Below are 72,089 nucleotides of genomic sequence, written 5' to 3'. Positions count from 1 at the left end.
GTAAACATCACTTGGATGTAAAAGTTAGTGAAAGTAAACATCACTTGGATGTAAAAGTTAGTGAAAGTAAACATCACTTGGATGTAAAAGTTAGTGAAAGTAAACATCACTTGGATGTAAAAGTTAGTGAAAGTAAACATCACTTGGATGTAAAAGTTAGTGAAAGTAAACATCACTTGGATGTAAAAGTTAGTGAAAGTAAACATCACTTGGATGTAAAAGTTAGTGAAAGTAAACATCACTTGGATGTAAAAGTTAGTGAAAGTAAACATCACTTGGATGCAAAAGTTAGTGAAAGTAAACATCACTTGGATGCAAAAGTTAGTGAAAGTAAACACTACTTGGATGCAAAAGTTAGTGAAAGTAAACACTACTTGGATGCAAAAGTTAGTGAAAGTAAACACTACTTGGATGCAAAAGTTAGTGAAAGTAAACATCACTTGGATGCAAAAGTTAGTGAAAGTAAACACTACTTGGATGCAAAAGTTAGTGAAAGTAAACATCACTTGGATGCAAAAGTTAGTGAAAGTAAACATCACTTGGATGCAAAAGTTAGTGAAAGTAAACATCACTTGGATGCAAAAGTTAGTGAAAGTAAACATCACTTGGATGCAAAAGTTAGTGAAAGTAAACATCACTTGGATGCAAAAGTTAGTGAAAGTAAACACTACTTGGATGCAAAAGTTAGTGAAAGTAAACATCACTTCGATGCAAAAGTTAGTGAAAGTAAACACTACTTGGATGTAAAAGTTAGTGAAAGTAAACACTACTTGGATGTAAAAGCGACCACAACTCAAATTCATTAAATTAACCAATCAATTCCGTCTGGGAATGACACATAAACGGTTTTGTGCAGTTTAGTTGCCATAAACATATTCTCATACTATTACTATGCTCTACTCTGATGTTGAGCACTGCTGAAGTAAAATGACCTTTTCTTTTTTCCATGTCATTGTCAGCTAAATATTCTTTAAATAAAATGTCTATTTATTTAAAATTGTAGCAATTTCTTTCCTTTTAAAAAAAAAAAAAAAAAAAATAGGTCATTTTTTTTCAGTAAAATATTCTTCAAATCCATGAAACAAATGTCCCTTTAAGAAACGTATTCATTTGGGCAATTTCATTATTTCTTAAATAATAAATATTTTCCGTCTGCTTACTATAAAAATAATTGCCAGCAAAATATTCTTAAAATCAATACAATGAATGTTGCTGTTTGAAACGTATTTATTTTCAATTTGATTTTGGAACAATTGAATTTAAAATGAGTAAAGCTAGAATTTATTTTTACTTTAGCGACATCAGATTCATCACCAATCAAAGTAAAAAAAAAAAATTATAGCGTGCATACAACAAACACAAAATACTTTCACGTATAGATTTATTAAAAACTCAGCATCTAATAGTTAAAATTTTGTAAGAAGCATGTTTAGAGGACAAGCTTTCAAGCACAAATTTTTGAAGTAGTCATATATTTTACCAATTTGTTTGAACCTTTGTGTTTACCATTTTAATTTTCTTTCAGGGCAAAATTGAAATGGAATTAGAACTTCTGACACAAGAGGAAGCTGAGAGTCGTCCCGCTGGTAGTGCCCGTGAAGATCCTAATGAAAACCCACATTTGGAGCCTCCAAAGTAAATTACTTTCTTTTTTTTTTTTTGTTTATATATTAGCAACTGATTTATTTTCATTTCATTCTAATATCTTCTATTATATAAAGTAAAGAGAAATTTGCCCCTTATTTAATTGATCGTTATAACTTCATAACCAAAAAGTACATAAAAACCTGCTTTGTATAATTGGTATGTTAAAAAAAAAAGTTCTGTTCCAATTGTCTTTTATTACTTGATAAAAATAAAATGAAAATCCATGTTGTAGTCTGCATGGGAGTAGGAGTGAATAATTCATCCATACAGTACTAAGACCTCATCCTTCAACTCTGTGAAAGAAATAGGTTATAAATCTAATTAGGGTCATTTTTTTTATATTACACTGTTAGAAATCTTAGTAATTACAATGCTGAATAGCAATTGAGCAGCCAATAAAATAAGGATTAATAAAATTTTGTATTCTGATTTAAAATTTATACAAAAACAAATCTTCATCCCAAGGAACTTCCTGGAATATACCATAGCAAAACGATCCCTAGATTTCTTGGTGTAAAAATACAACTTGCTAAATAGTTTGCACTATTTTTTTCACTTTCATTGATCAGACAGAAGTGTTTCGGTTTTCTGCCATATTTGTAGTTTGCATATGGAGTAACACACTTGTAGAGTGATGCACTATAAATAAAATATTTTGGTTATAGTCAGCTAATGTACTTCCTAACTTCCGGTGTAGCACTACCGGAAACGATAACAAGGCAAATCAGTTCCTTCACTTTTATTGCTCTTCAGTATTTCTATTGTGAACTGATTTATTGGTGCCCCAACAAAGGAGGGATTAGACAAAGTAATTCACTCTTGTTCGTTTTTTTTTTTTTTTTTTTTTTTTTTTTTTTTTTTTTTTTTTTGCACTTTCCTCAATAACCATGCCTTGGATATTTTTTTAAATTTTGTTCTCAATAACCTCTTCTTGAATGTTAAAAATTTTTCACAAACTCGTGAAGGGTGGGTGGGGGGGCACATGTCCAGCTTTTTGAAATATAAGAAAAGAACATTATTGAAAAGTATACAATAAAAATTAACAAAATTATACAGGTAAAAATAACACAATTAGTCATCGTTTACACTTTTTAATAACATTTTTAAAAATTTTTTATTTTAAATTTTGTAAGAAATATGTTTATAAAATTATATAAAAAAAAATTTATTTTAAAATATTTTTTTTAATTTTTATAATACCTATGTTTATAAAAGCATAAAAATAAAATTAATGAAATCAAAATAACAAATTTCCAAACATCATAAAAAAACGTATCCAATACATAATATTCTCAAAATATTTTCAAGTGTTTTCAATAATTATTTAAAAATAAAAAATAAAAACGCAAAATGTGTTTTCAATAATTCTTAAAAAAAAAAATAAAATAAAAACTAATTTCAATTATTCTCAATTAAAATGAGGCTGAAAAAACTTTTCAATGATTATTAAATTAAAAAAAAAAAAAAAAATGGGAAAAACAAAAAATAGAGCACATGTCCAGGGGATATATAGGCATGAGAGAAAAAAAAAAGCAAAGGAACTAATTTGCTTTGTCACCACTTCCGGTAGTACTACGTTGGAAGTTAGGAAGTACGTTAGCTGACTATAACAAATAAATTTAATAAAATCAATCTATACAGAAATATATATACTATTTTGGGGTTCCCACCCTCCCTGACAAAGGAGGGATTGGACCTAATAATTTACTTCTGCTTGTGTGTTCGCACTTTTCTCAATAACCATGCTTTGGATTTTTTTTTTTTTTTTTACACAAACATTAGTCATGGTGAAAGTAAATTCTTGCCAGAACGGATTTTCCGAGATGACTCTAGTTGACCCCCTAGGGGTAAAATTGCCCCCAAATCGTTCGTCCTTTTGTTTGTTCACACTTTTCTCAATAACCACTCCTTGAACTTTTTTTTTTTAAATTTTGCACAAATATTAGCCATGGTGAAAGTAAATTTTTTACTCGTTGGGGAGAGGGGGGGGGCTGCATGCTCAGCTTGTTTATTTACAAGTTAATAACTATTACAACTTATTACAATCTTAGAAAGTGAAATGCCTGTTTAAACATAATTGCTTATAAGTATATATTGATGTGCACAGACGTTCATTCTTAGTTATGACATAATACAATCATTTCTATTCATTTTTTCATTTACATTTAACTTCTGCTTATTAGACATAGTTCTATTTTGAACAATTCATTTTAAAATCAATAAAATTGAAAACCTTTTACCTTAGCAACATTAATCACTACTCTGCATCTTTGCTGAGCAGACGATCTCTATATCTTTCTGTGAAAGGTGATAACTTGAATGCCTTAGCATATTACTCTATAGATAACTAGAAAATGTACCTGGTGTTGCCCAGTATTAAACATAATGTTAAATTTCTTTAAAAAAAAAAATATGAAGTAAAAGAAAAAAAAAAAACTGAAAGAAACTGAGACATGTGCATAAAAGTATTGTTTTGTTGAAACAGTTCACTTCTTGTAAGAAAAACAAAAAATGCTCCAGATGAGATCGAAATCAAACCCCCAAAGACAGTGAGTTAAATACGATAACCATTAAGCCAGCTTGACACGGTCTTTTAAAAGTGTTTTCAAACCTACTTATTCTTAACATAAGTAATCTATCATGCGAACGATTCACACATGCGAATTCATGAAACAGTTGAAAAACAGATAAAAGTACCAATTTTTCAAATTTGACTCCTTAGCAGCCCTTTTATTCCGGATGAAAACCAATTAAAGTTTTTCACATGTCCGAATACGTCATACTAGCATGACCTGTGGAAATTCCACAGGGGGACTCATTCATATGTAATATATTAATGTTGGCATTTTATGAATGTTTAGTATAAATGGAGATGCTCTGATATTATTGTAGCTCTTTTGTTAAAACTGCAAAAGTATTTATCTAAGCTAGCGTAGCCCGGTCATATAATATACGTAAATATGATATTTGAATTTATGCAGATTTCGTATATATTATGATAGAATTAATGTTCTATCGATTTTTATATATTATAAAGTTGTGATTTCAAAAATAAAAAAATATATCTTTATGACTTGGATGCATCAGCTTGAATCGAAACCAAAACTTATGAAAAAAATAAAAATATATATATAAAAAACTTGAATTTCTTCAGCTATAATTGAAACCAAAACTTATGAATAATTCTTAGTAAAATTATTTATTACACGAAATGGAGGGTCATAACAATTAAATGACAGTCACTCGGAAGAAAAAAAAATATGTAAGTGTTACATGCAAAAATAACACAGCAGTTATCGTATTGATATATAGATACCAAATTTCAAGTCGGTAGATCAAAAATTCGTTGAGTATATAGGTTGAGAAGTGTCCTCTCTCACATGCACATTCTCACTTTTCTAGATAGATAATAAACATTCAAAATAACATCAGCTTACACAATCAACATTCGTTGTAAAACAGTTGAGATTAAAAGGAAATGCTGACTTTCACGCATATTCAATGCAATGTGTATTATGTAGAAAAGTAAAATGGTCAACCATAGTCAAGGGCAACCCAAAGACTTCCTTTCGTTATGTACTACACTAAGATGTAGAGGAGGATGTGACTCGTTTCCCTGGATTATTCCACATACCATTGATCCTCACCTTATAATGCTGAATATTTAGCAAGAGACATTGAGTACCAAGGAGTACCGAGGATTGGTCCCTGATCTCCCAGCCCATTCGCAAACATTCTTAACATTATGCCAAATGGATCAATCAATCATGTAATGTACATAACATTTTGAAGGGTTTTAATTTGCCTAAGAAACAGTTCTATGAAATGACGTTAAAAATGATTCTATTGTGTTTCAGGCGACCAGAAACTTCTTTCATGTGGTTCACCTCTCCATGGAAAACTTTCAAGTACATCGTCTGGAAGAATTACAAGTGGAAGCTGTTGATAGCTCTTCTGATTATCTTTTTAGTGATCCTTGTATTGCTCTTCATCTATGCATTCCCTGTAAGTATCGGCCTCTTTCTGCCACCCCCTTTTTACATGTTTTTTCTGTTGAAATACGTCACCTTTTTACATCGGAGGTATTTTATTAATGATTTATCTTTATCACAAAATGCTTGCACTTTTTTTTTTTTTTTTCAAGTCCCAACTTATCAAGGCCAGATGCCACTTGAAAATGTTAATGAGATGGATAGATTGTCAGTTGAATGATGAAGAATATTATGAGAGGATTGAAAATGATAACTGGACAAAATTTGATGATTTTATGAGGATGCTTTATGACAAGTATTTTTGTGACATTGGATTTGAATACAACTATTTTGTAGTCAACATGGAAAAAAAGTTTTGTAATGTGTTCCACAAATGGAAAATTCATGGAAAAAAATTCATGGAAATTCCATCTAATGTTAAGCATACAAGTGCTAGCAAGCTTATGGTAGCCTGCAAAAAACAATCTTGTATAAAACTGAAGCTTCTATTGTTGGCATTGGTTTCTCCAATATTTTTCTAGTTAGAATTCTTTCTAGAAAGTTGCCATGTACTTAACAAGAGGAACCACATGAAGATTGCCATCATAAGTGAAAGTGATTTTTGTGGAGCAAACTGGATTTGAACTTGGGACACCCAGGTCGTCAGTCCATATCGTTAACCATTGAATTACCGTCACCTCCCACAAAAATCAATAAGTGAGATTGATCTTTGAAAAAAGGATGGGGGTGTGCTGGTCTTAGAATGCAGAATTCATACAGAGAAATATTTGAACAATCAAACTATTACAGGTGGGCATACAAGAAAGACAGTTCTTATCCAGCATCCAAGAGAAGTGATCGAAAATCACTTTAATTTTAGCCTACACCAACGAAAATAATAAATATATTAACTGATTTTTTTTTTTAATATGGAGTTTGAATATTTCATTGTTTGGAGAAAATAGCTGTTCAAAACAATTAGAAAAGATTTTTTTTTGTTAGCAAAACCTTGCAGAGAATTTAGCAGAGATGTTTTTAATGAATGACCACTTATCAAAGTCAAAATCCACTTGAGGATGTAAGTTGATGGGATAGATAGATTGTCATTTGAACAAAGAATATTACGAGAAGACTAAAAAGTAATGAATGGAATAAAAAAAGATTTGATTAACTTTTGAGGATGGTTTATTGCAAATATTTGGTGCCATTGGATTTGTAGTTCGTAGGAAAGCAGCCAACGATAATGTGTTCCATAGATCAAATGGATCCATTTTCATTTTTTTTTTTTTTTTTTTTTTTTCTTCATAGCGTTATGTACTAATTTATAAAGAAAATGCTGATTCAATTTTTTGAGTTTATCAGATAAGGGAGGAATGGGTTAGGCAGAGGAGAAAGAGGGGGTTGGTGAGAGGGGAAACAAGGAGGGAGGAAAGAGAAAAAAAATAGTGATATAAATATATAGAGGTAGAAATATAGAAGTTTAAATAAAAATGTTATACTTTTTTCTGTGGCAATGTCGAACAGCCTTGCTAGTAGTTACTGAAGGAAAAGCTATATTCATTGTCAAAACATAATCACAGTACATATGTTGCAATGATGAATAGATATGCATGGAATAACGCACAAATAAATATGACCGACTTAATTGTTTACGTTCTTGAAGGATGATGCTGCGACCAGAAGAAAAGGCCATAGAAAGATGGTTGGTTATTCTGGAAGTTTCATCTAACTGTAGCTAGAAAGTGAGGTAGACTTCAACTGTCAAAGACATTATACGTGAATGGCATCAATTGTGAAAATCATCCTAAAATGGAGAACCAAGTAAACCATGTACACGAACCTTGAAAAACAACCACCAAGAGGCTGAATCAGGTTTTCTAAATCCAGACGTGAAGGAGAGGAGATTGATATTTTCGAAAATAGAAGAGTGCATTCTCTTGTTGCTCAGTATAAGTCAGTGAAAATGGTTTGGATATGGTCCAAGTGAAATAACTTCTGAATATTGGTCACCTGTAATAAAACGATTTAAATCATTCCTTACTCCAATATTTAATTAATTGTATTCCAATACAAGATTTTTCACAATATAAGATTTAATAATTAAATCCATTACAATATACTTTTTCCTGAATTTTTATTTTATTTATTTATTTTACAAACTCAATTCATAAAGCAACGTTTGATAGCAAAAATAATTTGTCTAAAACTTAATATTATTCAACTTGACTTTAGTCCAGGATATTTAATATATTATTGCTACATTTAAAGATTTTGTCAAATTTAATAATAAAGTTAGAAAACGACTAAACATTAAAGTTATCAAATGCAAATATACTTATTTTATTTTATAGAATTCTTTAGAAGATAACTTAATATTGTTGTACTTTTGTTTTTTGTTTGTACATTTGTATTTTTAATGGTGATGTTCCTTTTATTCACATATTTTTCCTGTTTCTTACCTCAGGGAGACATTTCTCGGAAAATTGTTGGGTCCTAAAAAGCACCTGGATTTCTCTCTCTTTCTCTCCTGGATCTGTCCACCTCCCGTCACAAGTATTTTCTACACTCACTGGTTGTGGTTTTATCCTGGTAAACGCATTTAAAAAAATCAAGCAAAATCAAAAAAAAAAAAAAAAAAAATCAAACATGGTTTCTATCCTTCACTCTGTTGTTTTTATACTTATATCACTTTGGATATTTATGCAACTCCCGACTTTGGTAAGTATCGATAGCTACACTCAGTTGCGGAATCTAGAGTGATCTCCCTTGAACAAGATTTTTAATGCCTGTAATTTCAACAAGAACGACTTTGCTTTCAGCCAAAATCATGCGAAGCAAAAAGAACAGCTTGACTGATTTTGTTTTTTAATTAAAAAATAGCATTTAACACTTTTGGTTGCGTTGGATCAAAATTTATACTTTTCTACAAGTCGCTCAAATAATTATTAATAATTGCTATAAGTTCTGAATTTTTGTTAATTTTTATGCTCATATTTTTTAATGGGGAAAATATTGCTTTATTAGAAAGCATTAAACAACAAAAACTTAAAGTGATATTGGTATTTTTTTTTTTTTTTTCATAAGAAAAGTTTTATTTTTATTTTGTTAAGATTCTTTTTTTTTATTCTTTAAATGGTTAATATTAACGTTAGGAGCATCCTTTAAAAATGCTGTTCTGTACTGTTTGGAAAGAACTTATTGTATAAGATCGTTATATTTTTTGGGGGGAAAAAGATAAATAAAATAAATTATAGCAAGTTGAATCTTACATTCAAAATTCTAAAAAGATCAAAAACATTTGATAATGTGGGATTTAAAAAAATATATATAGCCGACGTAAATAACTAATACAGAAGGGAAATAAGGCTGTATTACAGCACAAGGGACCCCCCCCCCCATCCAATCATTTTTATTTAAAATCAAGATGCACGAACTGACTTATTGGTTTAATATGAAAGGAAAATTATTTACATTTGGATTTTTATATATTTGGATATCTCTTAAGACCGAAGGCGATTTGAGAATGGGGGGGGGGGATTAATGAGATGAAATGATTGTCTTTTAAAAGTGTAGAATATTACGAGAGGATTCAGAGAGCTTGATGGGATGGTCCACATGAGATGTTTATTTCACTATTTTGTATGTCTGATTAACATTACTATAACTTTGTTTTTGAAAACAAAAGAATTGACTATAACGATTTTATACAATAACGTAAGTTGTTTTCAAATGTTGACAGCATTTTTTTTTTTTTTTTTTAGATTCCTCTAAAATCAATATTAATTCCTCAAGTTTAATTTTTTTTTTTCCATTAAAACAAACCAATTTGATAACTTCATAAAACTATAAAATTGAGTTGTTGTTTTTTTAAATACCAAATTTCTTAATACCTTAAAAACAGATAAACTAAATTTCAGATGTTAATATTAAACTTTAGATGAAACCTAAAACGGGTTTGAATATTTCATTCTACCTAAGAAAAAAAATTCAGTAAATAAGATCCCCCTGAAAACCTAAAATGTTCTCCCTTTAATTTTATAAAACTCGCTTCTTGAAATATTTAAGTGAATTTGTGTCATTAACAGAAAATTAAAAAAAACAAAACGTTTTTTGAAGTGCACTCTTCAATGTTGGAGATACAAAAGACTGCTTAAAAGGATTTTTCAAATTGCATATATTTTGGAAGACATTTGAACTGTCTATTGTCATAGATATTTGAAAAATCAAAAAATATATTCTTTATACTTATTACTAATACTTTTATATATATAAAACGACAAAACAATATTTCATATTTACTTTAAAAAATATTTTCTATCCATATATATATACATGAGTAATATACTCGTATGTTCTAAAGTCAATGGTTTTTTGTTTATAAAACCTCCCACATTGACTTTATATTGGGAGCCCCACCGATCAATTATAGTTTGTTATATTTGGAATGTTTCCTATACATGAAATTAAGATGAATTTTTTCTCTCTATAAAAACTGTTAAATTTATTTTCTTGTATCTTGTTATTTGTATTAGTTATTTCAATAAAAATTTTGAAAACGAGTACTTTTAATAAACTTTTTTTTTTTATTAATCTTTTGATAAGAAAATAAATACTAACAAAAAACTAACCATTTAATTTTAATAATAAACTTAGACTATTCAATAAAAAAAATTAAGAAAAGAAGTACTTGAAAGTTTTTTTCTTTTAGCAACAATATATTACTAACAAAACTTTTTTAAAAGCTATTTTGTTTTTGAAATTTTTACTTTTTTCTTTTTAAATTAAAAAAAAATTGTTTTTAAAGAAAAAATAAATAGCTATGAGTGAAACTTTTGCTAGAGTAAGAGGATTACTTTTCAGTTTTTCTGAATTCCAAAATATCTTTGCATTTATCTGCTTTAAAATTGTCTAAAGTTGTGAAATCATTTTTACTACTAGAAATATATATATATATATATATATTATTTATACATACACGAGATGCGTTCAATAAGTTTCCAGACTTTTTTCTGTATGAGTACTTTTATTGATTGTACACACATGAAACTCTATTCCTCTTCGAAGTAATCTCCTTCGGTTGCAATGCTTACTCCCACACCTCATCATCCCTCCCTTCCTAGAATCTATTATGCCGCTCAGAAACTGATGCTCAGTTAATGCAAGATGGCCCAGAAGCAGTCTGAACATCCCATACATTTCTGTGGCATTTTTTTCCAAGTTTCAAATAGGATTTTTTTTTTTTTTGCTTTGCTCACGTCAAGATTGCATTTTGGAAATTCATCACCTGTGACAATTAATTAGGCTTTAGTAGGGTGTATTCCAATTCCTGCTGTAGCTGTTCATTTTAACCTGAAATCATAAAAATTAGTCATCTATGATGTATAGCACTAACATACTGAATATTGGAGTGTCTATGATAATTTTAAATTCCTGTAAAAAAAAAAAAAAAAAAAAAAAAATCTGGAAACTTATTGAAAGCACCATATATATGTATATGAGAAAATTTTTATATATATTTGTAGTAAAGACAGAAGTCATTTACAGTTTGTGAGTACTCTACATAAGAAATAGAGCATACATAGCTATCAATTTTGTGTTATGGTCTGATAAGCTCTTAAAGGTGTGAAAACTAGTTACCAAGCAATATCATGTACCCAGTGATTTTTTTTTTTTTTTTTTTTTTTTTTTTTTGTGCCACTTGGTTGTTGATTATATTCATGTGCTTTTATTCTACGTAAAAATAATTACAAAACCTTTTTTACTTTTAACAAAATATATAAAAATCACTAGACATGAAATTTCATGGTGACTGATTTTCACACTCTAAGTAATCATCAGTGTGTGTGTGTATGTATATATATAATTATTTACTATAATAATTATTAAATACCTACAAACACTAGTGTTTCATCCTTTTGGGAATTATCAGTGCAGGGTGTACTGATTAACACTGGTCAATATATATTGCAAATTACGAGGAAAAGACAAGTTTTAATAATCATGATTAAAAGAAAAAATAGGCCAGCTGACCGGTTTCATCCTCACTCTTCTTGAGCTGAATTTTGGGATTTATTTATTTTTTATTTTTTTTTTTGAAAAGCAAGATGAATCCAAGAGGGGAAAATATGTTTAAAATACATTTAAAATTAAAGAGGACTAACTGGGAGAGGATAATAAAATTTAAAAAAAAAAAAAAAAAAAAAAAAAAAAAAGGAGGGGGGCGCTATATATTTAAAATAAACGTACGTATGAATAATGTACAATGAGAGAATCTCCTAGAGGCTAATCACGTTCAAACCTAAGAGACATTCCTTTTGTTTACAAAGGGAAAGTCTCTTCAAACGAACGTGAATGATCTCCAAGATCTTCAGGTGAAAATCGGAATGAGCACGACTCAAAATAGTAAATGAGTCAATGCTGAAGTTCGTAGCACAAGACGGGTTTTTAAGCAAATGAAGATCTGGGTGTGCTACTCAGAAGGTCCATTGAAAGGTAGATCCCATTTCTGATTCTGCTAGGTTCATGCTGTTGGACGACTATCCAATCTTTAAACATATTTTCCTTCTTGAGTTCATCTCTCTTTTTAAAAAAATAAAATAAGTCCCTTGATCCAACTCTAGAAGAGGTTCTGGGTATGACCTTAAACTATATCCAGTGGTGAGGCCCCAGCTTACGGGCTTTGGGGAGTGTAGAGCCACCCTTTAATTGCCATTGCTCCCAGGTCCACTCTGACCTGGAGTAGTAGTACCTGTTAGGGTCCCAACTATGGGTTAAATAGAAACCGACTTACAATAAATATATTCTATTAAAAAATTTTTTTTCAAAATCTTTGGATTCGGCATTAAATAATCTGAAAAGGGTTGATATGCCGTAAAACAACCAACCAACTCTAGGAGAGTGAGGGCCAAACCGGTCAACTGGCCTTCAATTTTTTTTTCTTGAATATCAAATTTGTCTTTCCTTCATAATTGTAATATATAAATTTTGTACTAGACAAAAAAAATTATGAAATGTGTGTTTATGTATTATTTGTATGCATGGGATTCACTCTTAAGTAGTTGATTATCAATTTTGGAATACAGCTGCTAGGCATAAGAGATTGCAATGTAGGCTATATTTAATTAATTGAACAAAATACTTAAAACAATTGTACTTTTTATGTCAAACCATCATACTGGACATTTTTTATTTTAATAAAAAATAAAGTGAAAGACTTTCATTTAAAATAAAATGGAAACATTTTCTAAATGTTCATTATATTTAATATGAATTATTTTATATTTCTTTTCTGTTAAATTTATATTAGACAATCGAACCTTGTGCTGCTGGGGTTTTTACCTTGGCACCAGAATCAAGTTTAAACCATTCTTGTAATGACCATTTCCCTGTTGATTGCAGTTGGATAATAGTCCTGTGCGCAGTTCTAGGCTTTGCCTTCTCTCTTTGAGAAGTTGGTTTATTGCTAATCTCCTAAGGCACCCCTACCAGAGAATGCTAGCAGGGCTATCTAGACATTTTTTTTTTCTTCTTTTTATCGGTTTAGAGTACTCCTTCTCAAGGGAACTGACTTTTCAATTTTGCATCCCGATCCTTGTCACATTTCTCACGGTAGGAGAGAAATAAATATCTTAGAGAATCAATTTTAGATCTCAATAGAATGATAAAGAAAAATAATCCTATGTTGATTATATTTTAAGTAGGTTAAAATGACAATTTTTTTTTTTTTATCTATGGCCCTGTGGATAAAGCATTCACCTTCAATTCTAATATTTTATGCTATCATGGGTTCGAATCTGGGCAATTTTTTTTTTCCTTACTATATAGTATTCCAGTTATTTTCTGTTGATATTGATCATCATAAATTTGAAGTTTTTTTTTTTTTTTTTGTAAGAAAATGGGTAAAAAAAAAACATTATTTAATAAATGTTAACTTCTAAACTTGTCTATAAAATTCAGGAAAAGTTGAGAAATCGGGCATTTATCTATATAATTATAAAACTCAAATGACCATGTAACAATGTATGTAGCCCACTTTCCGGTTTACGACATCCGATTGCGCATGCACGCATGACCTGCACACTGAAATATTAACGTCATTATTTCGAAATTATTATTTAACATGGGAAGAGTAGGGTTTAAAATAACTTAAACGTAATACAGAAATGAACAATGTAAAAAAAAAATTTAAAAAAAAAGCAGATATATATCAAAATTTGAATTTAACTATAATAAGTATTATCGTATCTGTTCAGTACACATTTACCTATAAGTATGGCCAACCACTTATAATTCAGTAACTGTAAAAAATTTTTTTCTCAAAAATAATCAATTATAATAAACAGAATGACTCAGAAATCTATATTCTTTTTTAATTTTAATATACTTTCACAGAAATGTTTGTGTTATGTCAAAATAAACAAAAACTATTTTCTTTACGTCACAAGTGTCATGCTCATACATGAATTCCATAGCTAATATAACATACTGACCCAACGGGTCACGGGTAGTCTAGTATTTTATGAAGAATTTTTTATTTTTTTTATCAAATTACTGTATTAAAGTAATGACTTTGCTAAGTTTTGGTCATCCTATGGAAGTTGTTAAAGCAAACATTTGATCTGTTGCTATCCTATTGTAAATAATCTACTTCCAAATTTAAAGACTGTAGATATATCGAAATATTGGAGTTTGATCAGATCTCCTGCTCAATTTACCAAAAAGGAGTGCAATTCAATTTTTTGTAATACTTTGTAAGCCTTTTTATTCACACTCGCCCCTAACAAGCCATATATTGGGATCATGCCTAGGAAAGATTAACAAGATGTTGGTTTACGTTATATTTGAACTTCTGCATATCAGTACAACCAGGGAAGCAGGTAGCAGGAAGGGAATTCCAAAGTCTATCTGTTCGAGGGAAGCAACTATTAGAGTAGAAAACTTTGGCCTTTAGAGACCTCAGTGAAGGGGCGAGATTTTGTTATGAAGCAGGTTTGTCGGGATATGTATGCTGAGGGGGCACAAGTGCAATGAGTTCATCAGAGCACATTCCATTAAAATATTTGCAAAACAGGCACAGAGGTGCAACGTTGCAGTGATGGGTTGGGTTGGGTTGGAGCTTAGTTGGCAAAGTTGGACCTGTTGTGTACACAAGAGGTACAAGGGAATTACAAATAGATTGAGAGAGGGTAACCAATTTGAAGTGCAAGATGAAGATGGATGAGAACTCAAATGTGTAGAAAGTGTATTTGGATGATGAAGCTACTGAGGTTGTCTAAGTTTTGTTACCTTGGTGATAACATTGGAAGACAAGGTGAAGTAGGTGCTAGTGTGATTGCAAAGTTGTTAACCAACAGCATTATCAATGTTAATCAAGGAAAACATCTATTAATCGTATGTGTGAAACAGCACTAACCCTATTCGGATTTAACCGCCTTCCTCCAAAGGAGGAAGTTTTATGGGAGTATGAAATTCACAAGCAGTCCTCAGTCGCATGTACATCCCCGTTAGGCAAGATGACGATGTTAGGTTTTTGCAACTCTTGCAGGGATGTGTCGACGTCCTCCTACATATAGCGCTTGGTCACCCATTTTAGTAATGACCAGGCTCGATGTTGCTTAACTTTGGTGATCTGACGGGAACCAGTGTGTCAACATGATTATGTCGTCTATGAATCATGTACACAGTTTGATGATATGGAAGTCAAATACGGTCAATGAGAGTTGAGGAAATAAATTCAATGAGGAGAAATATTAAGACAAAGATGATCTTAAGATTAAATTTGGAGAGTATATTAGGGAGATGTGTGTAGGATATTTTGATGGCATGGCCACATTGAAAGAATGGATTAGAGTTTTTAAGTTAGATGTAGAACAGTTAAGGTAGCAGGTCCAGTTTGTAGAGGAAGACCAAAGAAAAGATGAGTGGGGGGTTAATAAAAATGAATTTGAGAGGAAAAGGGATAATAATGACTTGGCTAGCAATAAGTAGTTTGTACAATTTTAATTGATTTCCAATGTACGTAAAACTGACATGAAATATAATAGTATTTGTTTTTTTTCCTCTTCAGTCTATAAATTTTTCTTTTGCATGAATTTTTGGAATGGGATTTATGGAATTCAGGATGCTTCTTTGCACATGCACACTTTTTTTTTAATAGTTTTACTAAAGTTGTGATTCTAACATATTCATTTTTTTTTCTTTTTCTAAATTTACAGGGTGTTATGGCACGCAAGATATTTGATGTCTAAGTGTTATCTACTCAACAGCAAGAAAAAAAAAAATCCGTTTAATATTGAAATTAGAAAATTCACCTCCCTGTTCCATTTATTTTTCTTTCATTTTAGTTTTTTTTTTCCCCTCTTTTTATTTTGTAACCCCCCCCCCCTTAAAACAATTTTTTTTTTCACTTTCATTTGTTTTCATCCCCCCTTTTTTTTTTTCTGGTTGGTCACAATTGCAAAAAAATCTTTCCTTAGAAGTTTGTAGGCAAGTACAAGATTAACAACACCGATTTCAGTTAAGTCATTGAATCTTTTGACTTGACCTAAATTTGATGCATTAAATTTCAATGTTTTTAAATTTTCAGAAGAGTAAATTAGTTGCAAAATACAATAGCTTATAATATTGCTAAAAAAAAAACTCATATACGAAATAAAATAATTTTACAAACACTTCTATAAAAAAACAGTGAAATAAAAATGATATTGCTGCAACTTTCTATTCATAATGTATATAACGTGTAAAATAGTTTGACTCTTTAAAAAACTGTATTATAGTCCCATTCATCTTTGCAATCATCCACTTCCTATTGCCAAATAGAGGATAAACTAATAATATTGATTGTAATCTAGAATTTTAGTTATCCCAATAGCTTCACCTTTCACTGGAAATACTGTGTGTGAAACTTTAGTTTGTACAGTTTTATCATTGTTAATTAACAAGGTCTGTTCCTATTTACTTGCCTCTCAACGAGGGCAAAGTTAGACACAAGGTCGATTTTTAATGTAGATGAAATCCAGCTCCCAAAAAGGGACACGGGATAGGAAAAAAATAATTGTCTCAGTCATGAAGGGTTTCTCATCCACTGACAGGATAGAAAAGGTGAAGTATAGTATCAGAACAGATACTACACTTTGTTCCTGAAAGTGTAAATTCTGTTTTATCATTGTTAATTAACAAGTTTATAAAATATAATTTTAACCTTATACAATTTAAAGTTTTGTTTTTTTTCCCTTACTTATAAATAGATCAGGTCTAATGTATACTATGGTTGCTAATTTGTCATTTTTCAATTTTTTTTCTTTCCTTTTGCTCGGACAACATGGAGATGAGGGGGGGGGGTATACAGCTTACCCAGTATTTTTTTTTTTTCTCACAACTGGAAATATGTATCTGTAATTGTCTAGTATATACCTGGTACTTCAGATCAGTATAAATTCAACAAACCCTAATTACTGAAAATGAAGCCATAAAAGAAACCGTCTTAATAATTATTAATGCATCACATGGTGTATTGTTCATTTTTTTGTTTTGTTTTTTAAACATTGCATTGTGGGACAGACTGGCTACCAGTCATGCACTGCTTACTTTCACATGCAACTATATATTAATGTTTTCAAATTAGTTTAACAAATGTTCTTACTAACCCTCAAATCTTATTTGTTTGTAATCTGGATGTATAAACTGCCACAAAGCCATTTTGTTCTAATATTCAATTATTACTAGACAAGTCTTGATTTAGCAAAAAAAAAAAAAAAAAAAAATCCTTTCATCTGCATTTAACAGTCTAAAAAGTTCTTCAACCTGATACCCATCCACTGTTTTATAACATTAAGCTGAGCTGATCATCTAAACCGATGTTTCCCAAAGTGAGTAGTATCACACTTGAGGCTGGTGTGTTGATATTGATGGGAGCACGAACTAAAAAAATAAATGACATGCACAGAAAATAGGCAAATTTTTTATGCTAAAGAACACACCCACCCACATATATATATATATAAACCTAATTACACAAAATTTATATCCACATGGTGTCTGTGAATTTGAAAGGAATCAACACTTCAACTGCAGCTTCTTTAGATATTAGGTTCTCACATGTGTTCTTAATCTTATAATTCTCATGTTTGAATTACATCCAACCGGAATTGGAATTGTCTGTTCTTTTTTAATAGTTGAGCTTGTGTACTATATATTTTTTTTCTTTATAATATTGTTTCAACTTCGAAAAAAAAAGCTTACATGTGTTTATAGGGTAGGAGTGATAGCAGTTTATTCTAGAAGCAAAGTGGGTGCTAGCCTGAGAAAATTTAGGAAATGCTGGTCTAAACCATCTCTGATAGAGAATAATTAAATTTTCCAGCAAGGCTGGTACCCATTTGGGTGGATTTTTGCTGACAGGACCTGGTTTTCTCAAATGGTCGCCCATCTAAATATGACCAGGTTCAAAATCTCTATGTTTTGAGATTTTAAGATCTTAAAATAAAATGACTTTTGTATAAAAAAAAAAAAAAAAATCATAGCATATGGCTTTACAATTGGATAAAGTACACAGAGTGCAAGATACAATAACAAAGACTCACACGAGAACTTGTTATGTAATAAAGTAATACTTCTGCCTATTCATGACCGACAGAACAAGAGCAAGCTATCCCACCATAGGTTAAATAGTTTTGATGAGATGCAAAGAAACGTGAGAATGACATAACCCGACTCATAAAGAAAAATCTCCTTTTTTACATTCGTGACCACAAGGTTAAGTTGCCCGTTGCATGGCTCGATATTAGGGAGGAAATTATTCTTCATCCAATAGTTTAATGTGCAGAGACAGTTGATAAAAAGAAAGTGAAGCATGCATGGTGCCCTGTGAATGAGGCATAAAAAAAAAAAAAAAAAAAAAAAAAAAAAAAACTAATTCCATAATTTGCCCCCCCCCCACACACACATTTAGCCCCAAAAGTCCCCAAGGCCTTAACATATTTAAATTTGAGTTCAGCACCATCCAAAACTGCTAAATAGACAGAAAATTTTTGGACAAATGTGGTAATATAGTCCCAAAAATGGAGTGTTTTTATTAGTCATAAAAGAGCCCCTGAGTTATCACAAAGTATAGACAAACAAAATTGTTTAGAAATCAGTTACTTTTCAGAAAGTTTTATAAAAATCCAAACCATCAATTTTTTTTTAATAAGCATAAAAGTGTCAATTTTAGCCATTTATAACCCAAAAGGCACTCCTAGGGAGGCAACCGGATTGTTCCCGGAAAATCCATTAATGTTTGTGCAAAATTTCAAAAAATTCTGAGACGTAGTTATTGAGAAAAGTGCGGACAGATGAACAGACAAGGGTGAATTTTGTCAGGGGATTAAAAATTGATATACAGATGCTGTTCATAAGTATGATAGTAAAATATTATCAATTTGATGGGTTAGAAAAAAAAAAAAAACGCCTGCAACTGATTCCTTTCAGAAATACAATGCATGATCACAGAAACATATGTAAGCAGAATTAAAAAAAAATTTTTTTTACAATCATTAAATGTTTTTCAATTATACAAAGGCAGTTTGTACATGGCATAATGGTTACTGACACAAACTATGGAATCAACAAACTAGATTCAAATCTTGTTGCATTCACTTAAGCACAAATATCTAGAAAATTCTGAATCTCCGATTATGGGTAAAAATCAGTCATTTTAAATGACTACTTGACAATAGGTATTGCTTTCCAATTAAATAATACAGAAAAAGGATGCCAGAAAACAAACAAAATCTTTTCACAAATCCTCTTGTATCACGGGTTACACAAAATGTTATTTTAAGAGGAAGTTAAGCAGGACTTCAATGACCACTGTTTATAAACTTATGTATATAACGAATGTTGATGTAAATTTATCACTTCAAAGCTCTCTTTCAATTTTGCTTACAATATTAAAGGAAATGCCAAACTGGATATAATATGCTTTCAATGAAATCGATTGGACTGTTTATGCCAACACTTTATAATTGTGGATTTAATTCTAATTGCATAAAACATAGGCCTGAGAAAGAAATGTTAAAAAAAAAAAAAAAGAAAAAAAAAGCCAGTTATGAATATATTAATAAATATAAAATCAACAATTCTGATTTGGAAAGTGACCAGGAAAAGAGAAATTAGTGAACTACTGCTGGTCAGTAAACCAAGTGACATATTTATTTTTAACCTTATTATGTAACTAAATAATACAAAAATAAATGCTTAAAATATAATCTTGTTTAGTTGGTTTTCTTTGTACCTCAATATGGATGTCTTTTTAGAAAAGACTTTTGTAACATTCTTGAACACTGTCTTCCCATCAAGTTTTTATTAGCTGCGTTTTATGTTTGAACTGTAGGCCGTCTGTAATGAGAAGGATGAAGTCTCATTACTATTTATGGAGTGACATAAGCGAAAAAATTTTATAAAGGGAGGTAACTTTTAATTGATTACCTCTTCGATAGTATTTCAATGTTACATAATACAGGGTGACCCCCCCCCCCCAAAAAAAAACGGGCCCCAAGTCTAATTAGTAAAGTTGAAATTGTTAACAAAAATACAAATGATTTCTACCAAATGCAGAACTTAATTGTCTATGAATCTGTATACTTTTAATGTGCTGAAATTGAATAAAATTAAATTGTTTTTAAACAAAGTGACTTTCACAAAAAAACAATGTTTCTTTGTCATTTAACTATTGAGGAGTTTCATTCTTGAAATAATAAAAGTAAAGTAGTAGTAAACAAAAATGACTTGCTATACCTTTAATCCTAAGTATGAAAGGGGGGTAATTTTCCCACTCTGCCTTAGTTAAACACTTTCTTGCCTTTGACTAAGGCAGAGTGGGAAGTTTGGAGTTCTGATGGAACTATAAATTTCAAAAGAATATTGATAAAAATTTGAATTTATAAAAAAAAAAAAATTTTAGCATGTTAAAAGTATATCGGGCAAAATAATTAAATTTAAATGCATTTGGTATTTTTTTTTTTTTTCAGTTGAAAAATCTGTACTTTTACTAAAAAAAAAAAAAAAAATTGATATATCTAAGAGGCATGAAATGCAGAATTATTTTTCAACTTAAAGGCCACAACAAAAGTTACCCGAATAAAACTGGAGAGTAAAATGTCACAAACTTTGATCATCTTAGGACGTATTTTTTTTTCATAAAACTGCATTCTGCTGTTGCAGTACTAGTATAACATCCTGCAGCTGCACCCAGTCTTTCTAGACAGTTGTTGAGGATAACCTTATTTGCAAGTGTTAAATCATGAGACAGTTTTGCAGGAATGACCTTGTGAAGGTGTTTTATCACATACAGCACATTATCTATAGCCGGCCAAACTCAATTGGACTGTTTTCCTTTTTGGAATTCCTGATTTTCCTTTCAACAGGAGAATAGTGATAAAGGTAAGGTTTCAACATGAGAAAATGTCTTGAAGAATGGAAACAAAAATACCAAAGGAAAGTATTCATCTACCCATAAATCGATTAAAAATGGTGTTTCAAACAAACATAGCACTACTCCATTCTTTAGGCAGGTCATTATCCTAGCTTGAACAAAATCAACTGATATATCATTGTTTATCTTTATTAAAACCAAATGCTTCATTTCTAATGAAATTATCAGTAATATGATAAAGTTATTTGAGTTATTGTTAAAAGTAGACAAAAAAAAAAAAAAGTGAACTAACCTTTACACATACCAAAATTATCATCACTCGGATGTAAATGTCAGGACTGGTAAGCGTTATTTTTCAATTTGTTTTAAATGTATTTAAAAATTGATCCAAACAAAAGTTATCATTTTTGTACCATATCATGTACTATGGAATGTTAAAAGTTTGAAAAGTTTTATTTTTTCATTTATCACAATCATGAAGGACATATTAAAAAGGTAAAAAAAAATGAAGTTATTTAAACCAGGAAGAGCAGGAGTGCCTGAATAGCAAGGGGTTATACTAATGAGCCCACAAATTTCATAAAAATGGTTGTCAGGGGAAATAGGAGACAGGAAGAGAATTTCAAAGACAAACCATCTGAAGAAAGTTATCAAAGTAGAAAAATCTTCCAGCATCTAAAAAAAAAAAAAATGTTGGTGCCAGTTAAGCGGGTTGGGATTATTTTCATTAAGGATCATACAAGTATAGTAAATTTATCATAAATATGCACCACTGGTGCCGTGATAAATGGCGGAGTTCATCAGACAATGCAGGACCTATTATATCAAAAATCCTTTTTTGAACCTTGCCCAAGAGGAAGAGGCTATTGATTGACCCAGATATGGCAACAATACTCCACGCAAGGTCAAATGGTGACGTCCGAGAGATATGGAATACTGCAAGACATTTTCTAATCTAGAAGAGAAAGACTACTTTTTTTATGTACTTATTTCAATTCATATTCTTGTCCAAGAATGTCAGGCCGAGAAGTTTAAATATATGACTTTCAGAATATGTGCTACTGATGACATTCTGTGATTGGAAGGGTTTCTTATAGTTTTTAAAGAAAAGGAGATTTTGCAAAATAAATAAATAAAAAAAATTATAAAATCTCTTAAACCTTAAGAGTTAAAATAAAATCTGGGATGAATATGAAGTACTGGAATTGATTTCAACCAAATATTGAATGAATTTTTTAAGATTCAATTTAAAAAAAAAAAATTGGATAAAATAAAAGACAAAAAAAATTAATATTTTTAGTTTTATTAACTTTCACTCGTATCCATTTGCTCGGTCTTTTCCTTTTTGGCTTCCAAATAGGCTTGGTATTGTTCAGGCATATTTTTGAATTTGTTAATTTTCTTCCTAATCTGTTTGGGCGTGTCTTGGTAATAATTCTTGTAATCTCGAGCCATGGCCTGGAAGTAATGAAGAAAATGGTAAAAATTATTAAGAGTTTTTTTGGGTTTTTTTCAACGCAAATAATATATAATACAACAAAAAAAAAAAATAGTTTGTAGCTTTTTTTTTTTTTTTAATGTCTACAGCAACAACAGTACGGAATGTCATGGATGTATGAAAACTTATCACTTTCATGAGGTTCCATACAAATATCAGTTTGTAAACTTTTCAGGAATTGTTGTTTAAACATCTGCTAATGTGTGTGTGACTAAATGCATGCAAATAATGGTACTTGTTTAGTTTGATCAAGACATTAAATAATGAAAATATTGAAAAAAATTATATTGTATATAATTATTATGGAATTAAGTTCTCCGTAAAAAAAAAATTTCACTTAATTTGATCAAGTAGTGTTTGTTTTTTGTTTTTTTTTTACAGAGGAAAAAAATTTTGTTATGACAGCAAGCACAAGGTAGCTATGTTTGGACTTTTAGACCATGAGGAAAGGAGAAAAGCTATTATCTAACATGGGAAGTAAGATGTCAACACTTTAGTTATCTCCCTGTGGCGCCCCCTCCCTTCCTTGTGGTCTAAAAATCCAAACCATTATATTGAGGAGCATTTTAAAGAGTTCACCGATTTTTTTTTTTAAACAGCACATTGGAATAGCTTTAGTTCAAAAACAAGGTTGAGGAGTTATAAGTGCGACAAAACTATTTGACATGATGTAGCTCAACATGTCAATTTAAAATAATACATAATTTTTTAAATGATAGTGGCCTCTTAAACAATTATATACACACACACGTTTTAAGTGCTTTCTTCACTCCTGAATTGAGGAAGAAAAAAGTTATTTGCTCTTTGTATAGAACTTTGTTTTTAATTTCATGCCCGGACGGTAATATAACAAAAATATAGTACAGATATTGATATGCATAATATATATTTATATTGCCCAGTCATAAATTTTTTTTTTTTTTTTTTTTTTTTTGTTACATAGGCATCAACACTTAAGGCCAATAGAGCACTGGCTTAAATATGATATTTTAATTCATGCAGATTTCATATTTATTATTAAAGAGCAAATTCGCTATTGATTATTATATTGTACCCACTATATATCGTAATGATTGCAAAAGTTAAAATAAAATGATTTGGATGCCATCAGCCAGAACTAAAATCAAGACATCTAGCACTCCAGTCTTATTTGTTGCTATCTGCACCATAAAAAGCGTATAAATGTATATTTGTGCATGCATACAAGAGCACTTTAAGTTGATTTATGCCTGCCAAGTATCAACTTTCAATTTTGCCCCTTAGCAGCTATTTTTACTGGCTAAAAAACCAAATGGAATTTGTTCCAGAGTTCCAAATCTATTTAGTAAGTTTCATGTCTGTAGACCTAAAATTAACAGAGGAATTTGGTAGAGACCGTTCTACAGACAAAGTCACTTTTATATGTATACTAGCAAGCCACCTGGTGTTGCCCAGTTGTAAGATATGCTTAAATATGATATTTCAATTCATGCAGATTACATATTTATTATTATAGACAATTCCCTATCGATTATTATATTGAACCTAATATATAGTAGTGAGATCAAAACTATAAATATATATATGACTTGCGTGCCACTAGCTAAAATCGAAACCAAAACATACAACTCTTCCACTCTCATTCCTTAGCCTCTGGAGCCACGCCCATCCACAATAAACGTTTTTTTTTCTAGTCAAAAGTAAAGAAAATTTTGATTTTGTTCCTTAACTTTTAAAAGAAAATTGATAAAAAGTTTGGTACTTGTACAGTTTAAGCAAGACATTAAAAAATGAAAATATCGGAAAAAAAAAAAAAAAAAAAAAAAATTCACTTAATTTGATTTTTTTTTTTTTTTTTTTTTTTTTTTTTTTTTTTTTTTTTTACAGAGGAAAAAATTTTTTTATGATACCGATAAAAAGGTAGCCATGTTTTGATTTTTAAGAAAAGCTATTATTTAAGATAAGGAGGAAGAGTTCAGCACTTTAGACAGAGCTATCTCCTCATGGCAGGTTCTAAAAATCCAAACATGGCTACCTTCAGCCAGCTGTCATAAAAACGTGTTTTTCTGCTGTAAAAAATACTCGATCAAATTAAGTGAAATTTTTCCAGAAAACTTCAGTACAACTTTTTTTTTTTTTTTTTTTGAAATTTTCATTTTTCAATATCCTGATTAAACTGTACAAGTACGCAAAGTATTTTTTTTTTTTTTAAATTACAAAACTGATTTACTTACTTCATAATCATCATGATATTTTTCCATCATGTATATACAATATATGGCTTCTTGGCCAGCCATCGTACGTGGTCGGATATTTGGTTTGTTAGCTTCCTCCTCAAGCTCTACAAATATAAAAGTTCACATTGGGTTGGCATAATCTACTAACAAAATACACATTGTGTCTTTATAAAAACTTTGACAGATTTCATTATCTATATATATATAAAAGCAAAAATGTGTGTATGTATGTTCGCTTTTTGTGTATGTCCAAGAAAGGCTTTTTTCAGAGAAGCGGTCGGTCGACTCGCAACTTCTTAAAACTTTTTATATCACATAGAAATTATAATATCTCCAATGGAGCTCGCCTGTCTATTTAATTTGCTTGACTTCGGGAAGATAAATATTCAACATTTGTCGCTCGCCGCATCTGGATTAGTCTTTTTCCTATAATAAAAGCGACACTAATTCTGGCAGTATTTTTGATCTATCGACAGAAATGTCTGTCCAAAAGCAATCAGATTTGATCAGCGTGGAAATATTTTCCTTATATCAAACAATTGCTATTCAAATTTTTTTTTTTTTTTTTTATTTATTTTTTTTTTTTATTACATTTTCACCCCAAACAAGGCACATTGCCACTTTGGTGTAGGGGGCTACTATCAGGGGAAACATCTACTGGGGTACTATGTAGGGATTAGGGCAGCGAGATGTTGGTTCACGTTGCACTTGAACTTATGCATGTCATTACAGTTGGGGAAGCAGTGACCCGGAATGGAATTCCAAAGTCTAGCAGTTCTGGGGAAGAAACTACTGGAGTAGAAGGATCTTTTACATCTAGGGATCTCTACAGTGTGGGGGTGGGATTTTGCAGCTTGTCGGGTCTGTCGAGGGTGTTCACGTCGTGGGGGCACAAGTGCTTGCAGTTCTTCAGAGCATTCACCATTATAGTACTTGTAGAACAGGCAGAGGGATGCAACGTTTCGACGATGGGATAGAGGCTGAAGTTTTGATGCCAGTTTAGGGCCTATCAGATTTGCGACTCTCTTTTGAACCCTGTCAAGGAGCAAGAGACTAGTAGCCGATGCACCGGCCCAAATATGACAGCAATACTCCATACATGGGCGAATAGTGGCCTTATAGAGGTACAGGATACTTTCGGGTGTTAAAAGTTTTCTAGCACGGTAGAGAGAGCCCACCTTCCTTGCAGCGGCCCTGGCAATGCCCTCGATGTAACTGTTCCAGCTCATGCTTCCAGTGAACGTTAGGCCAAGGAGCTTGAGAGACGTACTCTCAGATAAAGAGTCGTTGGCCATGGACAAGGGGAGCTGTCCTCTCCCCACACCAACATCTTGGGGAAAGCTTTCCGCAGTAAATGAAATACTATCCCGCAGTCAAACTTGACCTCATTAAGTCATTAAAACGTGCACCTGCCAAATCTAAGTAATTAAATAAATTCAAACGTGTTTCCGTTAGTATCTCGCGGTGGGTCAATGGTTAAAGTCGCACACTTTTTTTTTTTTTCACACTTTAATTTCCAACTTCGCCTCAAGGGTTCAAGTTCGATCCTCATACTCACCTACTAAAACTTTTTTTTTCGATGGACAAAAATCAGAGGCCTGCAGTATTAATGCTGGAGTCCTTCAGGGGTCAATCCTAGGCCCAACTCTCTTCCTACATCAATGACCTCCCTAAACACATACTTAAATCATTCGTTGACATCTATGCTGATGACACGACCATCTACGGCAACACATCAAAGGCTGTTAATGACAAAGTCAAGTACGTCCAAGGATGGAATACTGTTGCCATATCTGGGCAGGAGCTGCTAAAAACAGCCTATCCTGCCTTGACAGAGTACAAAATAGACTTTGTGGCTTAGTGGGGTATGCCCTTAACTCTACCCTGCAACCTCTCTCCCACAGAAGAGACGTTGCGAGCCTATTCTTGTTTTATCGTTACTTCCATAGCAGGTGCTTGTTTGAACTCCAATCTCTGCCCCCCCCCCCTCGCCAATCTTTCACGAAAAACACCCGTCTAGCTGAATCCACTATGAAAAATTTCCCACACTCTTTATCTGTGCCTAAATCAAAACACGGATTCCATGAACAAAGCTTCTTTCTTAGAACTACACGCCTGTGGAACTCTGTTCCGTCTGCCTGCTTCCCACCTGACTACAACTTGGATGTGTTCAAGTCCAACGTTAAATTCCTAATGAACCGCCCCCTTAAGTAAACACTTCAAATCTCCACACTAACGTAATGTACTTGCAATAACCCTTATCCCTGAGTGGCTTCCGGGCCTTGATAAGAAAAAGAGTTTCTTTATAAAAATCAAACTGCTTGATCAATTAATGGGATTCTGATCTTTTAAACGTGATACAATTGATACCAGTATAGGTTTAATTTACTGTTACCAAGAATTATCTCAAGCACCAAGAAATAAAATGGTTAGAATTCAAAAGAAACACTAAAAAGAATTCAATAAATATAATAAATAATTGACAAGCAAAAATATAAGAAGTTTGTAAGAGAATAACCCACCTTTAGCAACATGATGTTTTTTGCTTTTTTTCTTTTCCTCAACTTTATTTTTTTCATAATGCTCTATCGTTCCAAATTTGATGATATCCTTCAGATAAAAAACATAAAATTTGAAAAAATTGGTTCACACAAATCTCCAAACAATTTAATTATGAAAAAAAAAAGTAATAAAATCTAAGAATTCAATAATGAAACGTTAACACTTTTTTTTTTTTAATAGAAATTTTATGATTACCTTTGTTTTGGGAATGGGGAACGTTTTATTTGGATCAACACACAGGCCCATCTCTTCAAGATTGTCAGCAAGTGACTTTTTCTTGTCCCATGCATTCTTGATTTGGGGACTGAAATAACAAAAAAATCATGAAAGATTTATATATTAATTTATTTTTATTTTGGACTATTATTCTCATCTTTATTAGTTGTTGTTTTTTTATCTTTTATTGGTTTTGTTTATTCACAACGTTTCGGCCAACTATTCTCTACAGTTCCAGATGAACATTGTCTGAAGATAGCGGTTTCAATCCCACCCTAAGCGTGCCAGAGGTTAATTGGCCAAAAATGTGGTGAGACGACAACAACTACAGATGGCAGTGATGGCGGAGAATGCAGTTAGGAGATTCGAAGTTCCTATCCGTCGCGGTTACCACCTGACGAAGGCCAGAGGAATAGTTGGCCGAAACGTTGTGAATAAACAAAACCAATAAAAGATAAAAAAAAAAAAAAAAAACAACAACTAATAAAGATGAGAATAATAGTCTGAAATAAAGATAAATTAATATATAATGCTCATCTCAAAAATGAATTCCAATTAAGGAATAATATATATAAAGATTTATATATCTATTATAATAAAGTCGTATTTCTGTCTGTGTATTTGTTCACAATTTGGTAAATATATACAAAAGATACACGGTTTCACAAAGACTTTAATGATGAAAACTGACTTTTATTCCTGCATTTCTCTCTCTCTAATATATATATATATATATCCCATTTATTCAAAAGGAATCAACATTCAAGAGGTTATCTAGTTTGCATATTACATTAAAGAAAATTTGTTTTAATAATTAGCTCTAAATTTTTAATAGAAATTAGTAATTGAATTGTTTTAAGTATTCTATTTAGAAATATTTATATAGGGTTGATTTACTTAATTTATTTTTTATTTAATTTACATTTAATTTGATTTGATTTTATTTTTAATAAATTAGTATAACCAACATCAGTTGCGGTTAAAAACGGAAGCCAGTTTTCATTTAACTTATGAGTTATTTCCCTTTAACCTATGCGATTTTATTTCCCTGTTTAAGTTATTTTACCACCACCACCACCACCACCAAGAGAGTAAGCCAGTGAATATGATAGCGTAACGTCATTTCCTGATCAACTTGTAGGTACAGATAGTTTCCGGTATTCAACCACGTGGTCACGCTAACAGACATAAAAAATATAGCTGTGTCAACAATTGTCCATGTATGTTCTAAAGAGAAAGAACAATTCTCCATTTGGATAATAATTATTATAATTGCACATTGGGAAAATTTTAATCAAACAAAATATAGTTTTTGAACTTTAATTTCTATTGGAGAAAGTCAAATATTTCATTTTATTTATTTATTTTTTTTTTACTGCAAAACAAACAATTTTTATATAATATTTTTCAGTCCGTTCTTTTAATAAATAAATCTTTTCACTGAGTATTTCCAAATATATTAAAGTTAGCATTTTTCACGGCAGTTTTTTTTTTTTTTTTTTTACACGATCGGTGAATTTTCAATATTTTAACACCGGGCGTAATTTATTTCTTTGAAATATGTTTAAAACTTCAAGTTTTTTTTTTTTTTTTATAACATTTTAACTAGTGGTGGGACGATTAATCGGAATCGTTAATCGTAAGAATCGTATATTTTGGGAGGTATCGGAATCGCATCGTTAAAAAATACCTTAATTTTCCGATTCCTTCATTACGATTCTTTTAGTCTGATGTTGAAAAAAAGAAAAAAAAATTTCCTGATATTTCTAACCGCAAGAGAGAAATAAAAAGAAACCAAAGAAATTCATTATTAACAGGGCAATGCTTAGTGCCCCTCCCTTACAAGGTTCATTCATTCAGATCTATTGTAATCAAAACTACAAAAGAGTTAACTTTGAAAAGAAGTATGCAGGGCTCTACATTGCGAGTAAAAATAAAAAAAAACGCTTATCTTTTTGGCGATTGTTTTTTTTTACTGACAAATCTTCTAATAGTGAATGAAAATGCTTTTTCAACTTATATTTTCTTAAAATAAAACGAGCAAAGTCAAATTATTTAAACAGTAAAAGGTTTAATAGAACAATATACTTTTTTTTCTTTTTTTTAAAAGAAGGCTTTTGAAAGAAATATCTCTAAAATGAAATTGATCACGTTGTATTATTTCGCAAAGTTTTGACAGTAGTCGGTTTCTTTTGAAGTTTCAAAAAAATCGACCCCATACCTATCTCTTCCAAACCTAAAGTTATTAAATAACCCCTTCGTTAATTTAAGGGTAATTAATTCAATTCAGTCAAGTTTTTTTTTTTTTTAATTTCATTGAAATAAAATCCATTATTTTTTTTTTTTTCTCCAGAAAGATAAAACCCTGAATTTGATTATATTAAAAGCAGAATAATATAATCTTTTTTCTAGAATTTTAAATTGAAAATTAAGTGTTTTGCGCAGTTTTTTGCCGAACGAAATTAATATATATTTTTAAAAGGTTTTGTAATCAATTAATTTTTATGTCTAAATAATATTTACGATTAATTAAATAATTTCATTTTAAAAAGTATTTATAAATAGAATTTTACTAAGGACTTATAGTTTAGCAATATTGAACCGCATCAACCATGTGTGAATTGAACACAGTCAACCAAAAAAAAATTCAAAAGAAAATGCGGGTTTGTATTACTGTACACAGATTCGAAAAAGTTGTCAAAAAAACAAATATATAACAAATAAATGTTATCAAAGGCAAGATAAGTTATTTTTCTACCTAACTGGATATATTTTTCGGGGTTTTATTCAATGTAACATGTTTATTCAGCTCGAAAAGCATACAGTGTTTACCGATGTATTGGAAAATTCAAAATGGCGCCCGACACTCTTTAACACGGGAAGTTCAGGAAAAGATGTTATAAATAATAAACTATACAAAATACTGCTAGAAACTCGCTCAATATATGTTACCGTGACATATTTTGACATATATTCGGTGTTTTTTTAATAGTATTTTGTCTAGTTTATTATTTATAACACCTTTTCCCGAACTTACCATGTTAAAGAGTGTCGGGCGCCATTTTGAATTTTCCAATACATCGGTAAACACTGCATGTTTTTCGAGCTGAATGAACATGTTACATTGAATAAAAACAAAATAAATTACCCAGTTTGGTAGAAAAGTAACTTATCTTGCCTTTGATAATATTTGTTTGTTATATATTTGTTTTTTGACAACTTTTTCGAATCTATGTGTACAGTAATACAAACCCGAAGATGCATATTTGCATTTCATTATGTAAACTTTTATACATTGGTTTCAAAAATTAAATTCTATAAGTTTTTTTTGTTAACTACCGGTTGGTACAATTTACCGCCCCATCCCTTTATATTTTTTTCTTTTTGTCTTTTTTAGCGGATTATTTTCAATTAATTATCCAAATAAGTGACTAGCTTTAAAACAAAATTTAATAGTAAATTGTTTGTTTACAGATAAACTGAATTTTCTAATATGGCCCAAAGTCCAAAAAAAAATTTTGAAGATGATGAGTTGAAAGCCATTTGCAAAGTCTGTCAAATTAAAATATCGCGAGGAATTAAACCATCTAACATGACCACAACCAACATGTTAAAACATTTAACTATGAAGCATCCAAATAAATTGGAGGAGCAAAATAAAAAAGAAAAGGAACAAAAAATTACCAACTAGTCACTCAGAGCAGTTTTATTAGTGAGGGTCGAAATCGCAGTGTCTTTTTTTTTTTTTTTTTTTTGCCTACGTCACCATCTAGGTGTCACCATTTTTTTTTTTAACCCTCCTTAACTTCAAAGAGTAAATACAACATATACAACTAAAAAAATAATTTTTAAAAATGCTGATTCCATTCATGAAAAATTCTTTTAAATAGAAATTAAAACTTAGGTAAAGATAGCTGACTGACAGCAACAGGAGCACTGGTTAACTACTGAACCACGTGGAACGGTGTGTGGGGGGAGGAGGAAATTAAATGATGATAATAAATTATGATAACCGTCTTTGAAAGGCACTACACTCCTAAAATTTACTTCTTTAAAATTTTAGGCGGCCCTCCCCGGCGATTTTAAAGCACTCTCTCGCTCTCTTTCAAAAAAAAAAAAAAAAAAAAAAAAAAAAGATTTAATTTTTAAGTTTGGGAAAGATATATTTATTATAACCAAATTTCTGTATGAAGACTGGATCTACTTTATTGGACGTTAATTTGTGAGATAAGTAATTTTTCAATGTTTAATATGTTTTTAAAGTTTCAATTATCAATTAAATTTTTTTAATTGCATTTATTTTTCAATTTATTTAAAAAAAAAAAAAAGGGTTTTAAATGTATTTTTCAAGGTAACAAGCTTCGAAAGAAGTCTAATAAAAAAAAAAAATCACTTAATTTTTAATTTCGACAACCCTGAGAATTTAATTATTAAAAAAATATTGAAATGTGACATTTTTTTATTTAACATTTCTATTAGTTCAATTAATTTTCTTTCAATTCATTTCACTCAACAAACTTCACCATTTTTTGTTTGTTTTTTTTAATCTTTTTCTGTAATTTTGGTAATTATGTTTGCTCAATTTTATCTAGTATTTCATTTTTTTTATAGTGGTATCATTTTTATATGTGTTCCTTTGATATACCCTATTTCAAAATTAGTTTGGCTAAACTTATTCTTCACGTTAGAAACAACGTGTAAAAGCAATGAAAAAGTAAGAAAAAATAATAGGTGTTAACTACTCCTTGTGAATTATGGAGGTCTGAAGAACTGCCGTCACAAATACAACTATCAATAGCTAAACAAAAAATCGTTTTTGAAATTCCTTTAATTGTAACTTTTCGCTATACCTACCTTTTGGTATAAAACACAAAAACTTTCGATTAATGGTATTTCTCATATATGGTCGTTAACTTTGGAAAGGTTATTTTGTATCTACGGCGCCATGTCACGTGGTATATTGTTTTTTTTTTTCATTACGCACGTTCATTTATAAATTATTAAATCAAATATTTATCTTTTTTATATTTAATTAGTATATATTTTCTTTCTCTTCCGCTATATTTTTTTTTATTTAATTCATTAAATCTGTTAATTATGAGGACCAAAATAATGAATCGTGTGTATTTATTCTCTAATTTTCTTGTTTTTGTTCTGTTATATAAATTCTATTTTATTTGTTTTTTCTCTGAAGGATAAATTCTATTTTCTTTGAGTTTTTTTTTTCTGTATTCCAATTAAGTAAAATAAATTTTCTCTAAAATAAATTTTGCTAATTTTTCCGTTTAGTTTACTATATAATAATTTTATTTAAACCAAAACACGACGGTGTAGACATAAAATATCTCTTCCAAAGTAAGGGAACATATTTGGGAACTACCGACCATAAGTATAAAACTACCTGGTATATTTCAAAACAATAAATTCCCTAGGAATCGGAATCGTACTTGGTATCGGAATCGTTAATCAATATTTTCCTGGAATCGGAATCGTATAAAAATTAAGAATCGTCCCAACACTAATTTTAACTATAAATTTACATGACGGGTTTGTTTTACTATACACACAGATTCGGAAAAGTTGTTAAAAAAACAAATATATAACAAATAAATGTTATCAAAGGCAAGATAAGTTACTTTTCTACCAAACTGGATAAATTGTTAGTGTTTTTATTTAATGCAAAGTGTTTATTATTCGGCTCGAAAAACAGTGTTTACCGATGTATTTGAAAAATGCAAATGGTGGCATGCTTGTTTGGGAAAACAAGTCTAAACAAAAAAAAAAAATTATACAAAATACTGTTAGAAACTCACTCAATATATGTTACCGTGACATAGGCGGACATATATTCGGTGGGTTTCTAACAATATTTTGTATAATTTGTTTGAACTCATTTTCCCAAACTTACCGAGTTCAATAGCGAGCATGCCAACATTTTTTTTAAAAATATATCAATAAACATTGTATGATTTTCAAAGCAATTACACATTTTAAAGCAAGTAAAACCACTAAAAACTTTTCCAGGTAGGTAGAAGAGTAACTTATCTTGCCTTTGATAACATTTATTTGTTATATATTTGTTTTTTTGACAATTTTTTCGAATTTGTGTATACGAACCCACAATTTAATTTAACTTGAAAATACTATTGAAAACACATGTGCGTACACTGCACAAGCACCCTTATTATTATCATAATAGTAATAATAAAAAAACTGGTGTAGGTGCATAGCAGGTGCTCATCTGAACTTCAATCTCGCCAGACTTTCAAAAAAAACACTCGTCTAGCTAAAACCACTATCAACAATTTCCCACACTCTTTATCTGTGCCTACACCTAAATGTAGATTCCATGAACAGGGCTTCTTTCTTAGAACTGTTCGCCTGTGGAACTATTCTGTTTGCCTGCTTTCCAACCAATTACAACCTGATTGTCTTCAAGTCCAATGTGAACAAGTTCTTATTGAACTGTTCCCCTAAGTAATCCAAGTTACAAAATTCCCACTAATGTTTACTATGCTAAAATCACAATGACAAATGTATACCCATTAACCCTTATCCTTGCGTGGCCACTGGGCCTTGATAAGTGGTGATGGACATAGAACAGAAAACCAAAACTTTAAATATAATTTCTGTATTCAAAGTAATAGTTATTTAAATATTTCAACATATAATCTTGTGGGCAAAATCAAGCTTCCCAATAAGGGGCACTCTGGATAGGAACAAAAATAATCTCAGTCATGAAAGATTTCTCCTCCATTGACCAAGGACAGAAAAGGTAAAGTGTAGCATCAAAACAGATACTACACTGTGATCTTGTTCCGAAGACCAAAAAATATGTGTTTAATGTTTCTTTAATTGTTTGTTCCCTAAATTCATAATTCAGTTTTATCAGTATTAACTTGTATATTTCTTTAAAATTACTTAATTTTACATAGAAAACGTTTATATTTTATATTGAATAAAGTTCAGTTTCAGTATTAATTGAACTGTGTTCCTTTTTCTTTTAAAAATGTTTTATTGCTCTTTTTCAAATGGCCCTCATATAGTAACTGATGGTCTGACAAATCTTACCTACCATTGCCAGTTAACATTTTTCAGTTAACAGGCCTTACTCTCGGTGGCTGTAATTTTACGCTTTGAAAAATCCAAAATATAGTCAATTTTCAGTTTTATCTGATAATGTTGAGTATGTACAGTTAGTATATATGTGTGTGTGAAGGAGAAAACATACAGACATGACAAAATAGACACCCATAGAAACAGTTTTTATAGAAAAAAATCAAAAATAAATGGTCACAAAACTAATACTTGGTTGACATTCCCTTTACTGTTTTTAATGCTACGACCCTTCTAGGCATGGCATTGATCAGTTGAATATTATCTTGAGGAATTTCTTGCCATGTCTGACACAATAATGCTAAAAGTTCAGGCTTGTATTAATCTTAGAGAAAATATTTGTCTGTGTACATAGGCTTGACTACCACAACCTTTTTGAGTGAGCTAACCATGCAACTTTTCTGAACAGTGTCATTGCTAAACACCTTACTAAGCTACGTTCTTGTCACCTGTGCCAATTTAGAAAACTTATGTAGACAACACATTTATTCTTGAACACACCACTAACAAGCAAAACTTTATACATAAGCATTACTAATTTAACCAAAGAAACAAAATATCAATAACAAGCAGTGCGTGCGTGGTCCCCCTCTGGTGCTGCATGTGAGATGACGCCACAAAAAAATAGTGAAGAAATGGTGAATGTGAGAAGTGTGAAGGCCAATGTTGCCTTCACATTATCATCAAGTTTCAGAAAAATCTAATGGGTGGGGCAAAAGTTGTAGGGCAAAAAGCGTCATTTTTTTTGCAATTTTGGGGCATTTGTGACCCCTTTTGAGCTCCTAAGAATGCTGAATCTCAGTGCACCATGGAAAACCACTATATAGACATATATATCAAGTTTTTGAGCAATATGAAAAAGGAGCTCCAAAAAGGCATGTTTTTTTAGCCCTAAAAGTCCCAGAGGGATGCAAACAAGAATTTTGCCAGGGTCACCCATACTGAATTTATATTAACAATGATATCCACATTTTGGCCAAGTTTCAGGAAAATCTAATGGATGGATCAAACGCTATGGAGCAAAAGGTGTAATTTTGGGCCATTTTGACCTCTTTTGAGCCCCTCGGGATGCCGAATCCCATTGTAAATGGATAATGGTGCCGTTTCAAGCTTTAACACAGGTATATTTGAGTTGACCACTGTGAAAAATCACTATATAGTCAGACATATCAAGTTTTTGTTAAGAAATGTGAAAAAAAAGTCACAAAAAGGGGTATTTTTAGCACTAAAAATCTCCGGGGACGCAAACCAGAATTTTGTCAAGGTCACCCATATTGGATTTATATTAAAAACAATGGGCTCCACATTTTGGCCAAGTTTCAAAAAAATCTAATGGATGGATTAAAAGTTATGGGGCAAAACATGCCATTTTGGGGCATTTTTGACCTCTTGAGCCCCTGGGGACACAACAGGAATTTTTGCAAAAAAACAAATTTTTTTTTACTGTGCATATCTATTTAATGAAATACGAGTTGTGGCAAAATTTCAGGAAAAACTAATGGACGATAATCTGGCAATTGTCCAGATTAATAGACGCACGGATGGACACCACTGAAAACATAGGTCCCTCTTTGATAAATCGGGGGACCAATATCATGTATTTTTAAATTGAAACAAAAAATTTAAGATGTTTAAATAGAAATAATTTCATAATCTTTACATATGGAAATGGCAGCATGTTTTATAGTGGCGAACTGTTCGTTTAATGGTGAAGTAACCGAATAGCAGAATTTTAGAATCTAATTTCTCAGCCAATCAGCTTGGCTAGATTTCCGGACGGGAGAAATCATTGTCTAGAATGTAAGTGGTAAGAGTATATGACTGTATGAATTCCATAGTCGGTTAATGACGGCTAAGATTCAGGAAAACAGGATAAAGTATAAACGCACACGGTGTAGAAGGGGGTTGTAAGAGGACTTGGCAAAGTGGGGGTGAAAATCTAGCTACTTTCTCTGTAGGTTATGACGATGATCATGGCGTTCCTCAGAATAAATATGTTGTAATATTACGAAATAATGTGTATGAAATTGCGTTCTATAGTTAAATAATGTAATGGCTAATGGCGTAAATATAAATTTTTATGTGCGATCTGTTGTTGTCAACCTACAGTAGTTTCGTCCAGAGGGAAAAAATTGTGCCTCTTATATACAAGATGACATGCGATTTGCTGGTGACAAAAAAAAAAAAAAAAAAGATAAAAATCAACCCTATAAATATTCTAAACTCTTTACAGGTAATCATCCTTGATGATGGTTATGAAAGTCAAAAAGTAACTATGACAGTTACATCGTCCAGTTCTTGCCAGAAATAAGAAAAATGGAAAGAATCAGAACCAAAATATGTAGACAGGAACTGTGTATATTATTTAATGAAACATGCTTAAAGGAAAGAATGCTGCATAGCACAATCATTTATTATCCAACCAAGATAGTGTATAGGATTTTAGAATTCATTACTTATGACATCGAAAGAAACTGGGATCTTAGGAAGATCAATATCAATTATCCCCGTAATTATAACTGCAACCAGACTCATGAAAAAGAATTTCAAAAACTAATAAGTACATATACTCAGTGAACCAAGTGCAAGAAAAATACAAACAATTGCACTGAAAGGTATGGTTAGAATTTTAAAACAATCTCTTGGTTGGAATATATGTGATAGCCGGTGAATGACATCTGGTAGGATGCCCCATCCACAGCTAGTTCTAGAAAGAAAATTAAAGTTTTTAAAGAGATTTATTTTTGCTATTTGAGGATAAATTAGTTTGTATGGCTAAAAAGTGGATAAATATTGGTTCATAGTAACGATTCATCAAGACACAAACTAGTGTTTTATCAACCGCAAGTCACTAGAATAAGGGTGTATGATGCTGAAAGACCTGAAACATCCGATTTTAGGACCATCATTATCAATGACACAGAGGATGTATGTTTACAGCAGTTTAAAAAATAAAATGTGACGCTCTTAATTGTTATGACGTTATCCCTTTAGCTATCACAACAGATGCAAGTGATACTTTTTAACACCAGAAATCTTTTCGCTTTTTGATTGTTTTTAAAAATAAGTAAACAGTCCAGATATTTAAATCGGACTCAATGGTTTGTATACTATATATGAAGAGCTTGTCAGAAAAAAATTTAAAGAATATGTAATCCATGACATCAGAATAGTATTCAGGAGAAATCCTGTTCTTAGAAAGCATCTTGTGTGAGCAAAGCCCTCTACAGAAAAAGTCATGACTAAGAACTATCTCTATGCGATTCCATATAAGTGAAGAAAACTATTAAAGGTGAGCGATGTTGCTCAGTACAAGTAAGATTAGAAAAACACCAGAAAGCCGTAATACATGAAGATGTTGAAACTAGAGTATGGCCGACCACATATGGAGGGAAAAAGGAAACCATCTACCCTTATGGAATGAAGTAAAAGTTTTAGAAAGATAGTAAGATGTCACCCCCCCCCCAAAGCGTATATGTTGAGTGACAATGACTTAGTATAGAATTTAATATTTAAATTTAAGATTCAACATCCATCTAAAGAATCTTTCTTTTCGTAGTAATCTTTACTGAGATATAAAAGACACTGGAGAGTGTGAGAGAGAGAGAGAGAGAGTTCTCTATGGACTCAAAAACGGTTGGGACGATTTTTAAGAAATCTCATTTTATGTGCCTGGTAGTGTTCTAAGATAGGTTTTGTATCCGAATGGTTTTGATAAGTATCAACAATTGTTAAAAAAAAAAAAAAATCAGATAAAGGAGGAACAGGCGAATTTTAAACACAATTAACACCTTATAAAGCCTAACATCACAACACAAGTGCATTTGAGAAGTTTTATCACAGCACACACAGAACCCAACGTATAAAACCAACATTAATATTTCCTCCTGTATCAGAAAACATGCTATGTGATATACAAATATCTGTATGTGACGTTGCCAAGCTAATCAAGAACCTTGATTCCAGTAAAGCAACCAGCCCTGACGGTATTCCGATTATAGTACTCAGAAGACTTCAACCAGCACTTGCGCCCATTCTTACAAAACTGTTTAAACGTTGTCTTAAGGAGAATTGCTTCCTGTCATCCTGGAAAATCTCATCAGTATGCCCTGTATTTAAGAATTCGGGTGATCGCTCATCTCCCTCACACTACAGGCCAATAAGTCTCCTGTGCGTCATAAGTTGCTGGAATTTGTGTTAAATAGAGAAGTAATCAACCATCTTAGCAAAAATAACCTTCTTTATGGTTTCCGTTCTGCTAGATATACAGCAGATGTACTTACAGTTACATCTCATAGGATTAGCGAATCTCTCGACGGAGGCTACCTTTCTAGGACAATTGCTGGACATATCAAAGGCCTTTGATAGAGCATGGCATAAAGGCTTACTTCACAAGATCTCCAGCTATGGTATAGCTGGAAATGTCTTCTCAATTATTAAATCATTTCTCTCTGATACGTTCATAAGAGTAGTGGTTGATGGGCAGAAATCAGAAGCTCTTAGTATTAATGCTGGAGTCCCTCAGGGGTCAATCCTGGGCCCAACTGTCTTCCTGATCTATATTAATGATCTTCCAAATCCCATCCTTACATTATTCGTAGACATCTATGCTGATGACACTACTATCTATGGTGCACATATAAGACCGTAAACGACCAAGTTTTCTCTGATTCTCTCTCCTCTGATCTTGAGCATGTAGTACAATGGGGAAAGGAGTGGCTGGCTACTTTTAATGCATCTAAAACCAAGCTTTTATCTTTACATCATTAACGTTCTGATCCTCATCTGGCATCAATTGAAATGAATGGTTCTCGTCTTGAGGAGGCCTCATGTTTTGACAAGCTTCTGGGCTTAACCTTTACTCCTGATCTTAAATGGAACACATACATTAAATCTGTTGCCAAGGCTGCTGGAAAAATGGTGGGATCCTTCTATCGATCCAGTAGATCGATCACTGCTGATGCTATTCTCTATCTACATAAGAGCCAGGTACGTCCAAGGATGGAGTACTGTTGCCATATCTGGGCAGGAGCTGCTAGAAAGGACTTATCCTGCCTTGATAGAGTTCAAAATAGACTTTGTAACCTTGTGGGGGATGTCCTTTTCTCTTCCCTTGAACCTCTTTCTCACAGAAGAGATGTTGCGAGTTTGTCTCTGCTTTATCGTTATTTTCATGGTAGGTGCTCGGCTAGCAGTATCAGAATTTTTGTAGGAATTTTTGACACCCCTAACACGAAACTGCGAATACAATATAAAAATCTCGGAATTTCTCTGTTAAAAGTGGGTTATTTATTTTCTTTATGGATTATACTTCCAAAATAAACTATTACAGTTGTTTTAAAAGTAATAGAAATATTTTTTTTTTTTTTTTTTTTTTAAACAGTAATGAATTTTCCGAACTCAATATTTTTCAATTTTTAAATTTTAAAAATCTATCAAAATTTTTCTATTGATTCTATTTTTACGATATTTTCAGGGTCAATGTGAAATTTTATGTTCTTTCCAATAAATCGAATATAATATTTTAGACAAACGTTTTTTTTTTTTAAATTCACGACCCCCCCCCATCCCAATATTTAAGTGTCTATTAAAAAGTAAATACTTAATTTAGCAACCCGAAAGTAAATAATTAATTTACTCACAAATTGAAGAGAAAAGGTCAATACATAATATATTCAAATTTAAAAAAAAAAACAGTGTTCTTTTAGAATTTTACCTGTAAAGTCCGAAGTTTAAAACCTTTTTTTAAAAAAAAAACACTTTTTTTTTTTTTTTTTTTTTTTTTTTTTAATGAAATCTTGGTCCTTGCTCCTTTAATTGAAAAAAAAAATTAGGGCTTGAATTGCATTTTTCGAGGAGTTATAAGCTTGGAAAGATGGGGTGGAATTATTCGCTATTTTCACGAAATTTCTGACACTGCTAGTGCTCGGCTGAGCTCCATTCTATAGCCCCCCCCCCTCACCAAACTTTCACAAGAAACATCCGTCTAGCAGAAAACACTATCACTAGTTTTCCCCACTCTTTATCTGTGCCTAAACCTAAGCGTAGATTCCATGAGCAAAGCTTCTTTCTTAGAACTGCAGTACTGACAATTCCATAGGCGTGCAGTACTGCAGTACTACTGCACGCCTATGGAATTGTCTTCCGTTTTTCTGCTTTCCAGCTGACTACATATGGTTGTCTTCAAGTCTAACGTAAACAAGTTTTTGATGAGCCGTTTCATATAAGTTAAGAAATTTACCAAATCTCCATTACTAACGATTACTATATTGTCCAATTTCTACTGTACACTCTTTAACCCTTATTCTCGAGTGGCCTCTTGACCTTTAGAAGTGGTGATGCTTATGTAAAAAAAAAAAAAAAAAAGCTTTCACAGTACCAGGAATCCTGATAAGCAACAACTATATATTCACCAAGAGTTGATGGTAATTTTTGTCATTTCTATTGTTGCTTTACTGAAAGTTCAACTTTGTAAACAAAGAAATAAAATGGTAATTTTTTTTTACCTTGTTTTCACCTTAACATTTAAAATGATTACTTTTATAGGTTTTATGGTATGCTGAAAACGAATATCGCATTTAAATTTTCTGCAAATACGTATGTTATCGCTGGCAAACGTAATCCCCCAAAAAACTATGCGCAAACGCACGTACCAAGATGGCCACCCGCCACCACCAGCAATAACGTAAGAAATGACATTGCTTAATATCTGGAAAGCTACTAATTTGCGAAAAATTTAAATGCGATATTCGTTTTCAGGACACTCGAAAACCTTATTGGTGGTCATTTTAAAGAAAAATGTTAAGGTGGAAACAAGGTAAAAATTTACAAAATGCATCACAATGAAATTCTTTATCGAACAACCGCCTAATTAATTATTATTATTATTATTATTATTCAGATATCCTCAGTTAAAAAAAAAAAAAAAAAAAAAACTGGTTTTTATAGATTCGAAGAAAAAAAATGGTCTTAACAATGAGTTAAAAATAAATTCAAGTTTCATTATATATTTTATTTAATTGTTAGATGAAAGTACAGAATAGTTAACAAACCACCCTTCCTTCCCCATGTTAAGAATGGGTTTCTAAATATTATTTCAGCATGGTAGCATAAGCGCACAAATACAAGCACCTTTTTTTTTTTTTTTTTTTTTTTTACCACTAAAAACAACTCTACCTTAAATAGAAGTAAGAAGTTATAAATACAAAGATGTACTTAGTACATTTTGGTTTATTAACGCTTTTAGTGCATGGAAATCAAATTTGAAATACTTGAAAATAATTTCTTTAAATTGACAAACGCAGAATAAAAAAAATGAAACCTTTTTCTGTTTTCGTTTTGAAAGCAGAAAAAAACAGTTTTTGAGGTAATGTTGAAGATTCGTCTTCCTTTGTTTACAAAGCCATTTGGCGGAAGTGACGTCCGATATTTTTATCTACGGATGAGTATGACCAAAACCGTATAGAATGAACCTTTTTTCTATAAGTTTTATTCAAACAGTTTTTATTTTAATTTAATGGACTTTTTTTTTTTTTTTTTTTTTTGTATTTATTAACTGTTTTATCCTTTTTATCAAACACAAAAATAGAACTTGAATATATATTATGAACTGTTTTTCAAACATCGAAATTTTAAAATTTAAAGTTAGTTTAAAAATAAAAAAAATGACGGTGTTTGCAAAACTTTATAGTCTGGCGGCGGCGAATCAAAGACAATCATTTTGGAAATGTCATGTATTGGATACGATTTTTTATGTTTGATTAAAATACAAGAACAATGAAAAAAAAAACGGGTTTGTATTACTGTACACAGATTCGAAAAAGTTGTCAAAAAACATATATAACAAATAAATTTTATCAAAGGCAAGATAAGTTACTTTTCTACCTAACTGGATATATTTTTGTGTTTTTATTCAATGTAATTTTCAGCTTGAAAAACATAGTGTTTACCGATGTATTCGAAAATTCGGTAAATTTATACAAATACCGTGACAGCGAATTAGTAGAAAAAAATGTACCCTAACCCTAACCCAGTTTTCAGATTCGTGTTCAGCACACCGAAACGTAACCGAATACTACGTAAAAGATTTTACTAATTCGCTGTCACGGTGTTTGTATAATAATACCGAAAATTCAAGATGGCGTCTCACACCCCTCTTTAACACCGTAAGTTTGGGAAAAGGTGTTATAAATAAAAAAAACTATACAAAATACTATTAAAAACCCGCCGAATATATGTCAACCTATGTCACGGTAACATATATTGAGCGAGTTTTTAACAGTATTTTAACCGGTTTTTTATTTATTACACCTTTTTCCAAACTTACCGTGTTAAAGAGAGAATCGGCCGCTATCTTGAATTTTCCAATACATCGGTAAACACTGTATGCTTTTCGAGCTGAATAAACATGTTAAATTGAATAAAAACAGAAAATTATATCCAGTTTGGTAGAAAAGTAACTTATCTTGCCTTTGATAACATTTATTTGTTATATATTTGTTTTTTGACAACTTTTTCGAATCTATGTGTACAGTAATACAAACCCAAAACTTTCTTTAAAGAAATTTTGAAATTTTACGTTATAAAAGACCAATAAAGTCTTTTTTTAATGCAAAAATTTGTTAAGTTCAAATAAACAAAGACAATTATTTGGGGAATATCATATATTGGATACGGTTTTTATGATGTTTGGCCTTAAAAGTAAAATAATACCAAAATATGCATAGACGAAAAATCAGAACCACGTGGGTGACTTCACACGCAATTTTAATAAAACAAGTAAAAAAAGTTTTCATAGAAATATATTTCTACTTACCAAGTAATTTTTGGATAAACCTTCTTGCTACGTTGTTTTCGTCGGTTGATATCATATCTGTATTTCTTTTTTCCTCGAACTTTACGCGTTACACCTTTACCCATGTCTGAATATTTACAGTAAAACAATACAAAAAAAAGAAAAAGGGGGCAGAGAACGAAACCGGAAGTACTTCCGTAAAGACACTAAAAAAAGAGCTAAGTTGTTAGATTGGCCTTTTAAAGGCTAAATTTTACGAATTCGGCCTTTTTTTTTTATATATAAAAGAAGCAATTTGGCCTTTTACAAACTATGGCTACAAATTATTTTTTTTCCTGATTATTTAACAAACCTGTTTATCTGATAGTAATTATTAATGAAAACATTATAATTACTGTTTTTTTTTTTTAAGTAGTTAGGTTTCAAATATCGTTTAGGCGTTTTTTTTAATGTTTACTTTTTCTTTACTATTTTATAGGCACCGCCAAAAATGGCCGCAAAATCAAGTTGTTGTTGTTTTTTAAAACTAAATTACATTTATTAAAATCCATTATTTCTGAGTAACTTTTTTTTTCCAGAAAGATAAAACCCTGAATTTTATCATATAGAAACAGAATAATGTAAAACTTTTTCTACTATTTTTAATTCAATTTTAAATGTTAAATTTTCCCAAAAAGTTAACAATTGACATTTTTTGTCTTGCACAAAAAACGTACTTAAATATTTAAAAAAAAAAAAAAGGGTTTTTGAAATAGTTTATTTATTTATTTATTGTCTAACTAAGATTTAGGATGATTTTCTAAGAGAATATGCAAAAATATTATAATATAAGTACCTGAATTTCAAATAATTCCACTTATTCATATAGGTAACCAGATATTTCGCGTCGACGTAGAGTTCAGATCGACTCTGTTTACGTTTTCTTTTGATAAGAAGAAAACTATGGAAGACCAAACAGGCCAAAAAAACTTATTTTTCAGTGACGAAAATTTCAATGTATTATTAAGCTGGCCAGTACCAGATGGGTGACCATTTGTATGAGTTTGGTTTTTAATGTGTATGTGTGTGGGGGCCAGGCTCCCCAAAATGGGGGGGGGGCAATTTAAAGCAGAATGAAAAAAAATTATTTCAGCGCGTTTGGTCCACCGTAGTCGAAAGGCGGCAAACGTTTTCAAACGAGATCGAAAAAAATGAAAGGACACAATATTTATCGAATTTTTTTTTTTTTTTTGTATCGATTATTCAAAGCATGCTCTGTTTGATAATGGTCATGCATTATTCGGCTCGCTAAAAAAAAATTGTTAATTTATTTATCAAAAATTTTAAAATGGCTTTTTTCGTATAAATATTAAAAAAAAAAATTTTTTTGTTTTGCTTAACTTAAATTAATTATTTTACTTAACATATTCACCGAATTTCACACTTCAAAACTCAAAAGCGGGATAATTAAACACAATCGAAGTTCTGATATTCAGACGTCAAAATAAGGTATGCAAACAATTTTTTTTTTTTTTTTTTAAATCTATAATTCTGTCCCTTACAACAACACAATATGTTTTGTTCAGTTTCAGATGATTATTTTAAGCATATTTGTTCCCACTTCAAAACAAGGGGGGTTTTGTAAGCAAATATATATATATATATATATATATATATATATATATATATATATATATATATATATATATATATAAATATTGTTTATGAAAAATAAGTACACTGTTATAAAGTTCATTCTCCTCCTAATAATCGCTGAAAATTTCGTATTGATCGGATAATTACCTGATTTTTGGTAGATTTTTAAAAAGACGGTCCGTCAAAAAGTACTGACCTGCCCTCCCCCCCCCCCCAGTTTTGGCGGTGCCTACTATTTTACAAATGACATTGCCCCTGGTAAATGACAATAGCGTTTTGGGGTTATTTATATAAAATAAACTGGATATAAAAGTTAGTTTTAGTGGAAGAAGAAAATGAAGGGTATATATATATATATATATATATATATATATATATATATATAGGAAACATATATATACACACACACACACAGATACACAGACACGTTCACTTTTTTTTCTTTTACACCCCCAAACACCCGGGTAACGGTGGGCACCCCCGCTAGTCTATTATATAAAAGAGAAAATGTGTGTATTTGTGTGTGCATTTTTTTGTCTGTCTGGCAAAGGTTTTTGGAAGGGTGGCGCTCAGGAGGGTCACTAATTCTTACAACGTTTTATGCACTCAGTAGATTATAATGTCTCTGATTTACGAAACAAGGTCGCATCTATCTTTTATTCGACCAATTTTTACACGCTATTTTCGCGCTATTTTTCATTCTCTGTGTGTTTGTTTGGCTTTTCCATATATGAGCAAAACTGAATCCGTAGCAAAAAGAACCTCCCTGGCATTCATGCCAAGGACATCCAGAAGCAATGAACTTTGATCAATGCGATGAAAACCCATCATATCAGACAATTGCTATTCATTTGGACACTCCCCTTTTTATGGGGAGCTGGCTTTCCCTCAACATCTTGGGGAAACAAACAAATATGCAGAAACTGACTTGCAGCCAAAGTTAAGTACTTGATTTAATTCCCCTATGGCGTGATTTTGAACCTCGTTAAATTTACACACCTGTCAGTTAATTTTTAATTGTTTAATTTCAACCATTCTCACTTCTCTGCCCAGTTAGCATCACGGAAAATTATCACGCTTTTTTTCCCCCTTCGTCTCAAGGATTTGGGTTCGAGCCTACCTCCCTGCCAAAATTTTTTTTTTCTTTTATTACACCTCCAAACACCTGAGCAACGCCAGGCACCCCCACTAGTCTTCTATTATATAAAAGTGAAAATGTGTGTGTGTTTATGTGTGTGTGTGCATCTTTTTTGTATGTCCACCAGAGCCTTTTTTTGGGGGACGCTCGGAGGGGAGTCACTAATTCTTACAACTTTTATATACTCCCTAGATTATAATATCTCTTATTTACGAAACGAGGTTGTCTCTATCTTTTATTTGAGCAACTTTTATGTTACAAGATACAAAATTTGCGCTGTGATTTCATTTCTCTATGGCGTGATGATGTTTGACTTAGAAAATGAGACGTATTTCACTTTCACTTTCTGCATGTTAACTTTTTAATCGTTAAATTAGAACGTTTTCTACTTCCTGTCCCGTCGTGGCCGAGCGGTAAGATATTAGGGTTTTTTTTTTTTCACTTTCTTTTCCACCTTCGCATAAAGGCTTCATATTCGAGCCTTACCTGTCTATTACAACTTTTTTTTTCTCAACACACACCTACAAACACCTGGGCAACGCCGGACACCCCCGCTAGTCTTTAATATATAAACGAAAATGTGTGTTAGTTTGTGCACATTTTTTGTATGTTCAGCAAAGGCTTTTTTTCGGGGGGGGGGGAGATACTGTTTCTTAGAACTTTTTATATACTCCGAGGATTATAATATCTATGATTTACGAAAGAAGGTCATGTCTATCTTTTATTTGAGCAACTTTTACACGCTATTTTCACGCTGTTTTTACTCTCCATGTGTTTCTTTGGCTTTTCCGTATAAAAGTGAAACTGATTCGAAAAAAGAGTTGAGTCGCTGGCCTTCGTGGCCAGCAGGTGTAGCTTTGATCACTGTGGACACTACCCCTTCATATCAGACAATCGCTATTCATTAAGACACTTCTAGAGCTCCCCCCCCCCTTTTGGTGGGCTGATTTCCTCCAGCACGGCGGAAAGCTGAAAGCTTAACTGGCTTACGTGATTTCATTTCTTCTCCTACGTGAATTCACTTTCACTTTCTGCATGTAAACTTTTTAATCGTTAAATTAGAACACTTTTCACTTTCTGTCCTGCCGTGGCCGAGCGGTAAGATGTCAGGTTCTATTTCCCTTTCCTTTTTCACCTTCGCGTCAAGGCTTCAGGTTCGAGCCTATCTGCCTACTACAACTTTTTTTTTTTTTTCTCAGCACACACCTACAAACACCCGGGCAACGCCAGGCACCCCCACTAATCTACTATATAAAAGGCAAAATTTGTGTGCGTCTCGCAAAAACTTTCCACACATGCAAGGGATCCTCACAAGATCGGTATCATTTTCAAGCTCGATCCTTCACACGACAAATATCGAAGAATTGGCCAAAAACATTCATTCCTTCACCCTCAACTGGGCAGTCTTGAACAAGGAGGAGTCGCTTTTTTAGCAAATCATTGTCACCGTTGGATTGACTTCACTTAATTTCAACGCTCCTGACTTCCGGTTGCATGATGGAGACATCAGCTAAGATGTTATTATTTTTTACTTTCTTTGCGTTACGGGTTCAAGCCTGCCTGCCTACCAATACATTTTTTTTAACACTTCTCTTCACCCAAACTGCCTACTATTGCTTTGACCCCCCCCCCCCCGGCTACTACCACTTTTTTAACCCCCCCCCCCCCCCTCCGCGTTCCTTACTACAACTCCACACACCTGGGCAACGCCAGATACCCCTTCTAGTCATATATCAAAGTAATGTATGTGAGAAAACGATATTGTTTTTGTACCAACCTCGTATATTCATACTTATGAAAAGGGGTGTCTCTATTTATTTTCCTCCCCCACAAAAGCAAAGTCGGAGTAAGGTAGAATAATTTTAATGTAGGGATAATCTAACTTCCCCAAAAGAGACACTAGGGACAAGTGGGAATTGTAGATACCGGTGTAGGCAGAGAGAGAGAGAGAGAGTGTGAAGAAACAGGTCCACTCTCTTTGACGTCTTGTTGGAAAAAAGGCTAGAGTTTTTCTCGTCCGGGACGGAAGCAGTTATAGTTCCTTAAGGGGGTAAGGAAGATCCCTGCGCTATGCCTCTGATTGGTCAGTATGTGCCATATCGCACAGTCAGGGGAGGCACTGATGCACAAGAAAAGAGTTCTATTTGTTTCTGCTACACATACCTCTCATCAACCCCAATACTAATATAGAAATGAGGTACAACGAAATAGAAGTTTCATTCTATATTGATAAACTTTATTTGGTACTTTCGTTAGTGGCGTTTAGCAGAAGAGTACAAGGGAGAAATGTGTTAGTAAGAGAGTCGTAGATAGAAACGTATTGATATGATGAGTTCATTGTTCGTGTATTTATAGAAGTCGTGAAGGGTTCGTTGTGTGGTAACGAAGATTAAATATCCGATAATTAGATATAGGTGAGGCCTGTTGAAGGAGAAGGAAAGAGACAGATGTTCTTGTGTGAAGATACAATGTTCGTTTGGGTACCGCACGTGGAAGCAAGTAGTAGGAGTGTGAAGAGAGATATAGCCAGCTTATAATACTCACGTCCAACCTGGGGTTGACACCCCAGGCGATGTGTGCTTCTGAGCTGAACACAGTGAAAGAGAGAGAAGTGTTGGTGATTTTTGCCTTTTATATACTCGGTCACGTGACTGGGAGCTGGCTTCTGGTTGGACAAGCCAGGGAGAAATAGACTTCAAATCTCGAAGTTGTGAGATGTAGTCTGATTGTTTGTAGCGGCTGCTACACTAACCCTAAATCCAGAGAATACTTGAACTAAAAATATGCCATTAAGGGATAATGTGTTCCAGATCAATTGTCTAGTCAGAGTTGCTGTGATATCCTGAAGCTGGTGACCAACTCCATTAAGAGCATATCTCTTTCACCGACCATCCAGCTGCTCCCAACCTGATTCAAAACAGAACTCTCTACTAAATCAATGTACAGACTGGAACGATAAAATTGTTGCCCTAGAAAAGACAACATGATCCCATTTCTGTTTGATGAAAACCGGTTTTCTTTTTCGTTGCAAAGCATCTACTAGTTGGCCAGTTGTGTACAAATCCCAAGAGTGATAAGTGACACAATGTAAAACACAATCTTAAAATGCAAATCCAGACGGTTCAATGCTTGAGGATAGAACTGTTGCGGACCAGGATATAAATACCCTAAACTCGCTACAAGAAAAAATAATGAAACGAATTGAATGAAGGAAACAAAGAACTCAAATGCTGGAATAAAATAAACATGTCATTTATTTTCTGTTGAGAAATGAAAGTCTTGGGTGTACACGTGTTCATTTGGCCGTTGACGACTACGCGCGTGGAAGGAAAGGGGAATGCAATAGAGAAAAGCAAAGTGGTAAGCCGGCCTGTAGAAAGAGAGGGTTAAGCTCAGTAGAGAGTCGCACACATGTCTGTGTTGATGGACCAAAACCGAAGGGGAGATAGAGTGAGAAAGTCAATCCAGTTCATGGAAAGAGAAAGCGTATAAAGTGTACATGCGCTTATCCCACATTACAGTAGCAGGGAAAGTGACATTAAAGCGCGCGGTCGGTTCGTCGACTCAACAGGTCGAACCCTGGTCCGGACGAAAAAGGGAAGTTGACAGGTTTTGTTGACTTTAATACTGGAGTTAGTGTTCTGGGTGCGCATGTCTGGTTTTTACTTAAAAGGAAGTGACGTCGCAGCTTGGGTGTGTGTGTGTGTGCATGTTAGCGCGCATGTGTGTGTATGCGCATGAATGTGAGTGTGTGTATGAGGATGTGTATATGCATGCGTGCGTATGTGCGTGCATATGTGTGGGTGTGTATATGTGAAGAAAAGCATATTCGAACAGAACTCAATGAAGTTTCTGGCTTACGTGATTTCATTTCTGGCTTACGTGATTTCATTTCTGGCTTACGTGATTTCATTTCTGGCTTACGTGATTTCATTTAGTATTTTTTCATAGGAAATAAATTTAATTTATTGAAGCAAAAAACGTTTACAAGTTTGTTTTTTTTCTTTTTTAAATAAAAGCAATAATCATTAATTTCATCTGTTGCCTTGGCTTAGGAAATGTAAATATCTTTTTTTGTTTGTTTGTTTTTTTTTGGGGGGGGGTCGATGGTTATCTAATTTTGTCAAAAATAGCTGGCTTACCCTCCACTAGACATTCCCACGAAAATACTACATTAACTCTGTGGTTTAATCTCACTTAGATGAATGATCTCAATTTGTTTTAAAAGGATTTTATTTAACAAAAAATATATAAGACAACATTTACAGATATTTACAAAAAATAAGTAAAAATAAGAAACTTAAAATTTATGGACTGAAAAAAAAAAACAGCCATTAAAAAAAAAGAAAAGTGTAGTTAATGCATAATCAACCGTTAGATTATATGAAAGGATCTGTGTGTGTGTGTGTGTGCGCGCGTGTGTGTGTGTGCGTGCGTGCGTGCGCGCGTGCGTGTGCGAGTGTGCATGTGCACGCTCGCACGCGCGCATATGTGTGAGTTTGTACCCTACAGACTCAAAAACAGCTGGGTCGATTTTTATGAAATTTCACGCGAAGGTACTGTATGTGCCTGGCAGTGTTCTTAGATGTTTTGTATCGGAAATATTCGATAAGTATCGATAATCGATAATCAAAATAATCTGATGAAAGAAAGAACAGGCAATTTTGACTAAAGTTAACACCTTACACAGCCTAACATCACAAGTGCATTTGATAAGTTTTATTACCACACAAGCCGAAAGGCCCAACATATAAAATCAGCAGTAGGTTCACAGGGGCGCGCTCGAAATGAATATATCTTTTTAGAGCACAATTGAAGCATGATACTTGACTTTTTCATTTTAAACTTTAATTCAAGCCATTACATATAAAATGATTTTATAAAATCAACAGTAGATTCTCTACAGTGCAATGTAGACTACAATGTATTGTAGACTAAGTCACTGCGAGAGGCATGTGAAGTTTCCTCCTGGTGCACTGCGATGGGTCCCCAACTAGAGCAGGCAATCAATCGATTTGATTAAGAAACAGTTGATTTCATCGATTTCAATGACAATAAAAACATCCGTTAATTATTATTCAATCCTGCCCAAGTTGGGTTTCCATGCTAGTATATATATATATATATATATATATATATATATATATATATATATATATATATGTTATGGACAATTATGTCCTCATTTACTTACCTCCCCGTGGGGGTAGAATTAGACACAAGGTCAGTTTTAATGCAAATTTTAAAAAAAAACAGCTGACCACCCCCTAAAAAAAATGCACCCTAAATTGGGGCAAAAATTACAAATTTGTCTCTGTCTAGAAGGATTTCTCCTTCACTGATCGAGGACAGAAAAAAAAAATGAAGCGTAATATTAAGACATATGGCTATTATGGCTATTATGACTAAATTAAAAAAATAAAATGGGCTTTCCTTAGGAAAAAGAAAAAGAAAGAAATTAACAATGAACAATCTCTTCAGATGTACAATTTTTTTTTTTCAATTTCATTCTTTGAAGATTGTAATGCTAGGTATGGGGCAGCCAAACCATCTGCCAATATTCCCCTGCTTTTTATTGAAACTAAGCGAGAGCACTTTTTAGTATCCTCGTTGTTCCCTTAAGTGCAATTGTCTGAATTTCTCTTGCACTTGGTTCACCAGGAATATTAGTTTGTAGGACTTTAGGTTCTTCTCCATAAGCCCTGTGGCACCTATAATAACTGGTATAATTGATATCTTCCTAAGATTCCAGTTTCTTTTCATATCATACATGAGACCTTGATATTTGGTCTGTTTCTCTCTTTCAGGTCTGTTCAGACCTCCATCATTAGGGACACTTACTTCAACAAAGGTTTCCACTCTTTCCGACTTATTCCATATAACTATGTCAGATTTCACAGCAGCATTTTCAAGGTAGGTGGCTGTAGGGATTACATGGGCGTAATGTATGGTATATAAGTCATTTCCAACTGTTCTTTCAGGTTGATGTTCCCAGGATTTGCTGCTACACTGGATGTTTAACTTTTTACAGATGCTCCAATGGAGGTACTTACATACTCCATCATGTCTCGCTGTGTAGTAGCTGTCCCCCAAAAGAACCTTTGAAACTTAATATCAGTTGACTCACACTTTCCAATTCTGTATGGCAGAACCTGCATCTGTTGTCATTACTGATACCTACCTTCTTGAATGCATTGGTCATCAATCCCTGGTCTTGAGCAGCTATTAGAACCCTTTCCTGATCGTGGTAGAGTGCTCCCCTCTCGAGCCAGTCCAAGGAACTTTCTTTGTCTATGTATTCCTGAGAGACCTTCCCCCCACCTCAAATACTTTGCACGCTGATGTTGACCCCACTCTTTAAAGTTCATCCTTTGGAATGTCTCAGTATATTTCTGCCGACTCTTTCTAATTATTTTTGTGGCAAGCTTGTTTGGTGCTTCATTCTCATCTGTGAGACAACCTGACCAAAATGCTTGGCCAGATTAGTGACTGATGTTGTTCTGCTGGCTCTTGTTTCTTGATGTTCATATACTATTGAGAGGATGTGGTTCTGGGAGCTTCTCTTTTTACAGTTGGTCATTGTTTCTTAGTTTATTTTTTTCTTTGTTTATTTTTTCCGTTAAAATTATCATGTTTCCTTCATTTTTTAACAGTATTTGTTACGTTTTCATAATTGGCGAAGCTCGGCGATTAACGTTGTGTCCTGAGCAACGCCGATCGAATGTTGAGTTACGTCTGGTTCAAATTATGCACAAGTACCGTTCGTTCTTTATCACGCATGTTTATCAACAGAATCGCCGAAATCTTTGTGAACATATACTTCCACCATGCCAAATAATAGTGCCATAATACTAATCTGATGCTTCAATGAATGTTAGCATGTGTGCCTTGTTTTACATTGAAACACCGGCTCTCAAAGTTAAGGCATGACGAGTCTGGTCAGTCAGAACTTGTCCGTTCCTCATCCTATAGCATCTATGACACAGTAAAAGATCGATTTCAAGACTTCATTACACTTGCATAGGTACTCTTGGGCATTGATCTATAATCTGACCCAAGGTCGCATCAGCATCTTGATAGACTCTCCCGTTGATTTCGATGTATGAGCTTCCGCGACAGCAACTAAGTGGCGCGAAAATTCACACAGATGTTTATAGTGGTGAAGGCTTTGTGTAGAACCAGCCACACTTTTTGGTATTACTGCTAACCTTTGTCGGTGCAGATGACTGCCACAGGATAAAGCATAATGTAGACTCTAGGCTTTTACATCAGTGTTTACTTCTCCTAGATGCATGTCTTAACGAAGACTGGGGGTGCATCTCTAAAATAAAACAAAAAACTTGTTACAGTAGGTCGTTGTTTCTTGGTTTATTTTGTGTTTTTTATTTCTTCTGTTAAAATAATTATGTTTATATGTTTCCTTTATTTTATTAGCAGCGTTTGTTACGCTTTTATAATCGGCGAAGCTTGGGGATTAACGTCGTGTTCCGAGCAACGCCGATCGGACGTTGAGTTACGTCTGGTTCAAATTATGCACATATATGTATAATGAAATCAAAGGGATGTAGTGTTTACCTGATATACGCAATGGTAAACTTCAAACTAATATGCGCAGTGTGTTTTTATATTTTTTTCTATATCCAACATTTTTTCACCTATTTTCTTGGCAATTTATAACTACAATAAATTATGGTTTCACTTAATGCCATAACTACCAAATTCTAGCATTGCTACAAATATAATTTGCTGGTTTCTTTATGTCCTCTGATGAGAAGAATAACAAGAATAGCATTCTTTGAAACTCTGTGGAATAAGGACTTTGTAAATTGTTTTTTGGAGTATTCAGTCGAACAATAAATTTGAATTGTAAAGTTCAACTTACAGTTTTAATTTTATATATATATATATATATATATATATATATATATATATATATATATATATATATATATATATATATTCTTATCCCAAGTTAAATATTCTTATATTCATTCCATACAAACAAATCAAAATTTATATTAAATAAATACATAAAAAAAATAAAAATAATCTCTCTCTTGGCATTTTTCAAATAGTTGTTTTCTCTTTTTCCCTGCCGTTTCATTGATGAATACAGGGTGACCCCCCCCCCCCAAAAAAAAAACAGAGGACATTAAATTGTTTTTCTGGGCATTTTACAGTCAACGGAAAAAAAAGGCCAAAGACTCAAGTGTTTTGATGTGATTTTTGAATATAATAAACTAGTTATGACCAAAGTTTCATTTCATTCGGACAAAACACCAAGAAACGGGGCCTAATTAGAGTTGGGGCCCGTTTTTTTTTGTTTTTTTTTGGTCACCCTGTATTAGTCTCTCCTTTCTAATTTCCATTTAAAGTAAGTATTAATATTGTATGTATCCCACGCTCAGTTTTAAGACCACGTGATTCGATTTTAAACTATATTTGTAATGTATGACTTCTTCTAACAATGACATTAAATAATAGAAAGTATGTTTCCTCTGATTTTGTCATCAATCAAAATAATAGGTGACTAGTGAGCAGGTCTGCTATGCAATTACCAAATATCACGATCCATTGATCTTCCACCACAAGCTTATTCCTACTTCTCTCTAAATCTTTATTAAACTTCTATAAATACATCCTCATCTCAATTCCTTTTCACTATATTTTAGCCTTCATAAATGTAGTTTATCTCCAGATAACTGGCGTTTGGCCAAAGCCAGAATCCTTATATGGCTATATATGGATGTAACCAAATTAAATTCAGTTCAGCCTGTAGAAAATTGGCAGGAACATTCACACATTGAAAAACCATGTAAATCGTATTTTCCCAAAAGTTAAAGCCTCCCAGATTCAAAATCAAATAAATCAGGGGTCTTCAAATTACAGCCCGCAGGCCAAATCCGGCCCGCCAAAGTATCTAATGCGGCCCATGGAGCTCTTATGATAACATAAAAATATTCAGGAAAAATGAAAAAAATAGAAATGTGTCATAATAGTGAGGTGGTTTTACACCCTTCGAAAACTTTGGAAACCCCTGATATAAATGAACAGAAGTACTGCCAGATCAGACTGTTTGAAGATCCAGAGTGCCCCTCTTTGTAGGGCTGAATTTTTCCACATTAAAAACTATCCATATATCTAACTCTACCCCCCCCTCCCCGGGCTGTGTTTATTTGCTTCCTCACGAGAGTAAATTAAGCATGAGGCCGTTTTTTAATACTACGTTTAAATGTTGGAGATAAAAAGAACGTGAAGCATAAAACCCATTTCCAATATTACTGGATTCAGCATAAAAAAAAAAAAATCTGAGAACAGTTGATATGCCGTAAAAAAAAAACAAAAAAAAAACAACCAAACTAAACACCATGAATAAATATTTGAAGATATAAAAAAATAGAAGCATAAAAACTTTGGAAAAAGTTTTTGGATTCAGCATTAAATGCCCCGAAAACTGTTGATATGCCATAAAACAAAACAACAAATATAAATGAACACATTACTGCATACGTTTTATATACATAGTATATATTGTCACATATTTGATTATTTACAATAGGCTATATACACAACTTCTTAAAAGTCAGTATCACGAAAAAAATAAAAATAAAAAAGAAAGAAAGAACAATTCCATTGTCCAAGCATTTTCTCACACTTTATTTTGACCAAAATATCATCATTGTTCATACAGCTCTTTTAACCACGCACCTTTCACCAATAAAATGTTTGAAATTCCATACAGACTACTGAGTTGAGTTTGACATAGAGATTATTGAGTTGGACAAGATGCACTTGAAGAAGGTCGGGGATTACATCAATCAAAATGTTGTGAAAATAACATCCAAGATGAGAACAGTAGTTCGCATAATGCAAATAATACAATACACAACCATACATGTGTTCCTGAAGAAGGCCGAAAGGCAGCATCAGTATCAAACGTTGATGAGGACAATAGTCCAAAAAAGCAAAAACAATATATATACTGATACATCCTCATCTGCATTATTTTATGATCCCGGTTTAATATCGCTCTTCAAGTAAAATGTTGTATGGGGGTGACCTGTAACCAGCAGTCGATATGAGCCCATCTACTGGAGGAATCTCGCCAGGGGGGCTTGATATATTGAACTTCTGGAAAACGGAAACGACTATGATGAGCATTTCCGGTTTGGAAAAGGTTTCTCCAAGACACACTCTACGGCCAGCCATGAAGGGCAAAAATGACGTGGGCTTGCCAGCAAGTTTACCAGATCCATCAAGGAAACGCTCCGGATTGAAATCAGAAGGATTATCCCATTTCTGCGGATCATGATGTAAGTCCCAAAGGTTGAACACAACCTGAGTTCCTTTTGGAATATCATATCCTCCTAAAAAGATAAAAGATAGAGAAAAATAAATGAAAAAGTAATGTTGAAACTAATTACTTATGCATGCCTATATATATATATATATATATATATATATATATATATATATATATATATGACGAGATCCCTGGCGACACCAGATGATCTTGCTTTTCAAATAGAGGAAGAGAAGATGGGAGAGGAAAAACAGATGTTTATAAGATTCCTGTCCACAGAAAAGAGTAAATATTTCAATGAGAAGAAATAGTGAATATTTCGATGGGAAATAAATAAATAAATAAATATGATAATGAGATTCTCGAGTAGGCAGAAAAAGCAATACAGGGTCGTTTTCTGGTTTAGGTTAGAACAACAATTCAAATTATTAAAGAAACAATGTTTTGTTGAAAGATACAATGACTTGGGTTCAAAAGGTCTGTTTTGGTGTCTGGGAGGTGTTGTGTTTAACTGCCAGATCACCAGCCAGTGATGGGTTGGTTGGACAGATAAATAAATAAATTGAATCTAAGAAGAGATATGGTCATGAAAGACGAAGAAGAGAGAAAAGAAAGAGAAAATGAAAAGAATAAAATAATGAGTTCACGAGAGAAAGAAAAGAATAAGATAATGGAAAAGAGAAGAATAACTCCAAAAAGGCAGAGGGGGGAATTTCTGATTTGATAAAAACGATTGACTTTTTGGAGTTAGGGGCCGGATTCCAGAGTCCATTTTCCTAATTGGCATCGAGACGTACACATCGCTCTCACCCCGCCAGGGTTGGGGGGCGAAACCTCATAAGAGCTAAGTTGAAAAGCTCTTGTTTTTAGCTGGGAAATTGATTAGTGGAACTTAAGTATATAACCTGCATCATGAAGCTTGAATCAAAGAACTCGACTAAACAAGTGTAAAACGATTTATGAATAATTATTTTGTTTCGTTATATAAAAATGTCCCAGAGTTTTTCCTTGTTTCTCGCTTGCCGGCCTGAATGAAGATGCAGTTTGTTTCAGATATCCCTTGACGCCAGATGATGGAGGAGACAGACTGGATCCAGCACAAAGCCAGAGTGACGGCCGAAATCGACAATGTTGCCACACGGACTTAGGGTCATGCACATTTCGCGTGTCCTGAGCAGCAGAAGATATTTTCCAGTGACTAGTGAGAGTTTGGTCACCCTTGAGGGGTCCACCACTAGACAAGTAAGAATGTAGCCCTGCTGGATTGCATCTATGGTCCTGTGAGCTGGGAGCGACGAGCACGAACAGAAGTACGTCACAAGTATACTCCAGTGAACCAGGATAGCGACGGATGCGGCCCGGCCCCCGGAGAAGAGGGGGTAGGGTTATATTATATATATATATATATATATATATATATATATATATATATATATATATATATATATATATATATATATTCATTAGAATTTTCAGAATGTGAGATAATATAATTATATATTATATATATATATATATATATATATATATATATATATAATATAATTAAAATATTAGTATATATTATATATATATATGTATATATATATATAATATAATTATATTATCTCACATTCTGAAAATTCTAATATATATATATATATATATATATATATATATATATATATATATATATATATATATATATATAATCATTTATACAGCATAATTACGTTGACACACCGGTTCTTGCTAATTCAGCAAAGTTAAACAACGATCAGCCTAGCCAGTACGAAATGGGTGACCATTTGGGAATACTAAATGTTGTATATATTGTGCAGAGACATAGAAATTTACAGTTAGTTCCTGGGAGCACTTTTAGAGATGAACCCTCAACCTTCGTTAAGACATGAGGTCTCCTGTCTGCTCTATCCATGGGAACGGTTCCAAAAAGTGTGGATGGTCCTACACAAAGCCTTCACCACTATAAACAAATCATCTGTGTGGATTTTGGACAACTTAGTTGCCTAAACCTCATGCAGTGGGATACAATGGGAGAGTTTATTTATATATATATATATATATATATATATATATATATATATATATATATATATATATATATATATATATATATATATATATAGAGAGAGAGAGAGAGAGAGAGAGATATATAATAACTTAATAAATGTTGCAAGATCACCTTTTTAAAAATATTCTTCACACGGTATTGAATTCAAAACCTCTTAGAAGAATTCCCTCTAGTCTATTTCTTGATCAACAATCATGGGACGTGGAATGATAACATTCTACCCCAGTTGATTAAATAAAGAGAGTCAGTTTGAAATACTCAGAAGATAAAAAAAGGGGTGAAGCCTCGTTTCCATTTCTGATATGACGTCAGTGAAAAGTACTAATTAAATGAGATAACTTACTCCTATTACACGGAAGATAAACATTTAGTTTAAATTACAAAATAATCATTGATACTAAATATCGAAAAGGCATGAAACATCAAACGAGAATAGCCTACCCCTGATGAAAGAGGGTCGGATTAAAATTTCTAGATTTAAAGATAAGTTTTGCAGATTATTATTCTTCTCCTTCTTCTGAATTCTCAGCATCGAAATTTCAAGACACAGCTAATTCTTCCCTTTCTCACAATTCCAGGTCCTGCATTTGAAATATCAGGTGTGTACCAACTTTTAATCACGGCCTCAGAGGAGGATGAAATCTGGACAGTATAGTGAGCAAAACAGGAGATTTCGTTGGTTTGGTCACATTTAAACAATGATTGAGAGTGCTTGCACTGCTTGAGTAAGTATGCAGGAGAGTTGAAGTAGCAGGGAAAGCTGGAAGGGGAAGATCATGGAAAATATGGGAGGAAGTGATAACGGCAGAGTTGAGAGATAGCTTAGTTTGTAAGCCAATTTCTAAAAGCCGTCCAACACATGTCAGCATGTAAAACAGACGTTAAAGAAATGATGATGATGATGATGATGATGATGATGATGATGATTGTGGCGGTTTTGATGATGATGACGACGACAACGACGTTTCTAAGATGAGATATTTTTTTTTTTTTTTTACGTTTCAAACCATTTTCTTCATTTTAGTCATGACCATTTGCATGTGTTTCTTACTGGACGTTTCACCTTCTACGACGACGACAATGAGGACGACGACGACGATGGCGATTACTAACTATAGCAAAAGGCACCTGAAGAAGCATGGAGAGTGCAAAGGCCAGTAAAAGACACATGCAATTGGCCATGACTAAAATGAAGAAAACGGCTTGAAACGTAAAAAAAATATCTCAAGAACGTCATCAAATACTAAATAATCAACCTTTACCCAAAGTTGTATCACAAATTGTGGCACGAGGGATTCCAAAGGGTACGACTGGATACATTCGCATTACTTCCCGAATAACAGCTGTGCAGTATGGAAAGTTCACACTCATTTCTGCTTTCATGTTTTTCTGACCTATTAATAAAAAATACATACATATATATATATATATAAAAAAAAATAGCTAATTTTAGAGGGTCCATTTAGCATGTACTAGGAGTGTGCAATACGTAATGCCCCTGACCTACTTCCCATAGCAGTAGAGCAACGAAACTTGGCACAGTTATTAGTCTTTCTCTACATAGGAACCACCCAGAGTTATGCATTTCTCCCATTGTTTGATGCAGCTCTGGAGACCGTTTTTGTAGAACATCCCAGGTTGGTCCTCCAACCACGACGTGACTTTAAAAATCAAGGCTGCATCATCTGGGAAATGCTTTCTTTTCAAAAACAACTTCATGGCTGGGAAGAGGTGAAAGTCAGAGGGTGCAAGGTCAGGAGAGTAGGGAGGATGGGGTAGGATTTCATAACCACACGCCTGTGCTTCTGATCTGGTGACATGCGAGTTGTGGACCGGAGCGTTGTCCTGCAGGAGGAGGGTACCTTTGCTGATCTTGCCCCGCCTCTTGATTTTGATAGCTTCCCTTAATTTCCTCAAAAGTGAAGCATAATAGGCTCCTGTAATTGTGGTACCCTTTGCCAGGAAATCTGTCATCACTACTCCGTCCTGGTCCCAGAAGACTGTGAGCATGACCTTGCCAGCGGAGGGCTGCACCCTTGCCTTCTTTGGAGGTGGTGAATCAAAGTGCTTCCACTGCATTGACTGCATAGTGATGGACCCAGGTTTTATCCTGTGTAATCAGTCTTTTGAAAAACTTTGACTCATCTTCTTGGCACATCTCCAAATTTATCCTCGAGCACTCGACGCATTCTTGCTTCTGGAATGATGTGAGCAACCTGGGAATCCATATGGCAGACAACTTATGCATATGCAAATGGTCATGAATGATAGTTTCCACAAACCCTGTACTAATCTTGACATCTTGGGCTATTTGGCGAATAGTAATGCGTCGATCTTCCAAAATGGCAGCCTCAACTTGACAGACAGATCCCTCATCAATGGCAGAAGGGGGGGGGGCGACCAGGTCTGGGAGCTGTTTCCACAGACTCCCGGCCATGTTTGAATTCTGGTGGCGATGAAGTTGCTGCAGGCGTTTTTGATATTGCTTAGGTTTTTGAAGCATTTCTCATGCAGAAAGTTGTTGAGATGTTTGGAAAATGGTAGTCAGTTGGTGAAAGGTCTGGAAAGTATGGCAGATGAGGCAGAGTTTCATAGCCTAATTTGTTCAACTTCTACAGGGTCGGCTATATGTGGTCGGGCATTGTCGTGGAGGAGAATTGGGCCTTTTCTGTTGACTAATGCTGGGTGTTGTTGTCAAAGTTTCTGATGCATTTCATCGATTTGTTGACAGTATTTCTCAACCGTAATGATTTTGCCTGCATTCACAAAACTGTAATGGATTGTACATGTTGAATAGTGGGTTTATATTTTATCTGTATATTCATGTATGTGTAAATGTGTGCATGTATATACGTCGTATCATTTAGTTGATCGTCTAGTGTGTATATTTTAACATTTATGCAACATTTCTAACAGGAAACGATTGACGCGGACATATCGAAACAGTTGTAGACAAACAGTTCTGAGCAAACGCCGCTCTCTGCGTCATATAGAGACCAACTCCTTGAGTCATTCGATTTCTCTGATGTTCAGCTAATGACTAACTAGAATCTCCCCAAATCTATATCTCATCGCGCGTCTAAGACCCCCAACTGCTGATGTAACATAAATCTGATTATTTGTTTATCCAAACCAAAAAATTATGTTTTCCTGTAGTTTCCAAAATCACATTCTTCTCGTAGTTGTTTATTATTTCAACTGTCAATCACTTTTTCCAAATCTAATTGTTTATTTTTCAAATTATAATAATCGATCCAGTAACCCACCGTCGCTCAAATCAATTAATAATAATAATAATAATAATAATAATAATAATAATAATAATAATAATAATGTTTTGACCTTTGGCCCTGCCTGCCACAGTTAACACGGATACTACGCCATGATCACAGCCAAAGAGTCACAATATTACAGGATGAGATCGGTTGCAGACCACCAAACAGACAGCATTACCTTCTTTTGGTGCAACTTTGGCTTCGAGAAGTGTCGTGGAGCTTTATCGGCGTCTAACCACTGAGCTGAATGTCGCCGGTTGTCATAAAGAACATACTTTTCATCTCAAGTAACAAACTGGTCGAGAAACAGGTCGTTTTTGTTGCATAACAGCGTTTCTTTGGTTGTCGCTCAATTCGTAAGGCACATATTTATCAGTTTTTTAATCTCTTTCAAGTGGTTAGAAATCATCATATACATTACGTCTAATTCAGAAGCAAGTTCTCGAACAGTTGCGTGTGGATTGGTTTTGACAACATCGGATATTCAACCACTATGCTCATCATCTTCAAGACTCTCGTCACCGCCACAAAATTTCTTAAACTACCATTGTGCTGTACGTTCAGTAGTAGTTTCTGGGTCAAATACTTCATTGATATTGCGAGCTGTTTCAGCAGCTTTTCGGCCTAGATTGAATTGAAATAAGAAAATTGTGCAAATTTGCTTCTTTTTTTCCCATCTTGTATTCAACGTTCTGAAAAGAAGAGATACTTGTTTTAAAAACGATTGTAATTTAAACGATTAGGTAAAGTGAAAAACGCTGTTTAAAATGATATGTTTAAAATGATATGTTTAGAATGATATGTTTAAAATGATATGTTTAGAATGATATGTTTAAAATGATATGTTTAAAATGATATGTTTAAAATGATATGTAAATTAAAGGTATTATAGCGAAAACTTATTTGAAAATACATCATTCTCGTTAACCTAATGGATATATCTACCCAAGTTCCTATTTATTTGTCTCCCTGCGAGGACAAAGTTACACACAAGGTCGGTTTTTAATGTGGGAAAAATTCAGCTCCCTAAAAAGGGACACTCTAATTTGGGACAAAAAAAAAAAAAAAAATAGAAATTGTTTTAGTCAAGAAGGACTTCTCCTTCACTGACATCAGAAGAGATACGACATTTTGTTCCTAACCATAATGCCCAGAAAGGAGTATACCTGAATTGATTATTGATTTATTATCATTTGTTATGGCTTACTTGGGTTTAATATACTGGAATTCAAACAGATCTATTTTTTCTGTTATAAATATGTATTTATTGAATATTGCACATATATGTAGTAAAGGGTGCCATCTCCACTTACTCTTGATTTCCAGTTTATAATATTAAGTGATTAGTAAGGAAACAAGTGCTACTTTTCTTTTCTTGGCCTTTTTGGCTATGAGCAAAGTGTAGTATCTATTCTGATACTACACTTAACCTTTTCTGTCTTCGATCAGTGGAGGAGAAATCCTTCTAGACTGAGGCAATTTTTATTTTTGTTTCTATCCAGATTGCTCCTTTTTGGGGAGCTGGATTTTAACCATACTAAAAACCGACCTTCTGTCTAACTCTTCCCTTGTGGGGAGACAAATAAATAGAAACAAGTGCTACCTTGTAGTCTTTGATATGAGTTGATCAAGGATTGAACCCCAATCCCCTGCCCATTAGTGAATATGCTAACCATTATGCCAAATGAGCCAATTAGTTTTTGTTATAGTGCAATTGGTGATAATTTCTTTCAGATTGACTTATATTTTTCATTTGGTCTATAGTATAATTGCAATTGTAATTTAATGTTTCTCTTATATTTGTTGTAGTCATGTTTACTCTTTGTTATAATTTTCTTATAACTTTTTTTTATTGTTAAAGTGATTTTCTCTTTATTTGCATATCTCCTCTCACGTGATCAGGCTGGAAATCGTCTCTATCAATTTAAATGAATACCCATGGGTGTCACAAATAGGGGTTTCTGCATTTCAATGTTTCATGAATTCTTTCATTGCTGACTTTTGCCATCTTTGAATTAGTAATAAAAGGCAAACAGATAATTCAAAGATGGCAAGAGTACTTCGACACTCTACTGAATGTAGAATCCAATATGGATGAGGAGATTTTAAGCCACATAATAGTCTTCCCCCAGCAGATGGACCTGAACTCTTGGGGAAGTAAGAGAAACAATTGATAAAACTAAAATGAACAAATCTCCAGGAATTGACGGCATACCAGCTGAAGTATACAAGTTCGACGGAGAACAACTCATGAGAAAACTTCACCAACTAATAGCAAAATGCTGGCAACAAGAAACGCTGCCACAAGAATTCAAATATGTCATGATTATCCCAATCTACAAAAACAAATGTGATCACAAAGACTGCAGCAATTATCGAGGTATATCCTTGCTGACCATTGCCGGGAAAATAATGGCTAAAGTGGTGCAAGCCTGACTAGCCAGACTGGCGGAAAGGGTCCTAACCGAATCATAGTGTGGATTCAGGCATGAAAGATCTACAATAGATATGATCTTCAGCTTACGACAGATTCAAGAAAAAGCCATTGAACAGTGCCGGGAGCTCTACATAGTCTTTGTAGACTTTCATAAAGCATTTGATATGGTTGACCAAAAAATGCTGTGGAAGGTCCTTAAAGTGTTTGGATGCCCCAATCACTTTGTGGGAATTATCAAACAATTTCAATTTGAAGGAACAAAAGGGAGAGTTGTAGTAGAGAACCTAGAAAGCGAACTCTTGGAAGTAAACCACGGCACCAAACAAGGGTGTGTACTTGCCCCAACATGGTTCACCCTATTTCTGACAACCGTCCTAATGCTGCTTCATCAAAGCATCGAAGCATCAAAGAAGGTGTCTTCATCCGCACACACTCTGATGGGAAACTGTTCAACCTTGCAAGACTGAGGGCCAAGACCAAGACAAGGAAGGGGCTGATAACAGAACTACTGTTCATAGACGACACTGCTCTGATAGCTCACAATCAAGCTCAAATACAAAGGATAGTTGATACCTTCTCTCAAACAGCCAGGAAGATAGGCCTACAAATCAACATAGGGAAGACTGAAGTGATGTATCAGCCCTCACCAGATAACAACGACCCGCAAGAGCTTATAATAATAATCAACTGCAAGGTGCTAAAAGTTGTTGAAAACTTCAAATATCTTGGAAGCACTTTAAGCACTGATAACTGTACTGACAAAGAAATAAGCTGTCGAATCCAGAGCATATGTGCCTACTTCGGTTGGTATCCGGCTAGGCATGAAGTGTAGAGTCTACAAAACCATCGTCCTGCCATCCCTGCTGTAATCAGCAGAGACCTACACTGTATAAAGAACACATAAGGAGATTAGAAGCTGTCCAACAAAGACACTGGAGAAGGATCATGAAGATCAAATGGAGTGACTACATACCAAACACGGAAGTTCTCAGGAGAGCAAACCTAGATAGCATGGAAGCTACCCTTGCTACTATGCAACCACGATGGACCGGGCATATTGCCTGAATGGAAGACAACCGAATTCCAAAGATGATCTTCTATGGGGAACTGGAAAATGGAACCTGCAAGATAGGAGGTCAAAAGCTTCGCTACAAAGATGTAACAAAGCGGCACCTGAAGGCAATGAACATCAATGTCGAGAGTTGGGAGGAACAAGCCAAAGAAAGGAGTGGTTGGCGGAACAGTCTCCACAAAGTAAAGAAAGAAATAGAGAGAAAGATTGGAGAAGCCTTAGAGCTGAGACACTATAGACGACACAACTCTGGCACCCGCATATGCAGTGCCTGTGATTGGATGTTTCACACAGAAAGAGGACTATGCCAACACCAAAGGATAAAGCACTGAGGCCCCAACTAGTCATCGTCAAGACTGATGGACTGCATGATGATGACAACAGTAGGCAGCCCGGGTGGAGAGAGGTGTTAAAAAAAAAGTGATAGTAGGCAGGCAGGCTTGAACCCATACCACGAAGGAAGAAAAGAGGCTAGTGAATTAAATGAGTTGGTAATTAGCTTTTGCCCGGACGAAATAAACAAAAATATATAGAGAGAGTGGTGGGATTGAACTTGAAAATGTAGGGTAATTAGTCTTCCTCGCTAACCATTAAGCCAAAGAGGACAGTGAATTCAATGAGCTGGTAATTAACTTAAGAATCATAGGAGTCGGTGCAGAAATGAAAGTTGCTTTTAAACCTAGCCAAGGGCCAGTTAAGCTTTTTGCTGTCTGTCATGGTATTTATTTGCTTTCCCACGAAAGCAAATTAGACACAAGGTCGTTTATAATGTGGGGGAAAACCAGCTCCCTCAAAAAAAAAGGGGCACTCTGGCAATATCCAAATAAATAGTAATTGTCTCATTGTGAAGAGTTTCCCCTACATTCCTACATTGACCAAGGATGTATTACAGAACAAATGCTACCAGACCGGGAGGCCAGGCGGTTGCATTTATTAGTTTCGCTTTATTTATTTGAAAAAAAAAAAAACAAACAAACACTCGAAACGGGAGAATTTTTTTAAACCTGATCAAAAAAAAAAAAAAAATGATAGAGACGTTGTCCATTTGCAAATCTGAGATATTATGATCTAAGTAGTATGCAAAAACTTCCTCCAGAATCTAACCGAAGTGAGAACCCTCACCCAAAAAGCCTTTCATGGACGTACACAAACGCTCGCACCCATTTGCCTTTTATATATTAGACTAGTGGGAGTACCCATTGTTGTCCGGGTGTTTGTAGGGGGGGGGGTAAAGCAGAACAAAAAGGAAACTTAACCCTGTTTGAATATAAAAGAGCAATGTAAAACTTCCTAAAAAAAAAACAAAGCAAAAAAAACAGCGATTTTAAAAATGGAAAAAAAATCTTTTGTAGGTGTAAAAGAAAAAAAAAAGTGGTGTTAGTGGCAGGTAGGCTCGAACCCGGAGCCTTGAGGCCAATAAGCTGGCGATATACACTTGCACTATGGCAACAGAAACAATATAAGGTGTTACATTTACCAATTAAAAAGTGAATGAGTTCAAATTGAGGTCAAACATCACGCTATTCCGCAGTTAACAATTTCTGTGAGACAGTTTTTAAGTGCATTTTTAATGAGGTCAAATCTGCACTTAATTTTACTGCGGGATAGTTTTTTTTAGTTTTTTTTTTTTACCCAACTTTGTCTGGTTTTGTTTCCCCAACGTGTTGGGGAAAACCAGCTCCCCCGCTTATTAGGGAAGTGTCCAAATGAAAGCAATTGTCTGATATGACGGTGAAAACCGACATTGACCAAACGTCTATTGTTTCCTGGACCCTACCGGCCCGTAGGCCAAAAACCGTGCCTTAGTTTCACCAGTTTTGATTTTATACGAAAAAGCCGCATCAACACAAGAGAGGCTGAAATAGCAAGAATTGTGAAAACTCAATGTAAATGAATCTAGCCGCGATGCGCGTTCACAATTCGTACATATTATGATCTACAGGGTATATATAAGAATTTCTAAGCGATAGTACCCCCCCCCCGAGAATCCCTTGAAAAAAAAGCCTTTCTTGGACATACAAAAACTCTTGCGTGCGTTTTGCCTTTTATATATATAGACTAGCCTGAGTGCCCGGCCTCGCCCGAGTGTTTGGAGGTGTGTTGGGCAAAAAGAGAGAGAAAAAAAGTGGTAGGAGGCAGGCAGGCTCGAACCCGTACCGCGAAAGAGGAAAAGAAAGTAAAAAAAAAGTGACGTCTTTACTATTGCACCCATTGCCAAACCAGAAGTGACGTAGGTTTAAATTAAGGCTAGACAATCGAAAAGTGCTCACTTGAGAGTGAAAGAATTAATATTTTTAGACAATTTTTCGATATTTGGCGTCCGAAGGGTCGAGCTTCAAAACGATACCAATCTCATGAAAATCTGTCGCCTCTGTTGAAAGTTTTTGTGAGACATACAAACATACATATATACATGCATACATTTAAACAGGCAGGTGAGATTTATATTATAGGCTAGCATGTGTGCCCGGCGTTTCCCGGGTGTTTGGAGGTGTGTGTTGAGCAAAAAAAAAAAAGAAAAAAAATGTGGTAGGATGCAGGCAGGCTCGAAACCGTACCACGAAAGAGGAAAAGAAAGTAAAAAAAAGTGACGTCTTTACTATTGCACCCATCGCCAAACCAGAAGTGACGTAGGTTTAAATTAAGGCTAGACAATCGAAAAGAGGGGATGACTTTCGAAAATATTAGCGAAAAAAGCGACCTCTCACTGTAGAAAAGTGCCAACTTGAGGATAAAGGAATTGATGTTTGTACCCAATTTTTCGATATTTGTCGTCCGAAGGGTCGAGCTTCAAAGCGATATAGATCTTGTGAAAATCCGTTGCCTCTGTCGAAAATTTCAGGCAGACATACATACGTACATACATACATACATTTAAACAGACAGGTAAGATTTATATTATAGATAAAAGGAACATTTTGTGCAACAACGAACATTAGTGCTGATATGTATTTGAAAATGAAAATAATGCTTAAAGTGTGAGAGTATAACACTTTGAATGATCCTTTTATTTATTTATTTTTTTATTTATTTATTTTTTTTTTCAAACGTCCATGTTAGATAACCAAACCTGTTTGGGCACTTGATAATGAATGCACAAGGTAAAAAGGAATGTGTGTAGGCTTAGATTTTCTGATATAGAGATAGAATGTTTTTTGAAGTCTGTTTTTTAAAGGCTGCCTCTACATACAACCTCAAAATAAACCTGTAGCATTCTTTTCTCGGTCGTTGACCCCCTCTGAAACGTGACTTCATATAGCCGAAAAAGGAGCATATGTCATAATAGAATGTGTTCATAAATGGAGAGACCTCATTCCTGGGAAACATTTCACTATTATTACGGCTCAGCGATCCGTATCTTTTATGTTTAAACCTGCTAATCGCGGAAAGATTAAAAACAATAAAATTATATGGTGGAAAATGGAACTTTTTCCCTTTTCATATGATCTAAAACACCGTCCTGGGAATGAAAATGTTGCCGCTGATACGTTATCCCGAATATGTGGTTCCTTGTTATTTCTTTCTTGGAGGAACTAAAATCAATTCATAATTCTTTAATACATCCTGGAGTACAACACTTTTGGCATTTTGTAAGGTCACAAAATATGCCATTTTCGATCGATGAAATCTGGCGCGTGATTTCTGAATATCCTAAATAATAAATAAAATAAAAAAACCCAATTCCTTAGTTCCTCTAATCATATTCTTATCCTTTCTACTGCCTCGTTTCAACGTCTTTCTGTTAATTACAAAGGACCTCTTCCGGTATCCTCGTCAGGTTGCCATTACATACTTACTGTTGTCGACGAATATAGTCGATTTCCTTTCGCTTTCCCTTGTCGTGATTGCTCTTCTCAAATCACGACACAGTACCTAATGACTATTTTCTCTATCTTCAGACATCTCTCAGTTATTCATTCCAATCAGAGAACTTCGTTTATGTTGGGAGAATTCAAGCAATTTCTGCTCCGACTTGGATCCAGTAACCCTACTGTTTATAACGCAAGAGGTAACAGCCAATGTAAACGCTATAATGGAATTATATGGAACACTATCTTATTAGCTTTGGAATGTCAACGGTTACCCATTAACGCTTGGCATGACGTTCTACAGAATGTTTTACATGCTATTCACTCTTTACTATGCACAACCAATAATGCCACCCCTCACGAACGGTTGTTCAATTTTGAACGGCACTCTTCCACTGGCACTGCATTGCCTGTGTGGCTCTGTGAACCTAGAAAAGTGTTATTAAAATGATTTTGTGGCAGGAGCAAGTATGGCCCTATTATTGAGGTAGTGGAACTCCTCGAAGACAAGCCTACATACGTGAGTTCAACATCATGATGGTCGGGAGGATTCAGTAGCGTTGAAACATTTGGCTTGTTTTCCACAATGTCAGGATCCTGGTGAAAATCCATGCCCAGATCGACCTCAGGATTCTACTGAGAACGTAAACCTAGATCGACCTTAAGCTTTTAATGGGAATGAGGACCCAGATCGACCTCAGGATTCTACTGAGAATGTAGCCCTAGATCGGTCTTAATATTTTATTGGGAACATGGATCCAGATCGACCTCAGGATTCTACTAAGAATGTAGCCCTAGATCGGTCTTAAGATTTTATTGGGAACATGGATCCAGATCGACCTAAGGATTCTACTGAGAATGTAGCCCTAGATCGGTCTTAAGATTTTATTGGGAACTTGGACCTAGATCGACCTCAGGATTGTACTGAGAATGTAGCCCTAGATCGGTCTTAAGATTTTATTGGGAACTTGGGCCCAGATCGACCTCAGGATTCTACTGAGAATGTAGCCCTAGATCGGTCTTAAGATTTTATTGGGAACATGGATCCAGATCGACCTCAGGATTCTACTGAGAATGTAGCCCTAGATCGGTCTTAAGATTTTATTGGGAACATGGATCCAGATCGACCTCAGGATTCTACTGAGAATGTAGCCCTAGATCGGTCTTAAGATTTTATTGGGAACATGGATCCAGATCGACCTCAGGATTCTGCTGAGAATGTAGCCCTAGATCGGTCTTAAGATTTTATTGGGAACATGGATCCAGATCGACCTCAGGATTCTACTGAGAATGTAGCCCTAGATCGGTCTTAAGATTTTATTGGGAACTTGGACCCAGATCGACCTCAGGATTGTACTGAGAATGTAGCCCTAGATCGGTCTTAAGATTTTATTGGGAACATGGATCCAGATCGACCTCAGGGTTCTACTGAGAATGTAGCCCTAGATCGGTCTTAAGATTTTATTGGGAACTTGGATCCAGATCGACCTCAGGATTCTACTGAGAATGTAGCCCTAGATCGGTCTTAAGATTTTATTGGGAACATGGATCCAGATCGACCTCAGGATTCTACTGAGAATGTAGCCCTAGATCGGTCTTAAGATTTTATTGGGAACATGGATCCAGATCGACCTCAGGGTTCTACTGAGAATGTAGCCCTAGATAGGTCTTAAGATTTTATTGGGAACATGGATCCAGATCGACCTCAGGATTCTGCTGAGAATGCAGACCTAGATCGGCCTTAAGATTTTACCGGGAACGTGGACCCAGATCGACCTCAGGATTCTGCTGGGGATGTGAACCCCAAAAATCTGCCATCTTCGCCTGGTGCAAGTCCCAAGAGTTATATTTCCTTAAAGTCTGAGACTTCTGACTCTTCCGGTGGTGAACTGTCTCTCCGCCAGTCTAGCAGGACTCCTAAACCAGTCCAGCGGCTGGATTTATAAGCTTTCTAATAATTGGCATGACGTTCTACAGAATGTTTTACATGCTATTCACTCTTTACTATGCACAACCAATAATGCCACCCCTCACGAACGGTTGTTCAATTTTGAAAGGCACTCTTCCACTGGCACTGTTTCAAGTGGGGGAGAGTGTCAGAATTTTTTTATAATAACTTTCTTATTAAAATGACTTTCTCTTTATTTGCATATCTCCTCTCACGTAATCTTGCCATTTGCTTTTTCTTTATTTTCTTATTTAGATACTTTTTTTTTATTTTATTAACATGCATTCCTGGCTACTTGCTGCATTTGTCGTTGTAAAATGCAGTTGAATAAAACCTTGGAAAAAGGTCTTTCTGCTTACGTCTTCATTACATTACACGCTTTAACTTTAATAACTTAATTCTAATTGTGGGCCAGTAATAATCAAGACAAAGGCACAGTGGTATAGTTAAAAAAAAGAAATCTATTAACAAAAGTATGTTACAGAAGTATACATCATGGTTCTGGAGCCATGATTGCCATGAAGTTTACATGTAAGTGTATTTATTGCCTATGTATATGTCTATTTTTTTCCTGAAATGAGTAGCTCAACTTACCCCACAATACTAATAGTTGCCATGGCGAATAAGATGAATGAGTAGATAGAAGAGGTTAAGTTTGCTGCAAAGAGGGTTTTTTTTCTACCATGTTAGAAAACTTCTAGCACCTGCCAGCATTCTATATCTCCACAAAGGCACCATTCGCCTGTGCATGGAGCATGGGCAAGTGAACCTAATAAGTTCTGCACTGTCTACCAAGCTCCAGTTTTTCTCCCATGCTGAATCCTAGTGCTTGTTTTATGAGTACTTCCACAGAACGTGCTTTGACAAACGTACTGCAGTTATACCCCCTCAACGTTAACATCCCCATAATCAACCTGACTAGCGGCAAAATCTCGTCCTCCACTGTAGACCTTTTTTTTTTTTTATTCT

At 33.6% G+C, this 72,089-nt stretch overlaps 3 protein-coding genes across 7 annotated transcripts in view; 1 reads left to right on the top strand and 2 right to left on the bottom strand.

Annotated features, from left to right (window-relative positions):
• LOC145283742 (myoferlin-like) overlaps positions 1-8,668 on the top strand; it is a 425,198-nt gene extending 416,530 nt beyond the window's left edge. For all 4 annotated transcript variants that reach the window (XM_080132804.1, XM_080132803.1, XM_080132802.1 and 1 more), the window contains 3 exons: positions 1,526-1,635; positions 5,505-5,652; positions 8,083-8,668. In XM_080132804.1, coding sequence (XP_079988930.1) covers positions 1,526-1,635; positions 5,505-5,652; positions 8,083-8,115 — 291 coding nt within the window. In that variant the 3' untranslated portion in view covers positions 8,116-8,668. The remainder of the gene's footprint in view (positions 1-1,525; positions 1,636-5,504; positions 5,653-8,082) is intronic.
• Positions 8,669-22,317: 13,649 nt separating this feature from the next.
• Positions 22,318-43,646, bottom strand: LOC145283746 (nucleolar protein 16-like). Its single transcript, XM_080132809.1, has 5 exons — positions 43,454-43,646; positions 27,502-27,610; positions 27,267-27,354; positions 24,742-24,848; positions 22,318-22,488 (listed from the first exon to the last, which is right to left on the bottom strand). The coding sequence occupies exons 1-5, from the start codon at positions 43,555-43,557 to the stop codon at positions 22,336-22,338; spliced, it is 561 nt and encodes a 186-aa protein (XP_079988935.1). The 5' UTR covers positions 43,558-43,646; the 3' UTR covers positions 22,318-22,335.
• A 12,198-nt stretch (positions 43,647-55,844) lies between these two features.
• LOC145283743 (cytochrome P450 2B1-like) overlaps positions 55,845-72,089 on the bottom strand; it is a 369,384-nt gene continuing 353,139 nt past the window's right edge. The window contains exons 11-12 of one of the 2 annotated variants that reach the window (XM_080132805.1): positions 59,842-59,973; positions 55,845-56,572 (exon numbers count right to left, since the gene is read on the bottom strand). In XM_080132805.1, coding sequence (XP_079988931.1) covers positions 56,226-56,572; positions 59,842-59,973 — 479 coding nt within the window. In that variant the 3' untranslated portion in view covers positions 55,845-56,225. The remainder of the gene's footprint in view (positions 56,573-59,841; positions 59,974-72,089) is intronic. The other variant, XM_080132807.1, reaches the window with a different exon arrangement.

Source organism: Euprymna scolopes, chromosome 8 (genome assembly GCF_053919585.1).
Source record: "Euprymna scolopes isolate OS-2025 chromosome 8, ASM5391958v1, whole genome shotgun sequence".
Lineage (NCBI taxonomy): Eukaryota > Metazoa > Mollusca > Cephalopoda > Sepiida > Sepiolidae > Euprymna > Euprymna scolopes.
The sequence above is the reverse complement of the archived record's forward strand: the minus strand, read 5'-3'. Positions and strand labels throughout refer to the sequence as shown.

Bases quoted from the DNA above. Each gene is read 5' to 3' on its own strand.
- LOC145283746 (XM_080132809.1), bottom strand. From the start codon at position 43,557: ATGGGTAAAGGTGTAACGCGTAAAGTTCGAGGAAAAAAGAAATACAGA. The intron at 27,611-43,453 runs GTAAGTAGAAAT...TTGTTATTTCAG, and splicing joins GTTTATCCAAAAATTACTTG to TCCCCAAATCAAGAATGCAT. The intron at 27,355-27,501 runs GTAATCATAAAA...TTTTATCTGAAG, and splicing joins TCCCCATTCCCAAAACAAAG to GATATCATCAAATTTGGAAC.